Below are 71,732 nucleotides of genomic sequence, written 5' to 3' on the forward strand. Positions count from 1 at the left end.
ATTTCCATCTTCCGCGGTCGAAGCCGCCAAAAACTCAGTACTAGCGGGTGCGTGCGCAGGCCCAAAATCTTGAACCTGCGCAGCAACCAAAATTCAGTACAACATCCAAAAATTCCTCAACCCTAAACACCACCTATGCCACCTGCGAAGGCCCTGCCGCTGCGGGAGCCTCCGCCGAGGCCTCCACCGCTGCCTCCGCCCCCACCTCCGCTGGATCTTCAGCGCTCGGCACAGCAGCTGCGGGGGCATCGGGCGCGCCTTCGGCCACCTTTGGGGGAAGGTCTTCGCCGGCCGCAGCAGGTGCAGGGGCGCCTGGTGCATCTTCCGCAGTCTCCGGGGTCGGTCCCGGGGCGACTCCAGTCGCGGCCTCCGCAGGGGTCGTCTCCGGGTCAGGCAGCGCGCTGTTCAGCGCCCCAAAGTCGTCCACCCGCTCGCCGCGCTCCGCCTAAGACAAAACACACAAAAATTCAGCAAACACACGCACAGACCGCATCCAGCAAACGCCGAGCAAACGACAACGTTACCTGAGCCCTCGCAGCCTCGGCCCGCGCCCGGACCACCTCACAACCGTATGAACCCCACATCCGGTCATAAAGGGCCCCGGCGGATTCCTTCACCACGGGGTCTTCGACCTCAAAGATATCTCGCCCAAAATCCTCATCTGCCTGGTCGAGGGCCTCAAAGTGCCGGCAGCCTTCGCGAGAGAGCGCGTTCATCGCTGCCTCGCAGGTGACCAGGGAGGTGAACGACATCAACCCCGCCAAGACAGTGGGGAGCTCCTGCAGTTCCTCCTGCACCCATTCCAGACAGCGAAGTCCGGCCTCTCGCTCCGGCACCTCGAAGTCACCCGTCCGCACACCCAGCTCGCGATATGCAGTCATGAGCTGCGTGCGCGTCCGTTCGGCCTCCGCTCGCATCGCGGCCTCGGCCCCCTCCGCGCGGCTCTCCAGGGCAGTAAGCCGCCGCTGCAGCTCTCCGGCGAGCTCCTTGGCGATATTGCCTTCCGCTGCGCCAGCCTGGCCTCCGCCTGAGCAGCCTGCTCTTTGGCGACGGCTTCGTTGGCCTCCCTTCTCTCCCCCGCCAGCTGGCGCCGGAGGTCAGCCTTCTCCTTCTCCAGGGCGGCCACCTTCTCCGCCAGTTTGCGGCACTTGCTGTCGGAGGCCGACTTCTCACGGACAGCGTCAGCATGTTGCGTCCGAAGTCTCTCGACCTCGGCAGACAAAGCTGCCGTAAGGGCCCCCGACGCGGTGCGGCTGGTGAAGTCAGCCACCTGCAGAACACACGTAAGGCCGTTGCGTAAAAAAAAAGGGGGGGGGAGGGCATAGCTCGGCGGACCTGACTCAGCGCCTCCGTCGCTCGACTCAACGCCTCCGTCGCTCCCTTCAGCCGGCGGGTCGCCACGCCCGCCTCATCCCTGACCAGCGCGAGGGCAGACACCTCGCCTCCGGCGCCAAGGGTCTCTCCCCCCGCCTTCGGCGCTGGCGCAGCCTTCGCGATCGCCGCGCCAGGCACAACTAGAGCAAGCGGGCCCTCGTCCGACCCTGCAACGCGTCAACAAATTAAAAAAAAACATATATTTATATAGACTTACCCCCAAGATAGTCCTCCACATTAATCTCGGTGCCGAAGTCGGCAACGCGTTTGCCGGGCGGCGGTAACGTTCGGGCCGCCTTCGCAGCCTCCGCCACTCCGCTGACAGACGGCACCACCTTCGTCAGCTTGGGGCCTCCGGCGCCCACCGTCACCTCCGGCGCCTTGCCGGGCGCAGAGGCGCCCACCTTCGCCGGCAGCGGCGGCTTGCCTCCGCCGGAGGCCTCAGCCTTCGTCGTTCCCCGCTGCCTTTTCGGCCGGGCTTCGTGAACCCTCACAGTCGCCTGGCGTTTTCGCGCCGCCCCTTGGCGATCCTTGTCCATCACTGCCCACACAACATGACCAATATTTCGCCCATAAGGAAAAACTCTCCACCGATGAACCATACGAGATGTAAAACAGTCCTCCTCAGCCGCGCAGGGGATAGGAATGTCTTTAGGCCAACAACCCCCGGTAACCCTCAGCATCCGAGCCGAAGACTCCCGGAGCTCGGGCGAAGACATCCTCTCCCCCGGGGCCGCACACGTCCTCATTAACTCTCTAGCGAAACTATCAGACACCCCAAGTCTTCCCATCGCAGTACCTAATTTTCTCTTTTTCGAGGAGGCGGCGGCCACCAGCGCAGGGTCGCCTCCAGTCTCCACCGCCGGTTTCTTCCCACGGCGGTCCGCTTCGTCTTGACCGGGGTAGCCGTCGTACGACAGTTGATTTAATTCGAAGACCCTGTTCAAACGTTCATTTGACCCGCGGATGTCAAAGCTGCGCTGGCCTTCCGTCCTCGGCACGTAACGCCCCACGAGCCGCACCGCCAAGTCCTCCGCATCACGCACAAAGGCGGCCGGGTCACGGTTTCGCAAATTCAGTGCGAAGGCAGGACTTCGCACCACCCTTCCTCCGTGAAAGGGCATCTAGCGAGGGCATACTTCGCCCAGCGCCCAGCCGTGCGCCAAGGGCCAGACCCCGTACGCCACGAACTCTTCAACTAAATCTCGACCGCTGCTCTGACCGGCGGTGCACCGAAGGGCCCCTTCGTTTGCATCCTCTTCTGCCACTTCATAAGGCGGATACGCAGAGTAATAGTGAGAGCACATTAAGGACACGGGGAGCCCTTCATGGCCTTCGACAGTAGCCTCAGCAACATAAAACCAAAATTCATTCCAATTGCCCCACTTGTTGCGGGCGCACGGGACCAACTCCACTACTGGCATTGTGGTCTTGCCGGTCTTCGGCGTGAATGTGCATGACCCGAACTGGGCAACTCCGTCCTCAACCATCCTTTTCTGCCAATGCAAACAATAATTCTTCGCAAAAACTTCAACTGACGGCTGTCCGCCGTACGAAGTCGTCGCCCAGACATACTTCGCCAGCGCCACTATGGCGTTCGGTGTCAGCTGATGTATTTGAACGCTGAATCTACGCAGGACTTCGCCGACAAACCGGTGCGCAGGCAAGCGGAGTCCGGCGACGAAGAACGCCTCAAAAACAACCAACTCGCCCTCCGGCTCGGGGACTTCCTCCGTCCCCGGAGCACGAGCGACTCCGCCGCCAAAGTAGCCCAACCGCTGCATATCTTCAATACGGGCTGATGTCATCCGTGACACACCAAATTCAACAGAGTCGCCGGCGCGCAACTCCTCCACCATCACGTTACTCAACGTCTCCTCAGACGAGGCGGCGGCCGGCGGCGTGGCGTCGGCGGAAGAAGAAGAGGATGGCATGGCTACGTACCGTCGTCGGCGGCGGGCGGTCTGCTTCACTCGAGCCAGAACGCCGGCGAGCAAAGGGAGCAGCGGAGGAAAAGGAGCAGCAAGACGGCGGGCGGCTAGGGTTTTACGGAGCGCGGAAGGCAGAGTTCAAACAGCGCCGCCCCCGCCCCTTTTTTATAGGCAGGGCGCGGCTCTTCGGGAAACCCGCAATCCGACAGGCCGCGACGCTTCGGGAAACCCGCAATCCAACAGTACGCCGTCCATCAACGGTCACATCAAAAACCCCCGCGGAACCACTTCGAGCGAGGGCAGCGTCTCCGCCATCTAGCGACGTCTTCGGCACCAGGTGACTTTGTCGAACTGGTCCCTCGGAGGGCAAATGTTGGGGCGAAGGCAAAGACGCCACCCTTCGCTCGAGGCCTTCGCTGCAGCCGCTGGTCCGACAGAGACAAAGCGGACAGGGACACCCTTCGCAGGACTCGGCACTTTGATGAAGGCCTGCGGCGACGTCCTCCCACGGTGCGTCCTCGTTCAGTCCCAAGGCCCACGTGCGATCTGGCCCATTGTAACGGGCCCCGCGTGGCCGCCTCTGTATTACGGGCCTAACTTGTAAAGGAATACTTGTAATTACAGTTTGTAACCCTGCTTTATGGGAATATTCTGGGGATAAAATAGGTGTCTGAGGGCACATGCGTCCTTAACACAAGACGCGGGGCACTCAGACACCTATAAATACCCCCGCACAGTGCCCGTGAGAGGCTAGATCAACAGAGCTATTGCCCCCGTGCACGTAACCCTGTTGTCACCACTGCTCACCCTTGTTGGCCTACTTGCTGCTGAGTGCAAGTGCCAACATAATGTATATTGCAATGGGCTTGTCCACTGCCAGAAACTGAAGTCCTTCACTGTCTAGGAGCATCCGAAATGTACAGACATTGCGTTTGAAACGTGTTGTCGCACCAAACAGAAGATCAGACGCAAACCAACGTTTCAGTTGAAATGCACTTCCTGTCAACTTTTTTTTTGAAATGGAGAGGCAAAAGACTTGCCGCTCCAATATATTAGAAGGAGTAGAACTAACAGGAAATTACAAGAAACCAAGATGACTTACAAGACTAGAAGCGAACTCCTGAACAAATTTACTAAGCGGACCTACTAGCCAGCCGGGCCATGGAAACAACCAACTAACTCTTTGACCACTAGCGCGACCTGCTCCGCTGATCTAAGCTGACTGTGAAAGATTCTATTGTTCCTCTCTAACCAAATGCTCCACCAAAAATAAATGATAAGGCCATCAAAGGATCTTCTCGAAGGCTTGTTGCAGCTACTTCTCAAATTTCTCCACCAGTCGTACAACGAATCAAAGCCATAGATCCCCTTAAAGGACGAAAGATTCGCCCAAGACAAGATTCTGTCCCACACCTCCCTGCTGAAGGGGCAGTCCTTGCAGAGATGAACCATCGTTTCAAAGGTCGAATTACAGAGACAACAAGAAGGATTGTGAGGCCATCCCCTTTTCTGAAGGTTCTCTGTTGTCAACACTCTGTTGTGTAAAAGAGTCCAAGCGAAGAAGCGACACTTGGGTTTAGTTTTTGCTTTCCAAATGGAACAGATTTTCATTGTGCAGAAGTTTGTTGAGAACTGAATGTTATATGCGCTGCTTGCACTGTACTGACCATCAGTCGTCCATCTCCAAGAGATGGAATCCTCCAAGTTATTAAGTTCTTGCATGCTACTGATAGCCTGCCATAGGGTTACAAAATCTTTTATTTCGTCTTCTCGTATGCATGGCAGACATAGCTGAATCCAACTATTGGCTCTAAGAGCATGAAAAAATGAGATGTTCTTCTTCCTTGCTTTCTTGAACAGAATTGGTGCTATATTCTTAGGCGCCTGACCATGGATCCAACTAGATTTCCAAAAACTTGCTGTTCTCCCATTACCAACGTTGACCACCGTGGATAAATTGAAAAGTTCTTCATCTATTTTGTCGCATGGCGATTGCAAACCAATCCACGCCTTATCCCTGTTCTTCCAACGCATCCACAGCCATCTGATTCTTAAAGCCCTTGCGAAGCGTTCTAGGTTCAGAATGCCCAGTCCCCCCTTGTTCTTTGGCTAACATGTTGTAGACCAGTTGATCAAACAGTGACCTCCACTGCAAGCTTCAGGGTTGTTTCCTTTCCAAAGAAAGCCTCTTCTTATCTTATCAATTTTCTTTAGCAGCCATTTTTGAACTGGAAAAACCGTAAGATGATAAATCGGTTGGACTGTTAATACTGATTTAACCAATGTTTCTCTGCCTACTTTAGAGAGTAGTCTGCCTTTCCAACCGGCCAGTCTGTTGTTGATTTTTTCCAGTAGCGGTTGCAAGGAGATCCTTTTAATCTTCCTAAAGTGGAGGGGAAGACCAAGATACTTTCCAGGTAAGTTAGCATATTTACCTGGGAACACTTCGGCAAGATTTGACCAAAGCGACTGAGGATAACGAATTGGAAAGATTTCTGTTTTATCAAAATTTATCTTTAGCCCTGAACAACCTTCAAAGACTTCCAGAATCGTTTTAAGAACTTTGAGGTCCGACTTGTCTGCTCTCACAAACACCCCAGCATCATCTGCATATAGGGAACAACGAAGCTTTGCCCCTTTAGGCAGGACGCTTCCCAGTAGCCCAGCCTGAGCCGCCTTATCGATCATACGCCGGAGAGGGTCCATTGCTAAAATGAAAAGAAATGGAGAAAGGGGGTCCCCTTGTCGTACACCACGCCTGTGTTTAATTCTATTTGTCAGCTCTCCATTTATTATTATTTTGGAGGAAGATGAGCCCATAATTAGAGCGATCCAGTCTCGCCACCTTTGGGAGAAACCAAGGGCCTTTAACACATCAAGGAGATAATCCCAATTTATGGAGTCGAAGGCTTTGGAGATGTCAAGCTTGATGAAAAGCGCAGGCTGACCCCTCTTGTGCATCTTCATAATCACCCTTTGAACGTATAAGAAGTTATCATGAATTGATCGCTTTTGGATGAAGGCATTTTGGGCAACAGATACAATTTTATTCATGCGCGGTGCCAGTCTGTTTGCCAAACAGACTTCCTGTCAACTCAAACTGAAGCTTCCATCATTTAAAGATCGGATCCGAATGAGAACACTCCACTATGCCTCAGCTGCTCTGAATGTACATTTGTTGCCTTTGATAGGAAATAATAGGGCCATCCAAAACCAGCACGTTTGTCAAGTGTTTGAAATTGATAGAAAGAGCACCATAGAGCTGATAGGTCTCATCTCTGCAAGTAGTCCCCAATAACGTGCGAGTCCACCAAGCTTCAGCTGTACAACGTAGGTTGGGTTCACCAATGCAAGTAGCTGCCAAATAATCATTAACCAAGCACCATCACCCACTATCACAAACCGCATGGGACGTCGTGCTACCGGGCCGACCAAGCACAACTAGCTGGCCATAGTGTCGTTCCTAGGTCGTTACCGTAGCACGTGGATCTGTCCGGCACGACCTAATTATCTAGTCAGGCCTAATAAGTCGTGCCCTAAACTGGTTGTGTCGGGACAGCCCGTTTGACCATCTATAGAACCCGGGTAACCAGCCCAAGCAGAGCACACTGATAGAGATGGCAATGAGTACCCGCTACCCGAAACCCGGTGGGTTTTTGTTCTATTAGAGTATGAGTTTGGGTCAATTTCTCTACCCATGGTTTTGTTAATGGGTTCAAATGGAAACCCAACAGGTACGTGGACATGTGTTTGTTCTTCCACTACCCATACCCGCAAACCCATGAGTTTTTAAAACCCGCCTTAAAATCAACATTCCTTATAAATATGTCTCATAATATTTTTAATTGAATATGTTCTAATTGAAATAAACTTTATGTAACAAATTTTAGGCTAAAATTAGTTATCACTTGTTCCTTTTATGCTAGCTTATTAATGTATTGATTGTCATTTACATGATGAATTATTTTTTATGTTGATGTTAGTGGATATAGAAAACTCGTTGGGTACCCGAAACCCGCATGGGTATGGGTTTGGCAAAATTTTATACCCGTCATGGGTATGAGTTTTTTAGCGGGCGTATTTTTTCTTCGCGGGTATGAGTTTGGGCAAGTAATACCCAGCGGGTTTTTACCTATTGCCATCTCTACACACTGATGTGATTGTGCAAGGATATGGATTTTGATCATTTAGAGTTTATTGGGTTGAATATAAGAGAATTTAATCCCCTTTTAATCCTCTCAATTCACATCAAACCAAACAAGACCTATGCACCTTAAACCGGGGCCAACAACGGCTCTACTGAGTAGTAGCACAGTCCTCACGCGAGCGGCCGCCATGCACGACTGGGTGTCAATGGGTCACTATCCAAACATTTGTTCACATTTAATTTAAGCTCATTACCACCCGTGCCACACAACCTAAAGTGTAAGAATGTTTCTCCTTCTATTTCTCTCGATTTTGTCAGCTCCCGATGTTTCAGTCCGTCCAGGAATAAACTTTAGTTCTTATCAGATTGAATATTTAAATGCAAATTAAAATTATTAAATATGATTTAATTATAAAATTAATTACACATATAAAGCAGTTAACGTCAAGATGAACTTTAGTCAGAGCAACTGAGATTAGACTAACTGCAACGGCAGCCCCTACAGCCTCCTCCCCTTGCATGCGGCCTGTAGGGGCACTCTACGGCTGCAGCGGTGCCCTCTACAGCGCCCCTACACGCCGGTCCTCTTCTCTCTCCCCCCAAATATAGTGTGTCACTGTTCATCCCCCTAAACACTGTGATGTGGGTTCACGAGTAATTGTTAGTAGATAAAAAATTGATAGTTGATATAGAAAATGATATTTTATAGTTGTAGTAGGGGTATAGGGGGAGTATTTAGGGAGAACCGCTGCGGGAGATGAAAAAATAGGGAGAAAATATGGAGAAAAAGTGATATAGGGAAAAAATAGAGGTAACAGTTGCGGATAGCCTTAGCATCTTCTATCATCCATTCATCCTCGAATTTGGAAGGAACGCCGGTTAGTTAGGCTCCCGAATATATATTGAACGCCGATCCGTTCCAAAGAGCCCATAGAGTTTAATCCCCGTATATATTGAATTCCATTGACGTACGGGTATGTTTCCTAGCAAGGGGTCCAGTAAACCATGTGTTTCTTTTAACAAGAATTGTACTGTTTGTTCAAGTCCGACTTGTGTTGAATCAGCTAGTGAGGTTGGTTTCGGTCTGCATACTAATTGGTGTCAGTGTGGAGGTTTTCTTTTGTCAAATTTTACCCTAAATCATATGAGTACTCATATGAATAAAAATGAATAAAACGAGCCCAGGCGCCTTGTGGTTATGGTTGTGGAGGCCGCTTGCCTATCCAGGTCAGGACATCCATATTTGGATATTTTCCTCGAAATAGAAAAGGCCCAGGCCACTCTAGTCGCCTCGTCATCGTCAGGTATGGGCGCATGGCACCCAACAAACCAATGAAATCGCTTCTAACCGCTTTAGCTTTTGATTTTTCTTCTTTCACTTACCTACCTACTCTCCAATCCAGGCCAGGATGCTATATTTAAAAAAAACGGTGCATGGCGCAAGGCTGCTTGTGTAGTACTGATGTTGGTGTGTGGTGAAATAAGGTGCGGTGACGTAGACCACCATCCGAGACTTTGGGTCATCGTTTGCTACGAGTCGTCGATTTCGAGTTCCGGTTTGTTATAGAATATTTGTCATCCGCTAGTTTATTTTGTAACTAAATCACGATAAATAAAAAAAGAACGAATGAATGAAGTAACAAAAAATGGGGATTAATTCTAGGGTCCAACTGGCAAGCAAGAAGCCAACACAGGCGGAGCAGAAGAACCTGCGCGTCGCGATGAGGTCGACGGAAATCGGAAAGGGCAACAAAGCGAGGTCAGCAGCTTTCAGCGCTGCGGCTGCGGCTGACCCGCCCCGAGGTGGCACCGGCCCTGGAACGCGCGCGCCCGGATGCACAAATGCGAATGATGAATTGCACTGCCCCGACGCCCGTGACTCTGCTCTGCTCTGCTCGCCGGGCGTGATCGCTGGCAGCGTCATCGTAACTCGAAGCCATTTGGAGTAGAGTAACCCGGCATCGGAACTCGCAGGTGCCGCTGCTGCAGTGTCCAGGAAATTACTCGGCTCGGAGCCAATTCAGCTGGCTGCAAATGGAGAACAGAGTCCGCTCCTCTTGCTTTGTCTTCTGTTACAGTACGTCGCACTGCTCGTCTGCTCCTGCTCCTATGTGCAGTGCAGCCCGCCGCCCCTCTTCTCTGACCAAGCCTTTTGAGTTTTGACACAATGAGATGCCCATTTGATCCTGAGAATCATGTCACGTGCCGTGGGCTTTCTGCATGTAAAGACAGGAACTTGGACCGGAGACTCTGGCACCTAGGACTGCAAGTACCACAACTGTTCACTCACGACCCTGAGCATCACTGCCCTACGCTACAGTCCAAGTATCCAACAACAACAACCGCGGATGTTTCTTCCGCCAGTAAGTACAACAACATCATGTACTAGTAGTAGTAGTACATGCATTGCCAAACCCCAAATCCATGTCAAATGAAGTCAGGGGGGATGGGATGTGTTTCATGTTCATGTTGTGTAAAATTCTACTGCATCTGAATTTCGTATTCGAATGCTGACCCCGAGATGCATGTTCGCATCGCATGCCAACTAAACAAAACAAACAAAAATCCACGCAACCGAAGCCTCTTGCAAATCTACAACAACACTCGTGCCGTGCCTAGTTTTGCTACTACTAGCAAGAAGCTGCTGTCCGTTCCGGTTCACACAAGAACAGGGGAACGGAAAGAAGAGACCGCCCGCCGGGGGGAAGAAGAAGAAGAAAAAAAAATGTACACCCAAGGCAAGGCAAGGCAGGCGCGAAGGCCCCGCCAGCCTACACTGGATCTGCGATCCTGCGTGCCGCGCACGGAGAGACGGAACCACGGACCATGCATCGTCGCCATGCGTGATCATCATCGCTCCGGGGCCGGGCGGACGGGCGGCTGGTGGCCGCGGAGGCGGGAGAGCCAGCGGCACGCGCCGGAGGCCGACAGGGAGAGCCAGGCGAGGAGCGGCGTGCCGAGCAGGACGAGGCCCACGGGCACCATCCACGTCTGCTGGCGCGCCGGGCGGAACGCCAGCGCCCACCACACCAGCGCGCCGGCCCCCGCCAGCCCCACGCCCGCCGCGGCCGCCCCGCACGCCCACGCCGTCGCCGTCGCACTCTGCCCCGCCCGCAGCTCCCCCACGCCGCCGCCCATCTCCAGCGCGACGTGGCTGGCGTCCCTCGTCTCCCCGCCGCCGGCAGCTACCGCCTTATCCGCCGCACGCGCCTCCCGCTGCGCCATCACACGGACGTGAACGTCGTCAAGTGAAGCGAGGAGAGGTCGCCCGCCCCCGCCCCGCCGCCCTGGTCCGTGCGTCGCGCGTGCGGGAATATACAGTGGGGGTGTGAGTAAGGTACGTGGGGGAGGATCATGTGGGCGGGGTTATCTGGTGACGCTAGGCCCGGACCTCTCGCCCGTCGCCCCTCGTCAGTCTCGGTTCACGCGGGACCTTCAGTTTCCACGTTAGAATCACTAGATTGCATGTTCGTTTTGCTTTTAATCCATGTGAATTGGATGAGATCGAACGTGTTTTAATACCAAACAAGTCAAAAGCTTTCATAATTTTTTCCAATCACATCCAATCCATTTAGGATAGGAATAACTGAAAAGCCCTGAATCAAAAACCTCCATCCAAATCCACATATCCGTATTTTTTCTATTCATATTTAAATATCTTACCCTCAATTATTTTTCCCTATTTCTCCTCCTATATAACTATTACACTCATTTTACTTTTTAACTAAGCTATTTGCCTTTTATATATCAGTTTTTTTTCAATTAATACCTCGGATACCCCTTCCTATGGGGTTGTACACGCCCTAGTACACTCCTGCGCTATTGGTAAGACCGTAGGAATCTGGACTTCTTGGGATCATTTAACGGGTGCACTAAACTGGACATCATGGTGATCATGTGTGAGCTCACCCTTGCTGTTCCACACCCCCCACAGGAGAAGAGCAGGTGGTTCAGGAGGAGCCACAAGGCGAGGAGTATGATCTGATCTAGGTGGCGTTTCTCAGTTGACATTGGCGCCGATGATCCTTAGTTCGTTTTATCTTTATTATTTTATTTTGTAATAAGTCTTCCGCTATGTAATAAATACTCTGATGTTTTATGACATTTATCTCTATACACTCTGTTATTATATATGTTGTCTTCTTGGCGCATGTATGAGATGCACCTGTCTTTTTTTTTTCAATTAATACCTTGGATACCCCCTTCCTATGGGGTTGTACACGCCCTAGTACACTCCTGCGCTATTGGTAAGACCGTAGGAATCTGGACTTCTTGGGATCATTTAACGGGTGCACTAAACTGGACATCATCGTGAATGCATAATACACCACACCACACCAGCTACGCTATAGATAAAAGAGACATGGCATTGCAGTAGGGGTCCCCCACCTCCACCCCCAGGCTAGGCTCCAAAAGTCCAAAGCCCAGGATCTGATGCTGACCTGTGTGTTGCGTTGCGTCACATCTGTTCTTTCCGGGGGGTAGCAGCAGCAGCAAGCACGTGTGGCCAAAGACCTGGCCCGGTTCGGAGTCGGAGCGAGAAGACGACGCCTGTGCTGCCCCCTGCCCGCCACTTCCTTCCTTCCTTCTATTCCCTGCTGTCCGATGCCTCTGTTTTGTTTCGAACGTACGACGGCCCCCTCCCTCGTGTCCGGCGCAGCTTCAGGTCGTCTCAGCAACAGAAAACTAGAACCAACAAACAGCACGTTACGTACACTGGCCCCTGGCCCCTGGCCCCCGGGAATATGGAATATTTCAGGTGAGAAATCACTCGACGCGAATAGACGTCGAGTTTGACGGCACGAGAGCGTTGCGGCCGCTCGTCTCAATCCTCCAGCCCCAGCCAGTCGAGAGGACGACGACGACGAGGAGGAGGAGAAGAAGATTCCCCTCCTCTCAGTCAGTCTTCTCTGTTGTCCCTTTTCAGCTGTTCTCCACACCGCACCAGTAAACTTCTGGCGTTTTTAATTCTTCCACGCCGACCGCTGGACGTCGCTGCCGCCGACGGACAGCAGCTTAGCCACACGCGAAGCTTTTCCTCCGTGGCAATGATGGTGTGTGTGTGTGTTGCTCTCGAGCGAACTGTGGGCTGACAGTCACCTGATGACGCGAGCTTCGAGCTATGTCACCAACCTGCACGCACGACAGTCAACATTCTCCGCCGCTCATTGCAGCAGCAGCAGTAGTAGTGGTTCTTTTCTTTTCTTTTCTTTTTTTGGTTGGAAAAATGTAGTAGTAGTGGTTCCCCAGCTCCTATCCTAATACCTGAACTCCACTGCTCGCAATAATATCGAAGCCTAGTGGGCTACGGTCCTACAGCACTTGGAATCACATGCTGACAGTAGAGTAGAGCATCACTCCTCCATTATACCGCCTTTCGTAAAGTGAAGATCGGGCTACGAAAGCTCCACGAAAGGTTTTCTCCAACGGGTAAAAAAAGAAAAGAAAAATAGTCTTTCAACGTCATTGCGCACTGGCCCGGTTCTAGCCTTTCTAGCCGGCCTGTCGAAAGCCCATTTGATACGCTCTCCTCATCATCCGGAAGATTAACGTAACAAGAGTGAATCAAGAACCGACCAGGCACTGCTACGCATGAGTGTCTGCATACCCATTTGATATTGCCACAGCTTGAATAAAAATATAATAAAATAAATGAAATCAATTCACCACATACATACAATTACAGCGATGATTCTCGATGTACCAGTAGCACCATGGGAAATGTCAAATGTCCTGGCGTGACAACTCGCACAACATGTTTGCTACACTACATTGTATTAGCCGAATGACAGTCATGCTCTGATTCGGCTACATGGACGGACAAAACATCCCATGGCTCAGCTTATGCGGAGTACGTATATGTTACAGCTAACACTAGCGGTCAAAACTTTTCCACCTAATCCGTGTTCTGTTTCTCCTCGATGCTGGACTTGCTGAGGATGAAGACGCCAAGAATGATGAGGCTGGCACCTGCAAACCACTGCGTAAACGTGCCTCATGTCAAAAAGGGGGGCAAAAAGAGTCGTGTTCAGAGAATTACGAAGTAGTCTCCAAAGTCTAAACAACCATACCAATTAAAAGAAAAGAAAAAAAAGGTAAACATCTGCAAGTATTAACAGATAATAAGTCAATCATGCTAAGAGGGTGTTTGAATGCACTGTAGCTAATATTTATTGCCTACAAAAATTGCTAGTACAATTAACTAGATAACAAACATCTAGCTAACTATTAGCTAATTTGCTAAAAATAGCTAATAGTTGAGCTATTAGCTAGATTGTTTAAATGTCTTCAACTAATTTTAGCAGCTAACTATTATCTCTAGTACATTCAAACATGGCCTAAATCTTGCAACATCCAAATTGTCGATTATGACAAGGTTTAATGGACATAGACCATGTCATACGGATCTTAAAGTATCATGGTGTATATATCAAATGTACATGGCCAATAATTCACCTTTCTGAAGCAAGCTAGTGCGCTACATTGTTCTTGCTGTCTAGCAATTAGCTGTTCCAGCGTGTTACTCTTTCCTAAAAAAATGGCCTTAAATCTCACGATACCATTGTTACAAGAGGACACTAAATTGAAAATATTTTCTTATCATGCGGCTCATCATCGCATAAGAAATGTTTTTTTACTCCTTCCTGAGAAATAGTGGAATGCTTTGTTCGTCTGCCTGGAAGAAAAGACTGAAGGAACAATGCAATTTACCAAGGTTAACCACACAGCAGAAACCACCCAAAAAAGTTGAAAATGCCACGCTTGATGAAATCCGATTAAGTTCTACACCCCCCTGGTGGTGGTCTTGGTGGCGGTGGTGGCCTGGTGGGGTTCTGTAAATCATTGTGTTTACCAGGATGGACCAACTCTATACTATGGTAACTCAGTTTCCAGGGAATCGAAGGTAGAGAGACGTCATGTCATATATAGAATAAAGTCCAGTTCTGTTTCGCTTCTCTGTGTGTGCTGATCCTCAAGATGCATCACATGAAAACTTAGAATTCCCGTGTTACCTTAGAAGGCAGCGGCTCCTCGAACAGGAAATACCCTGCAAGCCCAGACGAGAGGAAGTTGGCGGCGAAGTTTGTGACTGTTGCCTGGAGGGACGACAAAGCTTTGAGGCTGTTGACGTAGCACCCCCACATTGTCACGTTGAAAAGTATCACCGTGCCATATTTGAGCGGCTGCGTTAGATCCGATCAGAGTAAGCGACAGAGTAAACTGAAAGCATTGGCACATTACTAAGAAAGAGTTATCTTTGTGTTTCCATTGGTGCGCATGCTTGTTTTCCCTTTTCCTGAATGGATGACATTTTTCATCTCTTGTTCAAGATAAACTCTAGCAAGAAAGGTTTCAATTGTGAACTCCATACTAACAAGTTGATATTGTGCTGGTTGTTGGCCCATAGGAGGAATACCCCCTCTTTCCCCTGCTATTTTGATGCACAGATTCTCGTGTACCTCGTTTTCACTATAAGCATGGAGAGGACCACTGAGTAAAGTGCAAACTAGTGAGCTATTCGTCACAAACCAAAGTTAATACTGTAGCCAATCATAAAAACCGACTGAATTCCCTTTTCAAATACGTCATGACGCATTTGCGGAATTTCTATCGGTGCTCCAATTTGTGTTCAGTGAAGCCTACGGTCAAATCCTCCTACACAAACTTCCGGATTTAGGAAACTAGTCGATGGCCCCAAACTCATCATCCAAAATCATTGACTAACTCGAAGCTCCGAAGCCGAGAGCAAAAAAGGAATCTCGGATCGTGTACGGAGGGCGAGCGATAGAGGGAGGTAGGGGTAGGTTGGTGGCGCACTGGCGCGGTACCAGAGTGGCGATGAATTTGGCGGAGATGGCGGCGAGCGCGGCGTTGAAGCCCGCCGCAAGGGCCCACACGTAGCCGCCGCCGTTCGCCATCCCTGATCCCTCAACCTCACCGGAGATCCGCTCAGCCGACTGGTGCCGCTGCTGAACCTAGCGGAGTAGCGGTGGTGGAAAGGAAACCTGGAGGAAGAGGGGGCCGAAAGGGCCGGACGAAGACAGGAAGCGCACGCTACTGGGCTGAACAGGCCCAAATGTGAGGCCCGAACGCTGTGCTTTCCAGGGATTCAATCCACATACGCTAGAGTGGATCAAAGTAGAGATTTACCTTATTTTTTTACTTTAATATATATGAATTAAGATAAATATATGAACATTTAAATAAATCCTTAAAAATAGTGTTTGATTCGGCTGAAATACAGTTGGCTGATGTTACTACAGTCTACAGTCCACTGTGATTTTACTGTAGCTGCTGTATTTTTTTTGTGCTCGGTGACATACTGACATGATGGGAGCTGCTGCTAGCCTGCTAGGCAAGGGCTACCCCAGCACAGCCATAGCCGCAGCAAGTTCATCTGTGTTGGCATGTAGCCTGCATCGTTTTAGAGTAAATAATTGGCTCAAGTATGTTTTAGATAGGTTCATTTTCTTCATTTAGTACTTTCAATGCATGTTTATGTTTATTGATTATGACAATAGTCGATTCAAGGAAGATGACAATTAACTTAAGGAGCCGATTGGTGCAACCACAGCACAAGCCAATACGCCCGATCTAGTCAGAATTTAATATTTAATTGATTATTCTGTATTTGCAGAGCGATACACTAACGTCAACACATCCTTTCTGGCTACATATCAATCCATCCTTTCTAGACGCAGATCAAGAGAGGAGCCCTATGTTCATAGAGTCGCATTTTGGAGAAATAACCGTAGCAATGTTACACCCCCTGGCTCCTCGTGTGTCAGCTGTCAAGTGACCTCCAACTGGTTCAAGCGATGACAAAAATGCATATATGCATCTACATACCCTGATCAATGAGAATTCAATTATATTTGATTAGAAACTCATACGTAAACCAATCTGGTTGGGACTTATCTATAACTGTACACAATATAAGGGTGCTAGAGAGACCCTAATCAAGGCTATTGATGTTGTTTCATATATGATCAATGCCACATAACCATGAGACGATTGCCAACTCCTTTTGGGCTTGTTTAATTTAAAAGCCACATGGAGATGGAGTGGGATCGGAGGGGCTAAAATCATCTTGCTTTTAAAGGGGTGTTTGGGAATAAAGTTTTTCTGCAGTTTTGGAAGAATACTGCAGTATTTTCAAATACTGCAGTATTATATACAGAATGGTGTTTGGCGAGCTAGCTAAAATCTCTGTTTTCAAAACTGAAGTATTGCAAATACTATAGTTGTTTTAAGGTATTCTAAACTTAGGTCTGGACCTCAGTTTCCAAAACTGTAGTATTATAAACTGCGGTATTGTCATGACTAAAGTATACTATAGTATTTCAAAAACTATGGTTTTCAAAAACTTTGTTCCCAAACAGGGCCTAAAATTGAATAGCAATGAGATTTTATAATGCCCTCCATTCCTCCTATTCCCAAACATGCCTTTAAGTTGTTTTATACTATTTTTGTTATTCTTAATTTGTGCAATCAACAAAGCTAAGGTGAGTTTCTGTGAATTGCATGATAACATTAAATCGTACCATAGTGAAATAATAATTGTCTCATAGTTCTAAATTTTGGCTTATGGATGGATGGTTGCTTCACGAAACAACCACCACTGTCACCCTCCCTCCCTCCCCCTCTTCTCCTGCCTGTCAATCATATGTGCCATTTTACAAACCAAAGTCAGAAGTGCTATGCATGTTAGGTCACATCAACGGAAAGAATTAACACATCTGCCGGAATGGCATGCATCTTATGACTCTGCACAGAGACAGATGAAAATTACAATCACATTTGTTGGCAAACATACAAAGGGAAAGTAGTCAAGGAAAAAAAATAAAAGAGAGACCAACTTTCAGCTATAACCACATAATATATGACACGCACCATCCCATGTACGCATGCATGCATGCATCCCTCCGCGCCACACCATGCACGCGGGCGGCGCGCCGGCCGTCCGCGCCCGCCACTCATTTGTCGAACACACACAGTCCAAAGTCGCCGTCGTCCCCGGCGGCCGGGCCGAGCAGCCCCGTCCACCTCTCCGCCTCGTCTCTCCCGTCGCTGTTGAGGAACAGCAATGCCGCCATGTCATCATCCTCAACGTGGTCCAGCTGGGAGCCCACGTTGCTGGCGGCGGCCGTCGACGACGCTGCCGCCGCCTCCAAGCCGCACTCCGCCGCGGGGCTGAGCTGCGACGCGACGAACTTGTCGAGCGCCCTCCAGTCCGTGGCCACTTCATCAGCCCGCGCCTTCTTGCCCGGCCGCCGGCCGCTGTCGGCGGCGTCCACAACCTCATCAGAGGCTGACGCCGCCTGGCTCTTGTTGGCCGGCGCCGACGGGCTCTCGAGCTGCGGCAGCTCGACCAGGTGGCTGGAGGAGTACTGCAGCAGCGCGGCGGCGGCGCCGCCGTCCAGCTCGGCCTCCTGCTTGAAGCGCGCGCTCTTGTTGGACTGCTGGCGTCTGATCTGCGCGTACGACGCCGCGTTAGGGTCCACGAACGCCGCCGCCGCCGCGCCCATGGCGCTGATCTCGCGGTAGGCGTAGCTGGGGTCCCCCCATGCCATCCTTGCCGGGTACGCTGTTCTCTTCTTGAACGCTCGGCACACCACCCAGCCTTCTTCCTGAAGCGCTCGGAAATTAAACTGATTAGTTAGATTGTTAAAATGAGGCGTGCAGGATTGCAATATACAGTATCGCCTCCATTATCGCCTATCTATCTCCCCACTGTGTGCGATAGTGGAGTGGCGAAGCATTACCATCAGTACATTGATGAGTACCAGCAGTAGATACTAGATAGTTGCAAACAATGGCGCGTGCAAGTCTGCAAGAACGTTCACACTGGGAAACCCTAGCTAACCAGGACATGCATGCGGACGCGCATGCATGCATCTATATAGGAAAAGTTCTTGTGAGTGGTGAGGCCGGCGGGATGACCGGATGAGGTCTGCATATATACTTTACTCAGAAGAAGAATAGATGTCTTCTTCGGAGGGTCAAGTCTCACAAAAGGGAAACTTATCTTCTGAGAGCTAGAAGAAAGCAATTAGCGGCTGTGTTTGTGTTGTGCCGCCGCTTTAATTATTTGCTACTGGTGTTATACTAGGGTCCATCAATTCAATACTGGCGCATGACACGCATCATGGACTTGACAGATTTGTGCGCACTACTTTAAATTGAAGAGGTCGATGGATCTCCTGGAGTCCTGGTCTCTGTAACGGAGACATTTATCATATACCACTGTATACTAATCTTATTAATGCTAGCACATCTGGTTAACCTGAAGGCTCTTCATCAGTATATGATAAAGCTTCATCATATACACATCTTGGTCTCTGTAACTGAGTATATATATATATATTAACCTGTGTGTAGTACGTAGTCTGAGAAATCAAAGATGGGGTCTACAGAATAAGCAAAGGTAAACCGAGATATATGATATAGTTAACTTAATATGTAGTAGTACTAGTATCTAAATTAACGACCGATATATGATATAGTTAACTTAATATGTAGTAGTACTAGTATCTAAATTAACGACCAGTCAAGTTGACTGTACTCTCAACTATGGCAGGTAGGTAGGCAAGTAACTCTTCACTAGCATCAACTACGAGAGGCACTCTATTTTCTTCTTCTTAATATAACTAGCATGTTTCACCTAAAAACTTCATGGCTAGTTTGTAAACTCAAATCCCCTTTAATATTGGAGAAGATTTAGGAGAAAATAAACTAATTCCACTCTCAATCCTCTCTAATCCTTTAATATTGGAGAAGATTTAGGAGAAAATAAACTAATTCCACTCTCAATCCTCTCTAATCCCATAGAGGATTTGAGTTTCCAAAATAGCCCTCAGTGATTTTATTTTTTTTTGGATGGAGGGAGTAGAATAGAATTAAACAGAAGAGTATATATGCTTAGTGGTGCATCTGATACAATGAATATGGGTAATTTAAGGTAGATCACTGTGAAGGAGATGGAGCTTGCCTGCGGCGGCGCATTCTCGTCGGTCTCGAGGCGGTACTCGTGCATGATCCAGTCGGTCTTGTGGCCGTTGGGGGCCCTCCCCTTGTAGAAGACGAGCGTCTTCCTCATGCCGATGATGCGGCTCTTGTCGTGCACCGCCTTGTCCCTGCCCGTGGCCTTCCAGAAGCCGGCCATGGTGGCCCGGTTGGTCCGCGTCCCCGTGGGGTACTTGCGGTCCTTGTAGCTGAAGAAGTACCACTCGTTTTGCTCCTCGTACCCGATCCCGCAATGCCCTTGAGAGATTGAGAGCAGAGCCAGCCAGAGCAGGAAATTTAAGATCATCGCCAGCAGTTCAGATCGACAGGCCGGATCGGAACAGGCTGGCCGGAGCTGCGGCTAGCTAGCGTACCTTGGAGATCCCATGGCTCGATGCGGTAGAGGTCGATGTCGCGTATGACGTGGAGGTCGATCTTCTGGGCGGCCACCTTCTTCCTGAGGTAGTAGCCGACGAGCTCCTCGTCGGTGGGGTGGAACCTGAAACCCGGGGGCACGCATGATTCCATGGAGTTCATATGATCACCTGCACCTGCACCTGCGTAGTAGTATGTGCGTGCATCAGATTCAGCGCGCGCGCGACGACGACGCCCCGCTCGCTCAGGCGCTGAGAGGCCCCGAAATGATTGATATAGCTCGCGAGTGGCATACATGCATGCACTAGTACTAGTACTGAATAAAAGAAATAAAGAAAGAAAAACGGCAAGAGTGCCCACATCATTCGATACAAGCCTGCTCTGCCCGCAATTTTTTTAAAAATAGTGGAGTGGAACCGCCGGCCAGGGCAACAGCCAACAGCGAGTGCTCCAACTCCAAGGAGAGGGAAGAGGAGGATATACTAGTCTACTACAATGGAGTACATACTGAATGCGTAGCATGCAGCAGTGTGTATGGGTTTCAGCGCTCTAGAAATTAAAATAAAATGCAGTGTGCAGCCAAGCCATGGCTGTTGGGACTGGAAGGAGACGGTACGGCAAAAGCCTGGGGGTGGACGACGCAGGGACGACAAACAAACGGAGGAATGAAAGCTACTACTACAGGCCTGCGGAATGATGGTGTCGGCTGTGGAATCAGTCAGAGGGCATGTGGGCTATAGTTTCCGCGCGCAGGGAATTATAGCGGCAGCGCAGGACGCATGGTCTGCCTCTGCCTGCCCCTCTCCTCTCCCCTCTCGTGCAACCAGCTGCAGTGATTTCTTCAGCGTACTGTGGAGTGTGGACTGTGTGGGCTGCTTCAGATAGGTTATAGTACTATGCATTATTATAGTGCTGAAAATTAATAAAAACACACCACGGATAACAGGCCTGGTCTGGTCGCCTGCTGGGTGGGGCTGCGACGAAAAGGCGAATAGAAACGTGAGGAAGGGCGGCCCTTTTCTAAAAAGTTGCACTGCACTGGCACTGCGCGGCCTCCTCTCTCTCACAGTCTCACTCCGCCGAGCGCGCGGGCGGGACACGGGAGGCAGCTGGGGCAGATCGACAGGCATGCAGAGAGAGAGAGAGAGAGAGAGAGAGACAGACAGACAGACAGACAGACAGGCAGCAGAGAGGAGGGAGAGGGGTGCCACAAGGAAAAAGCTAGCGGCGGCGGCAGCAGGGGCCCGCCGGGGCACACACGAGACTCTCTGTTGGTTTGCCTGCACCGCCTCTGACCGCGCTGTCTCTCCGCCGGGGCACAGCCACAGCACGAGGAGACGGTGGGCAGCTCGCTCGCGCCCTGCCCCTGCCTATATTTGCTGTGCTCCTGCGCCTTGCTCCCGCTGGGAGTGGGAGTGGGAGGAAGAGGAGGAGCATTGTGTGTGGCTGGCTCATGGGGCATGCATGCGCAGGCATGTCAATGTCATCCATAGACAGAGAGAAGAGAAGCTATAGCTAGCTATACTGCCTACTAGCTAGCTATAGGTCCAGGCCAGGCCATGGGGACTGGGGAGTAAATCATTTTCTCCTTTGGCCTCTTGTGGGGTGCATTGCATGCTTGTTTGTTGCCTTGCTGCAGCATGCATATGACTGCATGAGAGAGTAGAGAGAGAACTTTCCATTTAGTCATCAGTGCTGGATCTCCTTCCACATATTTCCTGCCCCACTAGCTAGCTAGGGAAATCATAAGTGAAAAAAGGGGACGACCCTCGATCTATTGTATTTACCATGTCTCTTCGTTAGTATCCTAGTTAGCTTGTTCCAAAATGTGGCATCCGAGACATATATACGTATACAAAGGTCAATTTGAGGACAAACCATATGTAGCGATCCGATCCTTAGAGAGAGAGAGAGAGAGAGGGGGGGGGGATAGTGACATGATCCAAGCATAAATGATGAATGGTTTAAGTTTATCGATTAGAGCAACAGAGAAGGTAGAGGATAGCATGTCCATCCATGAAGGCGATTTACACGGTTGAATGAAAGTAATTTGGTACTGTATATGTAAATCCTCCTAGTGTGCGTGTCTTATGTGTGTTCCTTAAAGATCTTATCAAGTCCTTACTCTCCCCGCCCGTGTCCTAAAATAAGTGACACGTCTTTTTTTAGAAGTCATTTTTAGTCTAAATATGCATCTTAAATAATATTATTATTTATTAGATTAATAGTGGAGTATAATTTTGTAATAATTATATATACTCAGAGATACAAATGTTAATAATATATACTTTCTATAATTCTAAAAAAAACTCTTCATGAAAACGAGATGCGTGTGTGGTTGTTTTTTTTTATGGATAATACCCTATCAAATCCTCCATATGCATGTGACAGGGGCATCACATATATGTATATACTGGACAAATTAAAAGGGCAGGCAATTCTAAGCTTAATAATAACACACATAAAACTTCTAGCTAGCATACAATTCATTTTTCACATGATAAATGATAATATCAATAGACCCACCACCTACATATCTCGCCCAATAGTTCTGTTGATTTTGATCTGATTACATAAGGTAGTAGTGAAAGTTTTGGACAGGTGACTCTCTGCTCATGTCTTAAATAATATAAGGCAAATCAGAGCGAAGGTATTACTATATATAGAGAGATGATTCGATGGAACCAATCGTGTACGTAGCTATGTGGTGAATCACCGAATGTTCTGTGACCAAAATGATGGGTAGGGGTAGGGCTCACAAATTACAGTCACAGCACAGCTCAGGGAAAAGGGTTTACATGAAGCAGGGTGGCAGAGAGATCTAGTTGATCAATGGTGGTCCTGGGAATGTAGAATGTCTTGTGGACCCAGCGTCGTGGTTAATTTTACTCCGTCCCAAGTGAACTGCATATTTTAGCTCATATTTTCCTAGCATCACATATTGTCAGTTTGTATCATTTGTGTGTAGGCACATATATAGTCATGTGGTGCCAAATTAAATAGCTAACACACATGCAATGAAATCACACATTTATTTTTAAACATGAAGGTGCTCAAATGCGACTATATATCAAGTATCTATCTTCTTTATTAGTTTATGCGCAATATGGTCATGTATGTAGGGGTGATAACGGATCACGATCCAAATGTTTCTTCATAATTTGTTAGGGCCCCTAAATTTATTTTAGTTCAAAAATGAATAGAAATATAACTCGATCCTAATTCGCTCTGATCATTAAATTTTATAGTGTAAAATTTAGAATCGACTGTCACCCCTACATATATGCAAAACATATACCGTTCTGAACCTCTAGAGACCTTAAGCAATAACCACATTAAAAGTTGAGATTGATGCTTACCCCCACCAAAATAGGTGCATTTATACGGCAAATGTAAAAATTGTTGATTGCACCTAATCATTCATTTATCTTTTTTTTTTGTGAAAAGCAAAATAAAGCAGACAAATGAATTGGAATGGTCATGCATTTTCTAAAAGAGAGATGAAAATATGACTGTACATGAGCTCAAATCAGAAGAGTGGTCACAGTGTCACACATACACATTTTGATTGTTTCCAAAAGATAAAACTTGACTTACTAACAAAAATCCTAATATTTGCCTATTATTTTGGTAGCAGGTCTGAAGGAAAAATAATGATATAGCAATCTACTATAGTTCCAAAAAAAATCTTTGGATAAATACATGCATGCATATGACCGAGTTAAATTAACAGTTATATATAACCATAAGGTTTTTTTAGTAAATGTTACATGAAAATATAGGCTTATCTTTAGTTAGTTATAATTAAGTGCATTGATTTTCCTCTTAGTAGTTTCTTGTTTCACTGATCCATCCATTGATCGGTTGATACATATGGTGTACACAACACCGCGCCATGATGTAATAAGTTAATTAGGCTCTGATGGTGCTCTACATGTGTGGACGTTTAAAGACCCAAGAAGAAGGTGGTGAATGATGAAGAGGAAAATATGGGGGTTGGGGGTATATGTCTTGGCATCGAATTGAAATAGGCCCTCTGTCAGTTACGATTCAAGCAGAAGGATAAAAAAGAGATCAAACGGGATCAGCAGATCAAATAGATAAAAAGCTAACAGATCAACATATGCACCTCACCGGATTGATCAGCGGCCAAGCGATGTGCATAACCAGTACAATGAATTCGAAGCCTTGAAACTCACCTTGTCAGATAGAGGATCGATCTATATATATAGTGGTTAGTTGCAGAACAAACTCTTGTCAGAGGAAGAGTGTTGTGCGCATATATGAGTTCTTGATCTCTCAGAAGTTGTAGCTACCTTATGTTTGGGAGAATAAATAGCTTGATGAGGAGAGCTGCGCTTTGTGCTGGCCGGCCGGAGAGGAGGTGTAGAGCAGTATGAAGGAGAAAGGAGGGGAGAAGGTGGCGAGTATTAAAAAAGGCAGCAAGGGACGGGGGGGTCGCCCTCCTTTCCGTCGCGCGTGGGCGAGGGGAATGAAGGCCTGTGGGCCCGCGCGGGCCCCGCAGGTGACATCACGCGTCCTCCTCCTTCTTCTTCGATACTCTTCGTCCTTCCCCTACATTTCGATTCCTTTCTAGCTCTAGACTGGCCTCTTGGATCTCCATGGTCCATGCATGTACTGCAGTACAGCCACAGAACAAAAGAACCTTGAGATAGCAGTGTGTAGCGTGTATTGGATTGAGCCTGCCTCAAGTATACTGCGCAAGTGCGCATCTTGGCGATAGCAATATAGCATTCGCTTTGCTAAAGCCAAGCCTAATTAGCTATTAGCGCAGCCACCAGTTTGCTAGCTACTTGCAAGCCACGTTTAACCTAGTTAGGGCTACTATTATATATACAGTCTATCCATATATAACGTCGTTGAGATTGAGCTCCGTAGATGCATGCATGATGTTGTTACTTTAATTTGCTCTCTACCTGTTGCATTGTATGTGCTTAACTTAAGATTTCTCGATAGTTATTGATGTGGCAATGCACTATAGATACATGGTATTTAACTATGAGTTCTTGACACTCTCTTTGAAGAACTAGCATCCATGGTTTTTGATGCCAGATCATGACATAAAACACATGTTTGTAACTAATCCATAATTAAGGATGTAATTCAGATTCTTCATCATCTTGTTTCATGGTGAAATGTGACCAGACGGGGGCATGGATGAATGATTGTAAAAAAAAACGCTTTTCATCTGCGGCTAAGCCTGTTTTTTGTTGCAATCAAGTGCGTGTTCTTACAAACGGTACCACCGCTGTGCTTTCAGCTGTTTATAAAGGACCACGCTGCCCGGATGACAGAGATGAACAAATTACACTCAGCAAGCTTGCAGGCCCCGTACGTACAGTTGTCCAGGTATCATGATGAATCCACTGTATCATTGCATGGGCTAGGTTTCTGCTGAATGAACTCGCGACTTGATCAGTCTGCAATTGTGTATTTTGTATATGCTCATGATCTTTTATATAATTAAGGAAATGTTTTTTATTATCTCATATAAATCTATATAATTAATACTACTACATGCCAACAGGCAACATCCCTCAAGTCTTCTCTGCTTGACATGCAATACAGGCCGGCTCCTGGCTCATTCCTTGATTATATATATATCATGCTGTGTGCTACCTTGAAATTTGTGCTGTCAGCCTTAGAGCATGCATGCACCAAACTGATGAGGGACTAATTGCACATGTTAGCCTTAGCCATTAGCATTTAATCGATTATATTTCCAGAAGCATGATCAGTGCGAATTATGATGTCGATAACACCGGGTGTCTCGTAGGCATGCATTACAAAACACATGCTGTGCAAAATATGATGCCACCTACTACCACTGTTTTTATAGGGCGCAACAGCAAATCCTTGTTCGATAAGACTGAATCGAAATTGGGAACCCTCACATCATCCCGGTTCTCATTGCTTGCTTGCTAGCTAGCTAGCTAGCGCCGTTGATCAACTCATGATCAAGGAAAAGATATTTACAATGATGCAGTGAAAGCGACCGAACTTCACCTATATTAATTAATTCGCGGCGTTGTGCCCTGTCTCTTTTAATTAATCTAGTGACCGGCCTGTAAAATGTTTGCTAATAGTATGAACAATGCCACAAGTTCTATATGCCCTGACCAACTTTACACTAGAATCCAACTATAACTAACGGTATGATTAGCTGAGCCAAGGAAATCTACAGAGTAGCTAGTGTTGATTATTGGCGATCACATTATTATAAATGTGTGTCAATTCAACAAGACCACATACATATATGTAGATGATAAAAGGCAAGGGTGGTGGTCAAAATTCTTGGGGGCATGCATATGGTAGGGCACGCATATATCTGTAGCTAGATCTTTTCTTTTTGTTCAAGCAAAGAAAGATCAAAAGGCAACGAAAAGTTCAAAGCTCGACCTTTCTTCAGTAATACAATCCGGCCACCTTTTTCAAGTTTACCAGGGCATAGTCAATGTACTAAAAATATATATACTGCTCTCTTCTTCATCCACAAAAGGATACAGTTATTACTTTTGGATGAGTCAAACAATTTGAACTTTGACCAAAGTTACACAAACAAGGTACTGATATTTATGATACAAAATAAGCACCATATAAATTAATTATAAAATATATCACTGTACATAAATATTAATATTATTCACGATAATAAACTTTTTCGAAGCTAATCTAATTAAATTGGTTTGCACGAATCTCGCAGCTGTAATTTCGTTCTTTGGATGTGGAGGGCGAGTATGCTTTTTTGTGAACAGGAAAAGAGAGCTCGTTACCTAAAAAAAGCTTAGAAATCAAACACTGTCAGAATCTCTGTCCGGCTTGTTCTCCCGCCTCGATCTAAGGTTGATTTATTTTGGGACAGAAGAGTACTTGTCAAGGCCTCAAGGGCATGTAATACTTTGGTGAACAACCTGCAGTTGTTGTATCCATGTACATTGTTTTTTTTTTCTATGCAGAATTTATATATGTTTGGTGTGTACTTGACTAACATAGGAACAAATATGAGTCCTCGGAAGTAGTTGAGCAAATAGATAATTATCTTTGTAGCGTTGTCACTGCAAGGAAACAATGATGCGCTTTTGGTCTAGGGACCATGCACATGTGTCCACATCCAACAGTGCGGAACCCTCAAAGAGCTAGAGAGATAGGTGGGCATGCATAGGCAAGCGCGAAAGGTTTATGCATGGTGGACACAGGGCCCCGCCGGCTGCGCAATTTGCTTGGCCTCGGCATCATGCTCCTCTCGCGGGCGAGTGCACTACAATAATTCCGCGCGCACCGGCGCCGGCCGGCCCCGTCCCCGTCTGTTATTTCGTTAATTCTCCTCTCTGTCGTCAGAGTCAGAGCTATCCATCACTTATTACTGGAACCAAACAGCCGAACTGACACTGTTACTATTAGCTTAGCCATTAAGTAGTAGCTTTGAGGTGGATGGATGGCCACGGACCGAGAGGTCAAGCCGATCGATGAGCCCTATGAGGTAGCCAAGCCAAGCAAGCCTGCCGGGGCTCAGCGCAGGCAGGCAGCTGGTAATGATCATGCATATGCAGGCTCGAGATCGATCTCACGCGCGCTGATCCCGAGGGATGAACCCGCGCGCGCGCCGCATGCGAGAGCTCCTGGTCACTGTCGGCGAGAGCGAGACGACACATTCCCTGACGAGAATGCGCTTTTGCCCCCTGAGCGACACGTTTTCAGAGCCTTCGTCATTCAGCAGCAGGCTCTCGGATCGGCTGATTAATTAATGAATTCTCCCACCGCCGGCAGTAGTCTGTGGCGGTAGACCCATCGTCGTCGTCTCTGCTTTGTTTATTTGGGCCAGGGATTAGCTACTGCGTGGTGTGCGGCATTAGGAAACAGCTAGATGCAGGCCAGTCGGATGCATGCTCAGCTCGCTTTTCGTCTTCTCACTGGCTCCCTCGATCTGTATGTGTGCTTTCTTTCTCTCTCTCTCTCTCTCTCTCTCTCTCTCTCTCTCTCTCTCTTGCTTCTTCATATCTATCAGCCAGATATTTTCTGCGCTTCGTCGCGTCAGGCGCGCGGCCTCTAGCTTCCTCCTCCATGACTGAATTCATGCTCCATGCATGCATGGACCATCCATTTACTAGCTAGCTCGCTCGCCGATCAAATGAAGTACACACTAGCAACTCATTCATGTTCGTCCAAAATGAAGTACATCATGCGCCGCGCTTTTCCACCTGTCATGTCACACACTGCACACTCCGTGGCCGGCCGGCCGGCGTTGCGCTGTTAGCTTCGTCCCCGTCGGCGTGCCGCCCGGTGGTGTGGGATAACAGGAACAGCAGACCGGCCGGCCGGGAAGGCTGTAACGGCACGCCATGTTCTTTGTTTTTGTGTGCACACCGTCCACCAAGCATGCATGTAACAGCATTTCTCCCCCTCTAAACTAAAAAAAGGGGGGCACGTAACGTAACGAATAACAGGATAAGCTAGCTTATCAGGCAGCTGTTATACGTACGCTAGCTTGTGGCCACCGATTGGTCCTCCGGGTATCTATATCATCTGTTGCTAATCATGCATGGCCCCACCACCCGCCGGTAGCCAGCGAGGCCGCCTCTACAAACTAGCTAGGTGGCTGTAGAGCTATAGCTAGCCAGCTGCTTCTATCTTACTACTCGTACTTGTATTTTAAGCTATCTCTGGAAATCTAGCGTTATTCTATAGCTACAGGTGTCGTAGCGAGTGCAGTACAGTAGTATACTGCTAGGCGACAGCAACATATATACAGCACCGTCACCGTAAAGCAGATCGATGCAGGCGTACGTGTTCGTCCGAGAAGAGAAAAGGGTAGCCAAGTTGCAGCACTGAATCTGGCGCTGTCTGATGGGGCGCCGGCCGGCCGGCCGCCAGGACCCTACCATGCAGTACCTCTCATCCTCTGAAACTGGACACGTACGTAGCGGCAGCTGATCGTCGCTGTCTCGGTCTTCATCAGGGCAAGTAAAAGGAGGGCCGGGCTTTACGTACAAGATACAGCAGCTGGTAGCTAGAGCTAGTATGCGGCACGCACGCACACATCTTCGCGTCGTCCTTGCTTGTAGTACTCGACGGCGCTTTATTAGGGCTACGAGGATCTCCACTTCGCAATGTGTGCGATCGCGCATGAGCTCCTTCTGACAGCCGGTTGGTCATGCTAGCTGTTGCTTCTGTACGTACGTGTGGCATGCAGGCATGGCCGCATATGGCTGCAAGCTTGCAGGCACATGTACAGCTAGCGATCGATCGCGAATAATGATGGGGTATTGGGGTGCACAGCAGGTGCACTACAGATCGACGTCGTACGTACAGGGACTGCCATGGGCATGATATGTGGTGCATGGTGTATTGGTGTGCACAGGTGCAGCGCAGAGCCACACACAGCTATGGCTTCTTCTTCTGCGCGTCGTCGTTGACGCGTTCTATGCATGATCACGCAGGGATTCAGAAAGCAAGGCTGTAAATATCTAGCTGGGCCATGCTTTTCCGGCGATGCGCGACGGGGGCACCGCAATGCATGGATGCTGATGCTGTTTTCTCTTTCCTGCTGCAGCTGCACCAGCAGTGACTGAGAGCTCCATGCACCGGTGGTGGTACTTGATCGCAGCTGCAGCGGAAGGGATGGACCAGAGGAGATATGCGTGCGTGAAAGATGGATGCACGGCCGATGAAAAGCTCCTGCCTGCCGCCGTGACCCGGCCGTGAAGGAAGAACATTTTCACGTTATGGCATGCGTTTCGGCAACAATACTACTCGAGTGTTGTGGTGTGGTGTGTGTGTGCCATGCATGTATTGGGCTATGCTACGCTACGCTAGTAGTAGCAGCTAATCGTTGCTTTGTGGTTCGCTTTCATTGGTGGGCCGGCACGGCGCGCGGCGGCGGCGCCGTGCGTATCTATGCACGTGGTTATTATTATGGTCACCGCACACTACACACACCAAGATATTTGTGTAGTAGTACTATACATACTCCAGTGTGCATGAGCCCAGAAACTTTGGAGTCACGAGTCACTGATCGGTCGGACCATTTTGCGTACACGTGCATGCAAGTGCCATATCCTGCCAGAAACAAGAAGATGGCATAAAAATGCAGGAGAACAGGAACCAGAGATGCATGGATCGAGTATGTGTGTAGCGTGCCGCCATACATACTTATCCGGCCGGTGCGGTGCGGGGCGGTGCGCCGGTGCGGATGGGGACGGGCGCATCGATCGGCTGGCCGCCGCCCATGCACTCCTCCTACCTCTCCTCCCATCCCATGCGCGCACGCCCGGCGGCCCGGGTCGGACCGAAAGACCAACCGGGCGGCCGGCCCCCATACGCGCCCGCCCAATCATACGCAGCGCGCTCGCTCACGGTCACGGCATGATTAGCCCCGGCCCGAACGGATCGATCGATCGGACGGAGTGTGCGCAACGCGCAATGCCAGCGCGCAGGCCCCGCCGCCGCCGTGCGTGCGATGCCCGCGCGCGCCCTACGTGTTGCGCCCTCCGCGTCTCGGCGGCTTGCCGCGCCGCGCGCAGTCCACAATCCAGCCACCTGGCGGGCCGGCCCGCCCGCCCGCGCACAATCATGCAAAACTGAATCCACAGCGCTCGCTCCGCCGGCTCGGTTAAACTACGAGCGATCTGCAGTAGTATTGATCGGGCACCTTTAGCGTTGGTCCATCAGTATCGGTTTCTTTGCATCCGGCAGTGATTAAGATTCTTAAAAACCGACAGTTAATGGTCACGAATTCACGAAACATGACCACAAAGCAACTATCCTCCGTGACTTCTACGCGAATCTCTTTGGCAACTCCTCTCCCACCAATTGGCTTTTCGACCTTGTTGCTCTTTATCCTAAAAAGGCCCTAATTAATACCGCCCTCGATCGCCCGCCTTGATGCTTCTTTCACCAACACCGAAATGGACGACGCTATCAAGCTTATGAAAAAAAATGGACGACGCTTGCGTGCTCTCTCCCTATATGTATCTAGCGGTATACTAACTATGTCGCCTCCAGATACTCAGGTCTTCGTCATGTCCTTCTCCGTCAACGAACATGTACGTCTGCCTATTTACTTCCCTTCCTGCTCTATGAAACCTTAGAAGTGGGGAGGCGAGGGATGAGGGTCATTGCTTTGCTGCCTATGGTACCCGTTCGATGGCTCGGCATCGCCTGTCTGCATGGCTTTTTCCTTAACACAGCGTTGATTTGGTATGCTTCTATCGCTTCTATGTACATGTCACCTATCCTTCTGTCATTGCAAAAATTATTGTGTTGTTCCTCTATTATTTTGTGTGTTAGTTTTTTGTTGTACTAAGGACTGGACATAATTTAGGTGTGTTAATACTTTATTTATTGCCTGCACATGGTTTGTGTTTTTGTGATGATGGCTCATGGATCCTGCAAAATATGTGTTAGGATTTGGAGATCTATGCGGGCACTAGCACAGGGTGCTCGTCCCTTGTGTTCTTGGCACTTGCAAGCATTAGATCGTTTTTGAGACCACATTGGCGCAATGGACTTCATGATGTTTGAGGTTGCTGAATTGGATGGAGCAACAATGATTTGTCACCCTAACAGTAAAAGGAAATGTTATTTGTTGGTTTTAAACGTTAGTAATTGCTACGAAGTACCATAATTTGTATGGAGCGCATCCACTTTTTATTGATGCATGACTTTAGCAACCACTCCATATTTTGATCTATCTTTTTTATAAGTTTGAGTTCATGTGACTTATTTTAGAAACTTGAGCTCAATCTTTCTCTTATTTTGGTCTCTATATGGTGGAATTATGTCATTCCGTAATCTATGTTCGTTCAGTAAGTCTTTGTGAACTCTCTTCTAATCGCTCCCTTCGTTGGTCGTGTTGTACCAAGACATATACGATGAAGTATACAACAACATCAGTTAGTCAAATCAAAAAAAATATTATGCGGGAAGCGGAGACAATCGATAAAAAATCTTGTGATCTTTTTGTGGATAGTTTTATGTGGGTATTGTTGTAAGTCGTCGCAACGCACGGACAACCGACTAGTTGGTCTCTATTTTTTACTTATCTGTCTGTACGTATGCTCAGTGACGCAATCAATAGTGAAGATTTGGCCCTGTCTCTGCATATGCTTCTATAATGCAAAAAAGGTCACATACTGTAGTAGTTTCGTTTAGTCCCCCCATAATTGTTTTCGCTCTGTCTCTGCATATGCTTCTATTCTATGACTGTGAGGCGTGAGTTTAGCCACAACACATATACCTGTAGTTTTACGATGTTTCATTCATCGGCGGCTGGTGCCCTCCACCAATAAAAGAGGCCTCATTTTAAAACCTGTTCAGGGCCTCAGATTTTGCTGGCACGGTCATGCCTCTGCTCACAACTTTGTGGTAGAGCATGGAGGGTCTCGCGGGTTAGTCCACCATGGTGCGGCCATGCGTAGCGCTGTCTTGCCCGTCGTCATGGACATGCGTCACCTATTGTCGTGTGTAGGCGTACACCGGTATGGTGTATCTGTCACGTCCTTTTCGGTATGCGGGTCACTGTAGAGATTCTGACGTTGAGGTCCCTACGACAAGGGTTGACTGGCCACATTCGTCGGTGGGGGTTTGCCCGGGACAGTACGTGACGACGTACCATTCGACATTTGGTGAGGACCGTTCGACACCGTACCCGAGGCCTGGCCATGGTTTGGTGATCACTACAGGAATCCAGTTAATTCCCGTCGACTAAAAACCGACGGGAATAACTAATTCCCGTCGGTATATGGCTAACTCCCGTGGGCCCTAAGCCGATGGCCATCAGATGTAGGGTATAAGCTTATTCCCGTCGGGGGTTGACGGGAATAAGTAATCCCTGTCGGTCACGTATAAGCCGACGGGAATTAGCGTTAACTCCCGTCGGCCAGGTCAAACCGACGGGGATTAATGTTAACTCCCGTCGACACGGGCGGGTGCGGCCACGGAGGGCGACGCTCGGCGGGGCTGGGCGTGGCGGCGCTCGAGCCGGGCCGGGGGCGGCGGCGCACGGGCGGCTGCGACCTCGGAGGGGGGGGCGCTCGGGCGGGGGCTGGGCACGGCGGGCAGTCGGACGCGCGGGCAGACGACGGCGGGTGGTCGGACGCGCGGGCAGACGACGGCGGTTCGAGTGACGGAGAAGAAGAAATGAGACCGCGCGTCCGCGGCCTGGCTCTAAAACATTTAATCCCCGTCGGCCAGAATACGGGACCGACGGGAATTAACTTAATCCCCGTCGGCTTGTGACGTGGCCGACGGGAATAACTTAATCCTCGTCGGCTTGTGACTTGACCGACGGGAATAAGTTAACCCCCGTCGGCTACTAGGTGGCCGACGAGAATTACTTAATTTCCGTCGGCCAGAATACGGTTCCAACGGGAATTAACTTAATCCTCGTCGGCTTGTGACGTGGCCGACGGGAATAATTTAATCCTCGTCGGCTTGTGACGTGGCCGACGGGAATAAGTTAACCCCTGTGGGTTTCTGATTTGGCCGACGGGAATTAATATAATACTCGTCGGCTACTAGGTGGCCGACGGGAATCGACGGGATTCCTGTAGTGGATGGTGTGTCTTGTCATGATGACACGGGGCCTGTGGCACCGGGTCGGCCCTTCTCTTATATTGATTAGATCAACACGGGACCTGATTGCTCGCTCCGCCTCGTGGTGTCGCTTGTCATAAAGTTGGTCGTCCACTCCGTCTCACGGGGTTGCTCGACAGGGACTTGGTCATCCGCTCCGCCTCGCGAGGTTGCTTGGCATAAAGTTGATCGTCCACTTTGCCTCGCGAGGTTGCTTGGTAGGACTTGGTCATCTGCTTCGCCTCGCGAGATTGCTCGGCAGGGACTTGGTCGTCTGCTCTGCCTCACGAGTCCAAAATCCTAAACCCTAACCCTTTTTCTGTGGTGGTCGTCACGCGCTGAGCGTAAGTCCAAAAAATGGTTCTTCTAGGGGCGGACCCTTTCTGTGGTGGTCGTCACGCGCTGAGCGTGAGTCCAAAAATTATTCTTCTTTGTCTAAAAAATGGTTCTGCAGATTTAGGGAGCCTTTGTCGAGTATCACAGTGTCACTCGGTAAAGTCTGTGTCACCATCACCTGGCGCTGTGACGGCAGCTTTTCTTTACCGAGAACCAAGTGGCACTCGACAAAGTCTTTGTCGGGTGTCCGACAAAAAGTACTCAGTAAAGAAGCATGTACAACTCAGCGAGACTTATTTGCCGAATGTCACACTCGGTAAAGAATTTGCTGAATGTTTTTGAAACTTCAGACACTCGACAAAGGAGCTGTATTCGATAGTGCACAATCTATTATAGTTCAACAGAGATTGTTTGTCCGTCACCGGCCCCGCGATCTCTCTTTAATTTGGAGCCTTTTCTTTGGCAATCTCGAACTGAACTGACAGCACAAAGGTTATGTGTGCGTTGCAAGTCGTTTTCGTTTGGTGGAGGAAAGGCGGCGCACGGCGAGAGAGATCGATCCTGCAGCATCCTACATTCCTACTAGCTTGGCGTAAGCGGCAAAAAGGAAGCTGCCTTATGTAGCTAGCTAGGCGACCAACAGTGAAGCCTAGCTAGCAGCTTTCGTCTCTCTATGTATATCCATATATCTCGAAAGAGTACACGTGAGCGTGTGTGTGTGTTACAGTAATTAACAGTACATGTGCATGTGTAACTAGCTAGATAGCTTACCGGCAGCGGCAGCACTGTCATCAGCTCCCCTTGAAGGAAAAGGCTGTTTTGCCTTTCCTTGTAAAAGCTACCGCCCAAGTGTGTAGCTTGAGCTATAGCGACGCCGCGTGAGTGCTTATGGTTGTTATATATGACAGTACTTGTGAGTTGTGACATGCTCAAAAAATAAATGTCACACGCAGTGGCTGCCGGGGGCACCAGTGTGGTGAATTTGGCTTGGCGGCAGGCTAGCTAGCTTAAAACGAACTAGCTACACTCCGCTAGTGTGATGTCATGTGCTTGTATATAAGAGCCAGAAATGCATGCATGCATGCATGACTGCCTGATTATCTCTACTAGCTTTGGCTAGCTAGCTAGTGGATGGAGGGGTGAACGGCAAGGGATGGAAATGAAATGGCGAATATGCATGGATGCAAGTTAACTATCCCAAAGTAATAAACAAGCCGTCAGTGAGCCGCGATCATAGTATTGTTTTGTCTGGTCGTCCTACGTGGCGGAATAAGGCCGGCGCGGCGATGGCGTTTGGTGAAGCGAAAGGGACCGCCCGCTGGCAGCCTGGCTACTGGTCACCCCAAAAAAAAAAGGAGCGCCAAAAAAGGGTAGGTGATGTATATAGGATAGGGAAGAGATAGATAGGTAGAGATACTTGTGGCACACTCTTACCACTTTTGATAGTACACATGTGATGTGAGTGAGCTGTGAGCATCAAGCTTCTTGTGTCGCGCGCGTTCCATCTCTTCTTCCTTCACTCCTCCCCTCTCTCATGCACACTCCTGCCTGCTCCTCCTCGCGCTGTACATGCATGCATGCATGGCCTCTCGATGATTCCAGGCCATCATTCATTGCCCGATCACCTCCGCGCACTTCACTCCTCCCACCCTGCCGTTCCAGGGCATGGAGCGCCATGGTGCTGTGTGCGTGGCTGCATGCATGCATGCCTCACCTCGAACGGGGAAGATCGATCGATCGAGCATGGCAATCAGTTGCTAGACGACCATTGTGCCGCCATGCCAATGCTTCATTCATGCACGCACGCATGCGCGGGTAGCTGACTAGCTGGTCACATCGACGACTGCAGAAATATTTATTGTAAAAAATGAAAAGTTGCTGCAGTGCTGCTGGATATATATTGTAAAAAAGGGAAAATAAAAAACAGAAGGTAGTGCGTGATATTAATCTTCTTCATCTTCGTCGGCGGCGGCGGCAGCTTTAGAGAAACAAGCTTCGCTGCTTTGGGGCTTTAGTTTCGTATAGAAGTGGCATCCGGGTTTAATGTCCCTTTAGTTTTAGGTCTAACGTCTAACACTGCTGACTTTAGTTCAGGTTGGTGGTTTAATTTAATCGGGACCAAAGGATTATCTTTTTGGTTCCATGTATCCAACCGTGCAAGACCTATGAGATGCAAAATTCCAACCGTCCCTGTTGTTTGATTACCTGAATATAGGTTTGGACCAGGCTGGGCGCGTGCAACACACCGGCCTCATCCAGGCTCGTGCATACGCACGAATTCCGCATTCGTGGGAAACCAGGCTCTATGCGTGCATCCGAGGCCGCATCCTCATCCCCGCGCGTCTTCCTCTAGGGTTTGGCGTCGACGCCCTCAACTGCCGCTGTCGAGCTCCCCCTCTCCCTCTCCTGTCTCCACTCACCCTCGAGTTGTCCCTCTCCGTCTCCAGTCGTCGTGAGCTAGGGTTTGGCACCCTCAGTCGTCGCTGTCGAGCTCGCCTCAGTCGCCGTTGTCGAGCTCTCCCTCTCCCTCTCCACTCACTGTGAGCTAGGGTTTGGCGCCCTCGGCTGCCGCTGTCGAGCTCCCCCTCTCTCCGTCGAGCTCGCCTCAGTTCCTGTTGTGGAACTCTCGCACCCTCCTCTCGCACTCTCCAGGTATCTTCAAAGGTAAGGAGGTTTGACATTTCCCTCTCCCCCTGGACATGAGGTCTTCGCCTCAGTTCCCGTTGAGTACTACTGATTTGAACCAACTGATATGAGAATCTTGATTACTACTGGTCTAAGAATCTGAAGGTCCTAAAATACCGCTGCTTTTGGCCGGATGAAGCCACCTTTGAACAGATATGGTACAACCATGCTGCTTTTATAGCTCACTCTCTTAACAGAATTGGTATTCTGGTAGATTTAGTTCCCGTTATGTGTATAGCCATGCTGCTTTTATGTTATTAATCTCGTTATGTGTATAACCATGCTGCTTTTTATGCTATAAATCTTGTTATGTGTATTATTTTCTTTGTCAAAGCATTTGTTAACATATCACTCTATGTTATCCTATCGTTCTTCTCAACTAGCTTAGTCTGTAAGCCAGGATAAGTCTTACACACACCCAACAAACTAGGTCTAGATCTCAACTCATCGCGCTCATCTAGTAAGGTGGCGTGTTTGGTCTACAATGTGGTGATGTTCAACATGTAAACAGCGCACTCATCACATTCAGTCTCGTCGGACACAATGATAGAAGCTCTAGTAAACTCAAGCTCCCTAAGCATGCTCTCATACTTGCTCTTTTACTCTTTCTTCTTATGAGCAGCAAGCCTAAGCAACTTGTCCTCACTAGCCAAAGTAGTTGTCAGCTCATCTACCTCAACGGTAAGATCATTGGCAGAAGGAAATACCTCGGAGGTGGAGTCATCGTCGATGTCCTGGTCACCGTTGCCCACCACATCCTCACCAAGTGTCATGGTGCATAGGCCTCTCATGGTGTTGGTGAAGAAACACGGCCCATTGAGCTTGTCCTCAACCTGTCTCTCGAGTTCCTCGTCGCTTGAGGAAGAAGAAGAGTCATCAGAGTCGTGGTCGAGGTCGCTGAAGGAGGCAGGGAAGGCACACTCCTTGATCTTGGCCTTCTGGAGATACTTCTTCTTAAGTGCCTCCTATGGGAGATAGATATCCAATGGGTCACTAAGATGCAGATGCACTCCATGGGCCAACAGAGAGGCCCCCAAGAAGTCGTCTGGTAGGGCGCATAGTGGGCCTCAAATGCATGGAACAAGAACCGACTAAAGTGACAACGCGTTGGATAGGGGGGAATCTTGAAGAGTTCTACACAAGCGTACCAATCGCGTGAAGGAATCGCCTGAAATCTGAAGATGTGTCCTGTGCGCGGCAAAACAAGGGATCACTCGGAAGATAACCCAGAGAAGACAACCAAGCACCAAAAATATGCATGCTGGTAGCAATAGAGATTATGCTTAGATAGACTCAATTATTTGTACAGGGATACCTATCTAGTTGGCTATATAAGTTTGTATAGGTACCCCTACAAAAAAGGGATACTCCATTAGATCGATAGGCAACTTCATCTTCCACCTTCCACGACCACCTGCAATCTGCAAACTCAGAGCAATCCAATACTTAGCATCAATCATGACATAGGGTATTACGCACTCGTACGCCCCAAACCTGTATAAACTCCTTGTGTTCCGACGTGCCCCCCACGTACCATCGAGTAGCGATCAATGTCGTCGTCGTCCCAAAAAGCACTGTGTGGGCTACCCCATAGTGCGTAGTCAGGACCAAACACTGATAGCTAGCGCAACAGGTAAGGGGTGCGTCGTTGATTGACGACAACTCCATGGCCGTCATCTTCAACACCACGGTCGTCTTCAACACGGGGGGGAGATTTTTCCATTTCAGATCCTCTCCTGCATCGCTGACCGGAGGGGAGTCCTGCACCGTGTCGTGGATGCGGGAACAAAAGCCCTAGGGAGCCACATCATCAAATCGGCTGAGAAGGAGTTCTCTCCGAAACCAAAGATGACCCCTGATAGCAGACTGGCCCCGCCCAACTCAGGCATGAGTCAATCCGACGCGCGGCAAGGCCCGTGTGCTCCAACCAGCCCGCGCCTCATGGCAATAAGCCAATATGCTGGTCAAGGCCAGAGCCACACTAGTGCCTGTGCCTAGGTCAACTGATGCAATCGCCCTGATGCGGCTGACTCCCTTGTCTACTTCACCCATCCGGGTATGGACCCGGATCACTCGAAAGGGGAGAACAAAAGACCATGTCGCTCCCATAGTCGTCGGGGAGTGGCCAAAGACCATCGTGGCTGCCCGGTCCGCGAGGGCAATTGCTAGGCCACGAGGAGCGGTACCATGCCCCTATTTCTCGGATGTCCTCTTCATCCATGGGAGGATAGAGGATGCCTCCATCTTTGACGGTGAGCTCACCATGCGGGGGAGCCCCACAACATGAGGCACTCCTTTGCCGGAATCGGTGCCAAAACGTTCGGCGTCACCATGCAGCCAGAGAACGGGATCCCACCTAGCCCGACGAGTAGGCATTCCGTGAACAGCAGAACTCCCAACGACGAGACCTCCACCTCTCCTAGGATCACGAACGAGAACTGGCAGAACACAGCGCTAGGCACCGACGCGACCACCCGCCTCTTCCCAGAAACCTGATGTCCAACTTCGCTCGAGCCGTGCAAACGTCGAGTGAAGTCAGTGGAGTTTTGGCTCAGAACGCCAACGTCCTACCCCACACACCAGACATAGAGGGTAATCGACAAATCCTCACCCAAGCGGCAAATCACCTCCCCCCGTCTGCTCATCTAGAAGCTGACATGCGCCACGTCATCAACAGTCGTCTGCAGAGGCGTGCATCGCCGTACCTTTGGTATGGGTCGCGTCCCATCCCATCCCATCCGCTTCCCCGTAGCTACTCTGATTTAGACGTGGTGGTGCTTTGCAGGTTCTGTTGAGTCAGCTCAAGGGGTTCTTTAGGGATGTCTTCAGTACAACTTCATCTTCTGTCATCCCCCAGCGTCATCTTTCATCATGCGTAGACGCACGCCTCATACGTCGTATTGCCCCGTCCCCTCCAATGTATGGGTCACTATAGAGACCCTGATGTTGAGGGTTCTACGATCGTGATTGTTCGGTCCCATCGATCGGTAGGGATACGTGTTTGTCGTCCTGCCTGACAGAGACCCCTCAGCATCGCTTCCACGGTCCAGACATGGCTCAGTGATGTCATGTCGTGTTGAAGTGGCTTGGTAGTACCAGGTCGACTTTTCCTGGGAGTCGATTGTCGTCTTGCTGAGTTGCTCGGAGGGACAGTTGATCGGCAGCGTCGCCTTGCTGTGTTGCTCGGCGGATAGGTTGGTCGGTAGCCTGCCTCGCTGGGTTGCCCCTCGGCCAGGTCGTCGGCAGCCCCTCCTCGCTGGGTTACTCAACGGTCCTGCCTTGTTGGGTCGCTCGACGAATATTTGTTTGGTAGGCTGGTCGACTTGGTGGGTCATCCTTAGGTGGCCTTTTGGGCCTTCCCGCCGAACTACCTGTCAAGCAGGCCGTTTTGGGAGGTTTTGGGGCCTTCTTTGGGTATCATGTTCCTAGGTACCCAACACACCTTGAATGAATCAATACCACTAGATATGAGTGGGATATGTTTTTCTAGGCTCACTTGGGTTTTTGTTAGGTTAGTATTCCAAGCTATACACCCTAAGACCAAATAAGGTCTATTTATAAGGCCATAAGAGACAAATAACTATTAGTCCCTTTGCTTTGTAAAAATGTTGGTGCTAGACCGTATGACGACAACCATCGGACCAAGGCACAATAATCTGACAACTCTAGAGCTTATCATATGTACTACCCTTTTGAATGTTACCACAGGCGCCCTGCGATTATAACAATGTATAATTAGATGACGCGACCCAACAACTATCGAACTAATGCTAACTAGGGTCCGAAGTAGACCCGAGCATTCCTTGGGTCGGGCAAAAAAAACCTGACAAAAAAATAGTCAACCCGAGCCCACCAAGCCCACTGAGCCCACCAGAGGGATCGTCTTTAATGTACCTGCGAATTACCATACATGCCGAGTAAAATGTGAATGGGTTGCGCTGCATACTGCTTGAGAGCCGAGATGAGGCAAAGTTGTATTTTATTTTAATTTTTTATTGTGTCAACGGGCCGGACCGTGGGCTAAAATCGTGGCTCAAGCCCGATCAAAATTTTTTGATGGGTTAAAATTCTGGACCGCGCCCACCCATGGCACTGACCGGGTCGGGTCGGGTTTTTTTTCGGTCAAGTTGGGCTAGGTTGATCGGGTTAGGTGACACGTGCTCAAGTCTAGCCCGGAGCCCATCAATAAGTGACTAGTTGGTCTAGGATATGTCGGATTGGTTTGACAACCATGTTTGAAGTTTCTGGCTCATCTCAAAGTGGGACTACTCTAATGAATAGTGTATCCATCATGTTTCACACAATCGTATTTGTAACCGCTTAGAGTCTGACGCTCTTCAATATCCTAACATAGAGATGTAGGGAGCATCAAACTAGTGTGACACCCATCATCATAACAATGCCCAGGATCCAACGATTCTATTTTGTGCAATGCTAGGGTTAGCCATTGGAATGTCATTATGTAGATCCAACACTATGTTTTAGAGTCTACCATCTATTAAAAGTGCCATCTAATCCTTTTCTTCCATCCTTTTTACGTGTGCTAACTTCATCATATCCCTCACACTTATGCATATGAGTTAGTATTTTCACAAACATATATAAAGTGGAGTTTCATGACTTTATTAGGTTTAATGCATATTGAAAGGGAAATAGGGTCAAACCTTTTCCTAAATGATTTTGGTGGTTGAAGTGCCCAACACAAATATTTGGACTAACTAGTTTGCTCTAGATTATAAGTTCTACAGGTGCCAAAGGTTCAACACAAAACCAATAAAAAGTTAAAGTTAGAGTTCAAAAAGAAAGGAGCAAAACCAACCGAAGGTTGCCCTGGTCTGGCGCACCGTACTGTCTGGTGTGCCACCGGACAGTGTCCGATGCACCAAGGAGATCAACTCTGAACTGCTCAGCTTCGGGTTTTTGGAGAGCCACTCCGCTATAATTCATTGGACTGTCCGGTGATTGCACCGGACTGTCCGGTGTGCCATGCGGAGCAACGGCTACTGCGCCAACAGTCGTCTGCAAAAGTGAACAGTGAACATGAACAGTGCGTGGACAGCGCGCGCAGAGTCAAAGCAGCGCCAGAAGGCGCACCAGACAGTGAATAGTGACTGTCCGATGCGGCACCGGACTGTCCGGTGCCCCAATCTGTTAGAGCTCCAACGGTCGAACCCTAACGGTTGGGTGACATGGCTGACGCACCGGACAGTGTCCGGTGCGCCCATCGACAGACAGCCTCCCCAACAGCCATTTTGGTGGGTGGGGCTATAAATACCCCCAACCACCACACTTCAAGGCATCCAAGTTTTCAGTCATTTGCATTCAATAAAAGAGCTCTAGACTTCACTCCAAGACACAAACAAGAGATCAAATCCTCTCCCAAGTCCAAAATCACTCCAAACACTTAGTGACCAGTGAGAGAGAGAGATTTTCGTGTTCATTTGAGTTCTTGTCGCTTGGATCGCTTTTCTTCTTCCCCATTCTTGTTCTCAACACCTTTGTAATCAAAACAAGAGACACCAAGTTGTGGTGGTCCTTGTGGGGTCTAAGTGACCCATTTGATTGAGGAGAAAAGCTCAATCGGTCTAGGTGACCGTTCGAGAGAGGGAAAGGGTTGAAAGAGACCTGGTCTTTGTGACCACCTCAACGGGGAGTAGGTTTGCAAGAACCGAACCTCGGTAAAACAAATCACCATGTCATCTGCTATATTTCTTTGGTTGATTTGTTTTCCCCCTCTCTTTCGGACTCGATTTCATTTCTAACGCTAACCCTGCTTGTAGTTGTGCTTAAAGTTTATAAATTTCAGATTTGCCTATTCACCCCCTCTAGGCGACTTTCAATTGGTATCAAAGTCCGGTACTTCATTAGAACCTAACCGTTCGAAGTGATGTCGGGAGATCACGCCAAGAGGGATATGGTAACTGGCGAGAAGCCCGCCACAAGCCACGGGAAGGCTCCATCAAAGGAGTCCGACAACAAGAAAAGGGAGGAATCACCTCCCCGCATCAAGTCACACCGGAGTGGCGACAAGAAGAAGATGAAGAAAGTGGTCTACTACGAGACCGACTCTTCGTCGCCATCCACCTCCGGCTCCAACACACCGTCCATCACTTCTAAGCGCCAAGAGCGCAAGAAGTTTAGTAAGATCCCCTTACGCTACCCTCGCATTTCTAAACGTACTCCATTACTTTACGTCCCACTAGGCAAACCACCGGTTTTTTACGGTGAAGATTATTCTATGTGGAGTGATAAAATGAGGCATCATCTAACCTCACTCCATGCTAGCATTTGGGACATTGTTGAGTTTGGAGCGCATGAACCATCCGTGGGGGATGAAGGCTATGACTCGGACAAAGTTGCCCAAATCCGGCACTTCAACTCCCAAGCCACTACTATACTCCTCGCCTCTCTAAGTCGAGAGAGTATAATAAGGTGCAAGGGTTGAAGAGTGCCAAAGAGATTTGGGACGTACTCAAGATCGCGCACGAAGGAGATGAGGTGACCAAGATCACCAAGCGGGAAACGATCGAGGGGGAGCTCGGTCGATTCATGCTCAACCAAGGGGAGGAGCCACAAGCCATGTACAATCAGCTCAAGACCTTGGTGAATCAAGTGCGCAACCTCAGGAGCACAAAATGGGATTACCATGAAATGGTCAAGGTTATTTAAGATCACTTGTTTTTCTTAACCCTACACAAGTTCAATTAATTCGTGGTGATCCTAGATACAAGCTAATGTCTCCCGAGGAGGTTATAGGAAAGTTTTTGAGCTTTGAATTAATGATCAAAGGCTCCAAACAAATCATCGAGCGAGGCGCCACCTCCATACCCGAGGTGCAACCCGTCGCATTCAAAGCGACGGAGGAGAAGAAAGAAGAGTCTACCTCAAGTAGGCTCCCCATCGACGCCTCCAAGCTCGACAATGAGGAAATGACACTCGTCATCAAGAGCTTCCACCAAATCCTCAAGCAAAGTAGGGGGAAGGATTACAAGCCCCGCTCCAAGAAAGTTTGCTACAAGTGTGGTAAGCCCGGTCATTTTATTGCAAAATGCCCATTATCAAGTGATAGTGACAGAGGCGACGACAAGAAGGGAAAGAGGAAGGAAAAGAAGAGATACTACAAAAAGAAGGGTGGCGATGCCCACGTGTGTCGGGAATGGGACTCCGATGAGAGCTCCACCGACTCCTCCTATGACGAGGACGCCGCCAACATCGTCGTTAACAAGGGTCTCCTCTTCCCCAACGCCGGCCACAAGTGCCTCATGGCAAAGGATGGCAAAAATAAGAAGGTAAAATCTAGAGCTTTCACTAAATATGCAACATCTATTGATGAGGCTAGCTCTAGTGATGATGAGGATGACTTGCTCACTCTTTTTGCCAACCTAAACATGCAACAAAAGGAAAAATTGAATGAATTAATTAGTGCTATTCATGAGAAGGATGAACTCTTGGATAGCCAAGAGGACTTCCTTATTAAGGAAAACAAGAAGCATGTTAAGGTTAAAAATGCTTATACTTAGGAAGTAGAGAAATGTGAAAATTGACTAGTGAGCTAAGCACTTGCCATGACACTATTTCCAACCTTAGATTTCAGAATGCTAAATTGATTGCTAAGGTTGAGAAGTTAAATGTTTGTGATGATTCTTTTGCCAATCTTAAAATGATAATGCTAGTTTACTTGCTAAGATTGACAAATTAAATGAATTAATTTCTTGCCTTAAGATTGAGAATGATAAATTAATTTCTAAGGCTAAAGATTTAAATGTTTGCAATGCTTCTATTTCCAATCTTAGAAATGAGAATGCCATGTTACATGCTAAGATTGATGAAATAAATGTTTGCAAACCCTCTACATCTACTGTTAGCCATGTTTCCATTTGTACTAAATGTAGAGACATTAATGTTGATGCTATCTGTCGGTACCCTGGATTAGGGGTACCCCTTACCAAGGTATAGAGGCATGATGCCTGCGCAGCTACCCTTAACCGCGCAGAGAACAACCCAAGGGGTATCTCGTGAGCAGTTAAGGTGGCGTTCCCGGAGGCAACGTCGTCGGACCCAGAAGGCACGGGACTCCTGTACGTGCAACCCGGACCCCCGAAGTAAAGCAGCCCGGAGCCATTGGATAGGGTTCGGACCCCACCAAGTGAGCTCCGGACCACCCGTAACAAGGACCCGGAAGGGGAAGTGTCGCGGCCTAGGCATGGGTCCAGAGCACCTCCACTCCCCACTCGGCCAAGGGTCTAATACTGCCACATGGCTTATTGACCGTGACGTAGTGAGAGCACCTAGAGGGGGGTGAATAGGTGATCCTGTAAAAATCCAACAACTAATAGCCACAAACTTGGTTATAGGAATGTTAGTGCTACTAAGTAGTTGTGAAGCAAGTTCTTGTGGGCAAGACAATCACAAAGAGATCAACACAAGAGACACGCGATTTTATCCCGTGGTTCGGCCAAGTAACACTTGTCTACTTCCACGTTGTGGCGTCCCAATGGACGAGGGTTGCACTCAACCCCTTTCAAGTGATCCAATGATCAACTTGAATACCACGGCTTTCCTTTGCTTCTCTCTTTTTCCCGTTTGCGAGGAATCTCCACAAGTTGGAGTCTCTCGCCCTTACAACAAAGATCACAATGAAAGCACAGAGTAAGGTTGGGAAGAGAAACGCGCACTAGAGTTAAATCCACACTGCAAACACGCACACAAGTGAGAAGATGAGCACACAAAACACGTGCGGGGAGTTTACAACTCGAAAAGTGCTCCAATCTCAAGAACGATGAACGATTGCGTGAAAGTGAGGACTAGAAGTCTTGGAATGCTTAGAGTGTGCTTGGGTGACTCCTCCATGCGCCTAGGGGTTCCTTTTATAGCCCCAAGGCAGCTAGGAGCCGTTGGAGGCCAACAAGGAAGGCTATCCTTGCCTTCTGTCGGGTGTCGCACCGAACAGTCCGGTGCACCACCGGACAACCACTGTTAATGTCTGGTGCGCGATTTCCTTCCAATTCTGGCGCAGTCGACCGTTGCAGCGCTGTGGCAGTTGGCGCACCGGACACTGTCCGGTGTCCCCTGCCGACCGTTGGCGCGTGCCACGCGTCGCCCGTGGATTGCGCGGCCGACCGTTGCGCTGGCGGCCGTTGGCTCACCAGACAGTCCGGTGTGCTAGACTGAACAGGACTTCGGCTGCTCCCAGCCAAGTCTTTTTGCATCTCTTTTCTTTTCTTCTTTTCTCTGTTTCCAGTACTTAGACAAAACATATTAGTACTCTAAACAATGTACTAAGTCTAGAAACATACCTTGTTGCATGATTTGCACCTTTTGGTTGTTTGACACATAATATCTCACTCACTATGTGTTGGACACTTAATCACCAAAACATTGTAGAAATGGCCCAAGGGCACATTTCCTTTTCAATCTCCCCCTTTTTGGTGATTTATGCCAACACATCAAAAAGCAATGTAATACATGCAACATTGAATCAAATTGAAGACCAAATTGTTTTTGACTCAAATTTGGCATATTTGGATCATTCTTTGCCACCACTTGGTTTGTTTTTGCAAATCAAATTCATTTTCCTATCTCTAAGTCAAACTCACTTGTTTGGGCATTAAGAGAGATAATCCAAGAGTGAAAATGATCAAGATCCAAAAACTCCCCCTTTTCCCCATAATCATAAATTCTCCCCACAAGAGACCAAATTTTGACAATAAGAGGATTTTGACAAATCAAAAGTTCTAACTCTACTATTTTCAAAATTCTAAAGTGGTAGCACCAAAATTTTTCCCCATTTGCTTTGGCCTTAATTTCTCCCCCTTTGGCATTAAGCACCAAAACAGGATTATTATCGGCCCTTTAACCCCATTGCCTCACCAAAATCATCAATTAAGAGCAAAAGGCAATAAGATCATAAGAATGAACTTGGAGGTGAGTACACTAAAACCGGAGTGCAGTGGAAGTCTTTGCATGGTTCAAGTTCACCTTCCCTTTCAATTCACCTTTGAGACTACATTAAGTAAACTCAACACAAATGTTAGTCTCAAAGGGTCAAGTTGTAGCACTTATCCCCCTAAATATGTGCATCATTCACACATGAACTTGTGAGGTCCGGGGATCCCTTGCACAACTTGAGCACCATAAAACAACAAATCTGCATAAAGTAACATGATCAAAGACATAAAACACATGTATGTTATGGATCAATCCAAGTTACGTGAATCTAAGACATTTAGCTCACTACGCAGCCTGCAAAAGGTTTTCTCATCTAAAGGCTTGGTAAAGATATCGGCTAGCTGGTTCTCGGTGCTAATATAGAACACTTCGATATCTCCCTTTTGCTGGTGGTCTCTCAAAAAGTGATGCCGGATGTCTATGTGCTTAGTGCGGCTGTGTTCAACAGGATTATCCGCCATGCGGATTGCACTCTCATTGTCACATAGGAGTGGGACTTTGCTCAGATTGTAGCCAAAGTCCCGGAGGGTTTGCCTCATCCAAAGTAGTTGCGCGCAACACTGTCCTATGGCAACATACTCGGCCTCAGCGGTGGATAGGGCAACGGAGGTTTGTTTCTTAGAACTCCAAGACACCCGGGACCTTCCTAGGAATTGGCACATCCCTGATGTACTCTTCCTATCAACCTTGCATCCAGCATAATCAGAGTCTGAATATCCAATCAAGTCAAAAGTAGACCCCTTTGGATACCAGATCCCGAAGCAAGGCGTAGCAACTAGATATCTAAGAATCCGCTTAATGGCCACAAGGTGACATTCCCTTGGGTCGGATTGAAATCTAGCACACATGCATACGCTAAGCATAATATCCGGTCTACTAGCACATAAATAAAGCAAGGAGCCTATCATAGACCGGTATGCCTTTTGATCAACGGACTTACCTCCTTTGTTGAGGTCGACTTGTCGGTCGGTTCCCATCGGCGTCTTCGCGGGCTTGGCATCCTTCATCCCAAACCTCTTGAGAAGATCTTGAGTGTACTTCGTTTGGGAGAGGAAGGTGTCGTCCTTGAGTTGTCTCACTTGGAACCCAAGAAAGTATGTCAACTCGCCCATCATCGACATCTCGAATTTATGTGTCATCACCCTACTAAACTCCTCACAAGACTTTTGATTAGTAGAACCAAATATTATGTCATCGACATAAATTTGGCACACAAAAGGGTCACCATCACAAGTCTTAGTGAAAAGAGTGGGATCGGCTTTCCCAACCTTGAAAGCATTAGCAATTAAGAAATCTCTAAGGCATTCATACCATGCTCTTGGGGCTTGCTTAAGTCCATAGAGCGCCTTAGAGAGCTTAAAAACGTGGTCGGGATACCTGTCATCCTCAAAGCCAGGGGGTTGTTCCACATACACCTCCTCCTTGATTGGCCCATTGAGGAAAGCGCTCTTCACGTTCATTTGAAACAACCTGAAAGAATGGTGAGCGGCATAGGCTAACATAATGCGAATAGACTCTAGCCTAGCCACAGGAGCAAAAGTCTCCTCAAAATCCAAACCTGCGACTTGGGCATAACCTTTTGCCACAAGTTGAGCCTTGTTTCTTGTCACCACCTCGTGCTTGTCTTGCTTGTTGCGGAACACCCACTTGGTTCCCACAATGTTTTGCTTTGGACGTGGCACCAGGCTCCAAACTTCATTTCGCTTGAAGTTGTTGAGCTCTTCCTGCATGGCCAACACCCAGTTCGGATCCTGCAAGGCCTCTTCTACCCTGAAAGGCTCAATAGAAGAGACAAACGAGTAATGCTCACAAAAGTTAGCTAATCTTGAGCGAGTAGTTACTCCCTTGCTTATGTCACCCAGAATCTGGTCAACGGGGTGATTCCTTTGAATCGTCGCTCGAACTTGAGTTGGAGGGGCCAGTGGTGCTTCTTCCTCCAAAACTTGTTCTTCTTGTGCTCCCCCTTGATCACACGCCTCTTCTTGAGGAACCTGTTCATCATCTTGAGTTGGGGGATTCACCATTGTTGAGGAAGAAGGTTGATCTTGCTCTTGTTGTTCCTGTGGTCTCACATCTCCAATCTCCATGGTGCGTATTGCGGCTGTTGGAACATCATCTTCATCTACATCATCAAGATCAACTTGCTCTCTTGGAGAGCCATTAGTCTCATCAAATACAACGTCGCTAGAGACTTCAACCAAACCCGATGATTTGTTGAAGACTCTATACGCCCTTGTATTTGAGTCATACCCTAGTAAAAACCCTTCTATAGTTTTGGGAGCAAATTTAGAATTTCTACCTTTCTTTACTAGAATGTAACATTTGCTCCCAAATACACGAAAGTATGAGACGTTGGGCTTGTTACCAGTAAGACGTTCATACGAGGTCTTCTTGAGGAGGCGATGAAGGTAGAGCCGGTTTATGGCGTGGCAAGCTGTGTTCACAGCTTCCGACCAAAACCGCTCAGGCATCTTGAACTCTCCAAGCATTGTCCTCGCCATGTCAATAAGCGTCATGTTCTTCCTCTCTACCACACCATTTTGCTGTGGTGTGTAGGGAGCAGAGAACTCATGCTTGATTCCTTCCTCCTCAAGGTACTCTTCCACTTGCAGATTCTTGAATTCAGACCCGTTGTCGCTTCTTATATTTTTCACCTTGAGCTCAAATTCGTTTTGAGCCCGCCTTAGAAAGCACTTAAGTGTCCATTGGGTTTCTGATTTATCCTGTAAAAAGAACAACCAAGTGAAGCAAGAAAAACCATCAACAATTACTAGACCATACTTACTTCCCCCGATGCTAAGGTAGGCGACGGGTCCGAAGAGATCCATATGTAGTAGCTTCAGTGGTCTTGATGATATCATCACATTCTTGTTGTGATGAGTGCTTCCCACCTGTTTCCCTGCATGACAAGCTGCACAAGGTCTATCTTTTTCGAAGCAGACATTGGTTAGTCCTAACACATGCTCTCCCTTTAGAAGTTTGTGAAGGTTCTTCATCCCAACATGTGCTAGACGGTGATGCCACAGCCAACCCATACTAGTCTTAGCGATTAAGCATGCATCTAGATCAGCCTCCTCTTTCGAAAAATCAACTATGTAGAGTTTGCCATCTAGTACACCCTTAAACACTAATGAACCATCACTCCTTCTAAAGACATATACATCAACATTTGTAAACAAACAATTGTAGCCATGTGGCGCAATTGACTTACAGACAGGAGATTATAGCCTAGCGACTTTACTAAAAATACATTGGAAATAGAGTGCTCGCTTGTGATGGCTATTTTTCCCAAACCTTTGACCTTGCCTTGATTCCCATCTCCAAATATGATTGTATCCTGGGAATCCTTGTTCTTGACGTAGGAGGTGAACATCTTCTTCTCCCCCGTCATGTGGTTTGTGCATCCACTGTCGATAATCCAGCTTGAGCCCCCGGATGCATAAACCTGCAAGGCAAATTAGGCTTGGGTTTTAGGTACCCAACTCTTGTTGGGTCCTATAAGGTTAGTCACAATAGCTTTTGGTACCCAAATGCAAGCCTTGTCTCCTTTGCATTTGGATCCCAATTTTCTAGCAACCACTTTTTCATTTTTACATGAAAGTACAAACGTAGTGTTGCAAGCATGAAAGACAGTAGTAGGTTTATTACACATTTTCCTAGGAGCATGAGACACAAAATTTCTCCTAGGCCTACCATTAAAATTAGAACTTGAAGCAAACATAGGATGTGACTCACAAGCATCATTATCATATCTCCTATTATGACTAGCAATTTTCCTGTTATACATGAAAGCATGATTCTTTTGATTACTACTAGCCATAGGGGCCTTCTCTTTCTCCTTGTTGGGAATGGGAGCCCTTTGGCTTGTTAAGTTCTTGGCTTCCTTTTGAAAGCCAAGTCCATTCTTAATTGAGGGGTGTCTACCAATAGTATAGGCATCCCTAGCAAACTTTAATTTATCAAAATCTATCTTGCAAGTTTTAAGTTGAGCATTAAGACTTGCCACTTCATTTAATTTAGTAATGGATGCAAGATGTTCATTACAAGCATTAATATCAAAATCCTTGCATCTATTGCAAATTACAACATGTTCCACACATGAACTAGATTTATTAGCTACTTCTAGCTTAACATTTAAATCATCATTAACACTCTTTAAGATAGACACAGTTTCACGACAAGCAGATAATTCAGAAGATAGTATTTCATTCCTTTTAACCTCTAAAGTAAGAGATTTTTGCACACTAGCAAACTTATCATGCTTTTCATACAAAATATCCTCTTGCTTTTCTAAAAGTCTATCCTTTTCATTTAAAGCATCAATTAACTCATTAATTTTATCTACTTTTGCTCTATCGAAACCCTTAAATAAATCGGTATAATCTACTTCATCATCACTAGAATCATCATCGCTTGAAGTAGTATACTTAGGGATTTCTCGAACGCTTACCTTTTTCTCCTTTGCCATGAGGCAAGTGTGGCGTTCGTTTAGAAAGAGAGAGGACTTGTTGAAGGCTGAGGCAGCAAGTCCTTCGTCGTCGGAGTCGGAGGAAGAGCAGTCTGAATCCCATTCTTTGCCAAGGTGTGCCTCGCCCTTCGCCTTCTTGTAGGCCTTCTTCTTTTCCCTCTTCCCTTGCTTTTCTTGTTCCTAGTCATTGTTATTATCGGAGCATTGCGCTATAAAATGACTAGTCTTACTGCATTTAAAACAGGAGCGCTTTCCCTTTGCTTTGCTCTTGTTGGGATACTCCTTGCGTCCTTTTAGCGTGGTCTTGAAACGCTTGATGATTAGAGCCATCTCATCTTCGTTTAGCCCGGCAGCCTCAACTTGTGCCACCTTGCTTGGTAGCGCCTCCCTGCTGCTTGTTGCCTTGAGCGCAATGGGCTACGGCTCGTAGATGGGCATGGGGCCGTTTAATGCATCATCAACATACCTTGACCATCATGCGCTGTGATATCCTGGCCCCTGGGATGGGATGTCCAGGTCCAAGGCTTAATAGAATTAATAGTGTAATCATACCAACAAGGTACATCTTCTTTTTCGGAAGCCTATCTCGAAAGAACCTCCAAGTTAAGCGTGCTTGGCTTGGAGCAATTTGGGATGGGTGACCGACCTGGAAGTTTTCTCGGGTGCGCATGAGTGAGGACAAAGTGCGCACAAAAGACTCGTGTTGGTCTGTGGGGGACCATATATGATCCTAGAGAGCTGCCAGGAGTAAGTACCACCGGTCCAGGGATTGGACGGGGTGTTGCAAGTGGTATTAGAGCCGACCCTCGCGGTTTCACGGGCGTGTATGGGCTAGGGGGTTCGGGTATATGGCGCATGGCGCATGTGGGCCCGGAGTGGTCACATGGCATGGCATATGACGGCACTAGACATACAGACGTGGCCAAGAGGGGAGGTTCCTGGATTGGGGTTGACCGACGAGGACGTCGGTCTTCTAAGGGGGGTGGATTGTGATATCCTGGCCCCTGGGATGGGATGTCCTGGTCCAAGGCTTAATAGAATTAATAGTGTAATCATACCAACAAAGTACATCTTCTTTTTAGGAAGCCTATCTCGAAAGAACCTCCAAGTTAAGCGTGCTTGGCTTGGAGCAATTTGGGATGGGTGACCGACCGGGAAGTTTTCTCGGGTGCGCATGAGTGAGGACAAAGTGCGCACAAAAGACTCGTGTTGGTCTGTGGGGGACAATATATGATCCTAAAGAGCTGCCAGGAGTAAGTACCGTCGGTCCAGGGATTGGACGGGGTGTTACATGCGCCCGCTCACAAATTTTCTGAGTATCTCCTCAGGCGTCATCTTTGTGTACCTGGGATTTTCACGGATGAGGTTTGCAAGATGAGAGTCAAAAACAGTAAAAGACCTGAGCATAAGTTGGACGATATCGTGGTCCATCCATCTCATGCTCCCATAGCTCCTAATCTTGTTGACCAGGGTCTTGAGCCTGTTGTACGTCTGTGTTGGCTCCTCTCCCCTGATCATAGCGAACCTTCCCAGCTTGCCTTCCCCCAACTCCATTTTGGTGACCATGGTGGCGTCGTTTCCCTCATGTGACATTTTGAGGGTGTCCCAGATTTGCTTCGCGTTGTCCAAGCCGCTTACTTTGTTGTACTCATCTCTGCACAAAGATGCTATCAAAACAGTGGTAGCTTGTGCATTTATGGATTTGCTTGTTAATAAACACAGGGTTATCCGTATCATCAAATTGCATTCCATTTTCAACTATCTCCCAAATACTAGGATGGAGAGAGAATAGATAACTACGCATTTTGTGACTCCAAAAAGAATAGTCCTCTCCATCAAAGTGTGGAGGTTTACCAAGAGGAATTGAAAGCAAATGAGCATTGGAATTGAAAGGAACACGAGCCTCCTCTTTCAAAAAATGAGCATTGGAGAGGGTCCAGGGTCTCTTTGGAGAGGGCGCGCGTGCACCGCCAAAACATCGAGGGCCACAACCTCGATCAAGACTTCGCTGTGGCGGCACCGCAGACACCAATGGGCACTCGGCCCCCAATGGGTGCCCCCTTGGCCGGCGTAGGCTGCGCCGCTCTAGCGGATCATCTCCGCGCGGCGTCATGGCCGCCCAAGTTCCGGCCACACCTGCCAGAAAAGTACGACAGAACGTCAAACCCGTCGGAGTTCCTACAGGTGTACGTCACCGCCATCACGACAGCAGGTGGAAACACCGCTGTGATGGCAACATATTTTCATGTCGCCTTGTCTGGACCTGCCCGGACTTGGCTCATGAACCTCGTCCCAGGGTCAGTCTACTCCTGGGAAGAGCTCTGCGCAAGGTTCGTTGCGAACTTCGCCAGTGCTTACCAGCAGCATGGTGTGGAGGCCCACCTCCATGCGGTGAGGCAGGAGCCCGGGGAGACTCTTCGGACGTTCATCTCCCACTTCACCAAGGTGCGAGGTACTATACCCCGCATTTCCGATACTTCCATCATCATGGCCTTTCGTCAGGGAGTACGTGATGAGAAAATGTTGGAGAAGTTGGCCACACACGACGTGGAAACTGTCCCCACACTCTTCGCTCTGGCCGACAAATGCGCCAGAGCCGTCGAAGGTCGTGCATAGCACTTGGCCCCACAAACCAAGGCTACCCAGTCGGGTGGCTCGGGTGCCGTCCCCGAGACGGTAAGAAGAAAAAGAAGAAGGACCATGACTACTAGAAGTCGCGGTCCACCGCTCTGGTGGTTGTAGCCACGACCGGGGGCCGGGACGATCGCAACAAGCGCCCACGGCCGTAGAAGGGTAACAGCGGCCCATGCCCTGTGCACCCCAATGGTCGCCACAACGCCGTGGAGTGTCGTGAGATCATTGATCTTGCGAAACGTGTCAACAAATGGCACGAGCGGTCCTCCAAGGACGGCTCCCCACCTCGTCGCCGACCTGGCAAAGAAAAGGTCGACGACGGTGAGGTGGTCGCAGCTGAACGGGACCTCGGCTACCAGTCACCCGAGGGGGACCTGAAGGATGTCTTCACCGGAGGTTCCTACTCCAGTGGAGACAACTAGAAGGACCCCCTGAGGAACCCCGTGCTCCCCGGTCTACGGGGCCGAAGCCTGCCTTCCCCCGGAAACCCTTCTGGACTCCCCACGGGCCCAGACTTCCGACAGGATCCTGCATAAATGGCCACAGCCGAAGACGAGGGCTCCCTCATCAAACGCAGATGGGAACCCAGGGTCGGGACCTAGTCCTACGGCAAGTACCAAGCCAAGAAGGGCTCTACAACTCTCCCCGAGCTGGGAAGGACCCTTCAAGGTAACGGGAATACGCCGACCTGAGGGTGACCGTCTAGCTACGACTGAAGGAGTGCCTCCCCCTGGTGCTGGAACATCTCTGTAAGCTCTATCCATAGGAGCAAGTCTGAGGGGTCGAATTTGTTTCCCTTTTTTAACTAGGTAACACATACGTGTACGCCAACCCTGTGAGGTCCGTCCCCATAAACCCGACATGTTGGTCTGCACCCATGCATGATAAGTTATAAAGAAAAGAATTACCCCTTTAGATGTGCCCCTATGATAGTTTCATCTTACTGCTCCACAGTCTTACCTTGCAGTTTTTCAGATAATGCCTTTTATCTAACCCACCCGCACGGTTCCCATCTGTCCTGACATGACGACATCCGAATTGAGCAGTCAGGCTTGCAGTTTAGGGCCCCCTTTACGAAAGTTGGGAGGACCGACAGCCTGGAAGCCGGCTCTAGAGAACGGGACCCTGTTCCATGGGGTGGTCTGGAGCCTGTGTGGCTGCTTAGCCTGGTTCCGTACCCGAAAGCCTGCACACTCCACCACTCCGTGACGGGTACCTAGTATTTGGAGCTATAAGTCATGTGGGTCCGACAACCTCGGGATCGGAACTAGAGAATGGACATTTGTCTCCTAGGGTGGTCCGGAGCCCGTGTAGCCGCTCAGCCTGGTCCCGTACCGTGGGCCTACATGCTCCACCACCCTGCGAAAAATGACCTAGTACCTAGAGCTGCGACCCAAGGGGGTCCGGACGCGCAACTTGGCCACCCAGACTGAAACCTGCGAGTTTCGAGCATGTATCAAAGGATGGCTGATATCAGACAGGGGACCCTATGGGTGTACTACTAACGCTCTCTAGCTGAAGCCGTGTACAGATCTAGATCCCGACGAGGCTGCCTCTCGAGAGTTGTTGACAACCCTTTCAGATACACTGGTATCCAACCTCGACACATCACACCTGCATCCCAGGCAGGGGGCCAGGTACCAGGGAGGAGTCAACAATATAACATCACGCACAGCAAGAACATGCGGTACACATATAAGTGCTAATACTGCTTGATAAATAGTACTCAAAAGTACCTTACAAAAAGCAAAAGTATTACATCTGCTTTCAAGCGAAGCCCTAGTTCCATCCCTACCCTGTAGGTATAAACTACCCGACGCCAGCAGGGTCGTGCTGGAAGGCCGCGGCCACTGACCTTACGGAATCCCCCAAGACGGCGTAACAACGGTGATGGTCACCTCAATGCATGCGCCATTGCGAAGAGGTCCTCGCCCCCATCCTCCTACGGGGGGCGACAATGAGGCCATTAAAGCCAAAGAGTTGGAGGCTCGGCGGCAGGTGGCACTGATGGTCTCGCCAGCGGAGGCAACCACCTCTGCAGTGGACAGCCTCACCAGCGGCGGCGACCACCTCAGCACCAACGACAGCGGCCACCTCTGCACTGGTGGCTTACTGGCAACGGCGGCCACCTCAGCGCGCGCGAAGAGGTCCTCGCTCCCGTCCTCCTATAGGAGTAAGGACAAGACCATCCAAGAACACGACCACCACCCCCACAGCGTACGACGCCTTGTACGACCCCTCAGACGGTGTCGGAGCAGTGTGGCCAGCGGCATGGGAGACGTCGTGGATGTGGCGGACCTACGCACGGTGCGACCGCCGCCCGTGCGGTGGACGGACAGCCACGCCCCGACCAAGCGGCAGGAGACAACGTCGGAGGCGGCACCGAGGCCATCCAAGCCAAGGAGCCAGACACGTGGCAGCTGATGACGCCTGCAGCCGGTCGACCCCACGTAGCCGAAGTTCGCCTCCTCCGCAAGGCTGGTGAACGCCCTTCTCCCCCAAATGCTGGAGGAAGAAGCGGGTCGCCAGCCCATGCGGAAGGCAGGACCCCAACTCGGCTCGCCTTCCACCCCAGCGAGGATGATGAACATCCTTGAAGCTGAGGGCAGGAGGGAGGTCGCAGCCTGGCTCGCTTCTCTCCACCACAAGGCTAGTGGTCATCCTTCTAGATGACCACTGGTGGGAGATTGCAGTCGGGCTGCATGATGAAAATCCTTGAAGCCGAACGATGGCAGAAGAGTGTCAACCCCCGCGAGGTCGCAGCAGCAAGAAGAAGACAAGATCGACAGCACCGCCGCGCAGGAAACAAAAAGTGCAAGCTCCCCGGTGGTGAGACCGCTGGGGGTGGCCCTAACGCGGATCCCTCTAGCGAACGCTGACGTGCCCCATCCAGAGGCACGGAAGGCGGAAGGGCGCGGTGAATGCAAGAAAGGCGAGGCATGGCTACTGCCCGAGGGATGAACTCCTTTTTAAAGGCAGATTCCCTCGCTCGTGCCCTGAAGCGTCACGGGCAAGGTCTCCCCCAACGTGTGCCAAGGTTCCTATTCTATGACATGGGGGCCAGGCCCCACATGTCATACATCCGGCGCTGGCCCGAAGCGCGAAGAAGGCGAACCGTCGCACAGGGAGCGTGCAACCGCCCTGCGGTTACACGCTCTTCCACCTTCGTCGCAGCCAAAGGTCAAGAAGGCGAACCGCCGCACAAGAAGCGTGCAACCGTCCTGCGGTTATTCACCCTTCCATCTTCACCACAACCAACGGTCAAAGAGGCGAACCGTCGCGTAAGGAGCATGCAACCGTCCCGCGGTTGCGCGCCCCCTCAGCTTCGCTGCAACCGGTAGCCCAACCTCTGGCATGGGGGCCCGGGCCCACATGTCATACATCCGGCGCGCCGGTTCCTGCATGCAGGAAAGACGCACCACCGCTCGCTCCAATACCACGCCTTCTCGAGGCCGTCGCAGAAGGCTAATGAGATAAGTTTTCAAAACCAATGCAGCGACTCGAGGCACCCTGCGCATGGCCCAACAAAGACATTAAAATACGGAGGTCACGGGCCAGTCAGCCGCGGGGGCAGGCGTGGCAGTCGGCGTGACCATAGGCGGGCCGATAGTAACTGCATCAACGAGCGCGCAGGAGCAACGAGCCAATCACCAGTCAAACTCTAGCCCCACCTACAGACTCGCATCCTCCCCTGAGGCAGGCCCGGGGGCCACTGTCGGTACCTTGGATTAGGGGTACCCCTTACCACGGTATAAAGGCATGATGCCGGCGCAGTTACCCTTAACCGCGCAGAGAACAACCCCAGGGGTATCTCGTGAGCAGTTAAGGTGGCGTTCCCAGAGGCAATGTCGTCGGACCCAGAAGGCACGGGACCCCTGTACGCGCAACCCGGACCCCGAAGTAAAGCAGCCCGGAGCCATTGGATAGGGTTCGGACCCCACCAAATGAGCTCCGGACCACCCGTAATAAGGACTCGGGAGGGGAAGTGTCGCGGCCTAGGCATGGGTCGGGTATTGACGCGTATCCAGGCTCCATCTGGAGCACCTCCACTCCCCACTCGGCCAAGGGTCTAATACTGCTACATGGCTTATTGACCGTGACGTAGGCCGGCGGGCGGTGCATGACGTGAGGGCTCTGGGCCGCGCGATCTCCGCATTTATTGCGAAGAGGACACGCCGCCTGTCCGCCCTTCTGACGGGCAATGTGCCCCCACGACATTTATTGCGTCCTGTCCATTCCACTGGCAGACGACGCCAGGGCCACCCTGCAGACGGTGCACTTGTCCAGTCCGTTGCCGAAACAGTACGCCCGTGCTGCGCGGTGCACTATACGCATCCCTTGTGCGAGAAGCTTCCCCTGCACGCCGAGACTATATAAGATCTCGAATGTCAGGGCGCAAGGAGATTGCTCCGGCAGGAGATATCAGTAGCTACATCCACTATGTTACTGGGCTCACATGTCGGGGCTCAGCACTCTTGTACATGCCCCCCTTTAGCTATAAAAGGGGAGGCATGCGACGTTACAACAGAGGCTCACTTAGACCCAAGTGATTCTAGTCAATTCAAACTCTCAAGCAATACATCACACAGTGGAGTAGGGTATTACACTCCGGTGACCCGAACCACTCTAAATCCTTGTGTGTTCTTGTGTTCTTCGCATTTTCCAACTAACAAGCAAAACACTTAGGCCCCTCCTCATCTTAGGATTTAGGGCGGGTGCACTCAGCCACCCGGCTGGAGATCTTCTCTCTGACACTATCCATGATCACCTAGCTTTAATTAAACAACAAAATGATCACATAGCTCAACTTAGTGCTAAAATTAATGAGCATGACTTAGAGAATGGAAAATTTAAATTTGCTAGAAGTATGCTCTATAGTGGGAGACGCCCTGGCATTAAGGATGGCATTGACTTCCAAAAGGGAGACAATGTCAAGCTTAATGCCCCTAAGAAATTGTCTAACTTTGTTAAGGGCAAGGCTCCCATGGTTCAGGATAACGAGGGCTATATTTTATATCCTGCTGGTTATCCCAAACACAAGATTAGGAGAATTCATTCTAGGAAGTCTCACTCGGGCTCTCATCATGCTTTTATGTATAAGAGTGAGGCATCTAGTTCTAGGCAATCCACTCATGTTAAATTGCCTAAAAAGAAAACTCCTACTGTATCAAATGAGCCTATTGTTTCATTTAAAACTTTTGATGCTTCTTATGTGCTCACTAACAAATCAGGCAAAGTAGGTGCCAAATATGTTAGGGGCAAACACAAGGATTCAAAGACTTGTGTTTGGGTACCCAAGGTGCATGTTTCTAATGTCAAAGGACCCAAGACCGTTTGGGTACCTAAGAACAAGGCCTAAACTTGTTTTGTAGGTTTATGCATCCGGGGGCTCAAGTTGGATAATTGATAGTGGGTGCACAAACCACATGACTAGGGAGAAAAGGATGTTCTCCTTCTACGAGAAAAACGATGACCCCCAAAGAGCTATCACATTCGGGGATGGAAATCAAGGTTTGGTCAAAGGACTTGGTAAAATTGCTATATCACCTGACCATTCTATTTCCAATGTTTTTCTTGTAGATTCTTTAGATTACAACTTGCTTTCAGTTTCTCAATTATGCAAAATGGGCTACAATTGTCTTTTTACGGATATATGTGTTACTGTCTTTAGAAGAAGTGATGATTCAGTAGCATTTAAGGGAGTATTAGAGGGTCAGCTATACTTAGTTGATTTTAATAGAGCTGAACTCGATACTTGCTTAATTGCTAAGACTAATATGGGTTGGCTCTGGCATCGCTGACTAGCTCATGTTGGGATGAAGAATCTTCACAAGCTTCTAAAGGGAGAACACATTTTGGGACTAACCAATGTTCATTTTGAGAAAGACAGGGTTTGTAGTGCATGTCAAGCAGGGAAGCAAGTTGGTGTTTATCATCCACACAAGAACATCATGACGACTGACCGGCCGCTTGAGCTACTCCACATGGATCTATTCGGCCCGATAGCTTACATAAGCATCGACGGGAGTAAGTACTATCTAGTTATTGTGGATGATTATTCTCGCTTCACTTGGGTGTTCTTTTTGCAGGATAAATCTCAAACCCAAGAGACCTTAAAGGGATTCTTGAGATGAGCTCAAAATGAGTTCGGCTTAAGGATCAAAAAGATTAGAAGCGACAATGGAACGGAGTTCAAGAACTCTCAAATTGAAGGCTTTCTTGAGGAGGGCATCAAGCATGAGTCCTCTTCTCCCTACACGCCACAACAAAATGGTGTAGTGGAGAGGAAGAATAGAACTCTACTTGACATGGCGAGGACCATGCTTGATGAGTACAAGACTTCGGACCGGTTTTGGGCGGAAGCAATCAACACCGCTTGCTACGCCATCAACCGTCTCTATCTTCACTGAATCCTCAAGAAGACATCATATGAACTCCTAATCGGTAAAAAACCCAATGTTTCATATTTTAGAGTCTTTGGTAGTGAAAGTCGCCTAGACGGAGGGGGAGGTGAATAGGGCGAATCTGAAATTTATAAACTTAAGCACAACTACAAGTCGGGTTAGCGTTAGAAATATAAATGAGTCCGAGAGAGAGGGCACAAAACAAATCGTGAGCAAATAAAGAGAGAGACACGATGATTTGTTTTACCGAGGTTCGGTTCTTGCAAACCTACTCCCCGTTGAGGTGGTCACAAAGACCGGGTCTCTTTCAACCCTTTCCTTCTCTCAAACAGTCACCTAGACCGAGTGAGCTTCTCTTCTCAATCAAATGGAACACAACGTTCCCGCAAGGACCACCACACAATTGGTGTCTCTTGCCTTGGTTACAATTGAGTACGATCACAAGAAGAGTGAGAAAGAAAAGAAGCAATCCAAGCGCAAGAGCTCAAATGAACACAACAAATCTCTCTCTCTAATCACTAAAGCTTTGTGTGGAGTTGGGAGAGGATTTGATCTCTTTGGTGTGTCTTGTATTGAATGTTATAGCTCTTGTAAGGTGTAGAAGTGTAGAAACTTGGGTACCATTGAATGTGGGGTGGTTGGGGTATTTATAGCCCCAACCACCAAAAATGGTCGTTGGAAGACTGCTGTCGCATGGCGCACCAAACAGTCCAGTGCGCCACCGGACACTGTCCGGTGCGCCAGCCACGTCAGCAAGCCGTTGGGGTTCGACCGTTGGAGCTCTGACTTGTGGGGCCTCTGGGCTGTCCAGTGGTGCACCGGACAGGTCCTGTAGACTGTCCGGTGCGCCAACTATGCATGCTCTGACTCTGGCGCGCACTGTACCGCATTGAATGCGGTTGCAGTCGACCGTTGCGCGCGAAGTAGCCGTTGCTCCGCTGGCACACCGGACAGTCCGGTGAATTATAGGACAGTCCGGTGAATTAGAGCGAAGCGCCCTCTGAAATTCCCGAAGGTAGCGAGTTCAGCTTCAAGTGCCCTGGTGCACCGGACACTGTCCGGTGGCACACCGGACAGTCCGGTGCGCCAGACCAGGGTGCCTTTTGGGATGTCTTTAGCTCTCTTTGTTTGAACCCTTTCTTGGTCTTTTTATTGGCTTTTTGTGAACCTTTGGCACCTGTAGAACTTATAGACTAGAGCAAACTAGTTAGTCCAATTATTTGTGTTGGGCAATTCAACCACCAAAATCAATTAGGAAAAGGTGTAAGCCTAATTCCCTTTCAGGTAGCAAATATTTTATTCTTGTTAAAAGAGGTACAAAATCTAAATTTTCTCCTAAGGTTGTAGAAGGCTTTTTACTTGGTTATGACTCAAACACAAGGGCATATAGAGTCTTTAACAAGTCCACTGGACTAGTTGAAGTTTCTTGTGACATTGTGTTTGATGAGACTAATGGCTCTCAAGTAGAGCAAGTTGATCTTGATGAATTAGATGATGAAGAGGCTCCATGTGTCGCGCTAAGGAACATGTCCATTAGGGATGTGTGTCTTAAGGAATCCAAAGAGCCTCCACAAGCACAAGATCAACCATCATCTTCAAATCAAGCATCTCCACAAACTCAAGATGAGGATCAAGCTCAAGATGATGAAAATGAAGATCAAGAAGAGCCACCTCAAGAGGAGGACAATGATCAAGGGGGAGATACCAATGATCAAGACAAGGAAGATGATCAGGGTCCAAGACCGCCTCACCCAAGAGTCCACCAAGCGATACAACGAGATCACCCTGTGAACTCCATTCTCGGTGACATTCGTAAGGGGGTAACCACTCGATCTCGTGTCGCTCATTTTTGTGAACATTACTCTTTTGTGTCTTCTATTGAGCCATACAGGGTGGAAGACGCATTAAGAGATTCGAATTGGGTGTTGGCAATGCAAGAGGAACTCAACAACTTCACGAGGAATGAGGTGTGGCATTAGTTCCACGTCCTAACCAAAATGTTGTAGGAACCAAGTGGGTCTTCCGCAACAAGCAAGATGAGCATGGTGTGGTGACAAGGAACAAAGCCCGACTTGTAGCCAAGGGATATTCACAAGTCGAAGGTTTGGATTTTGGTGAAACCTATGCACCCGTAGCTAGGCTTGAGTCAATTCGCATATTACTTGCCTATGCCACTTACCATGGCTTTAAGCTTTACCAAATGGACGTGAAAAGTGCCTTCCTCAATGGACCAATCAAGGAAGAGGTCTATGTTGAGCAACCTCCCGGCTTTGAAGATAGTGAGTACCCTAACCATGTCTATAAACTCTCAAAGGCGCTTTATGGGCTCAAGCAAGCCCCAAGAGCATGGTATGGATGCCTACGAGATTTCCTTATCACTAATGGCTTCAAAGTGGGCAAAGTCGATCCTACTCTCTTTATTAAAACTATTGCAAATGATTTGTTTGTATGCCAAATTTATGTTGATGATATCATATTTGGGTCTACTAACAAATCTACTTGTGAAGAGTTTAGTAGGATTATGATTCAAAAATTCGAGATATCTATGATGGGGGAGTTGAAGTATTTTCTAGGATTTCAAGTGAAGCAACTCCAAGAGGGCACCTTCATCATCCAAACCAAGTATACTCAGGACATACTCAACAAGTTTGGAATGAAGGATGCCAAGCCCATCAAGACACCCATGGGAACCAATGGGCATCTCGACCTCGACATGGGAGGTAAATCCGTAGATCAAAAGGTATACCGGCCGATGATAGGATCTCTACTCTATTTATGTGCATCTCGACCGGATATTATGCTTTTCGTATGCATGTGTGCAAGATTCCAAGCCGATCCTAAGGAAATTCACCTTAGGGCCGTGAAACGAATCTTGAGCTATTTAGTTCATACACCTAAGTTTGGTCTTTGGTACCCCAAGGGATCCACCTTTGATTTAATAGGTTGTTCAGATGCTGATTGGGCAGGGTGTAAAATTGGTAGAAAGAGCACATCAGGGACTTGTCAGTTCTTGGGAAGATCTCTGGTGTCTTGGGCTTCAACGAAACAAAATTCAGTAGCTCTTTCTACCGTCGAAGCCGAGTACATTGCCGCAGGCCATGTTGCGCGCAATTTCTTTGGATGAGGCAAACCTTTAGGGACTATGGCTACAAATTAACCAAAGTCCCTCTCCTATGTGATAATGAGAGTGCAATCCGCATAGCGGATAATCCCGTTGAGCACAGCCGCACTAAGCACATAGCCATTCGGTATCACTTTTTGAGGGATCACCAACAAAGGGGGCATATCGAGATTGCTTATGTTAGCACCAACGAACAGTTAACCGATATCTTTACCAAACCACTAGATGAGAAAACCTTTACCAAACTTAGGAATGAGCTAAACATTCTTGATTCTCGGAGCTTTGATTAATACTTTGCACACATAACTCATCTATGTACCTTTGATCATATCTCTTTCATGTGCTATGACTAATGTGTTTCCAAGTGTATTACATGCTAAGTCATAGATTGAAAGGGAAATGGAGTTCTCGGTGAAAACAAGGCTTCCACTCCACTCTACCGGTATTATTTTCTTCGCCGTCACTCCACATCGCTCTCCACATTGGTATAATCCTTCACTCATATACTGTTTGCCAAAGGGGGAGAGAATTTAAAAAGGGCTCTAAAGCCTCCGTTTTTTGCGATTAATGCCAAAGGGGGAGAGAGTATTAGCCCAAAGCAAAAGGACCGCACCACGCCAATTTCAAAAAAATTCGAAACAAAGTTATTTTCAATTGGTATCTTTCTAATTAGTATTCCTCTAAGAAATTCTATCTCATTTGGTACCTATATTTTAAGGAGGAGTTTTTCACAAATTGGTATCTAAAACAATTGATCTTATTTGAATTTGTAAAAACCCTCTTGAACACTAAGAGGATAATTTCATTGAGAGGGAGTTTTGTTTAGTCAAAGGAAAAGCATTTGAAACAGGGGGAGAAAATTTCAAATCTTAAAAATGCTTCTCGAAGTCTTACTCATATACCTTTGACTACTTGCAAAAAGACTTTGAAAAAGAATTTCCAAAAAAACATTTGCAAAAACAAAACAAGTGGTGCTAGCGTGATCCAAAATGTTAAAAGGAAGAAAGCAATCCATGCATATCTTATAGAAGTTTAAATTGGTTTAATTCCAAGCAACCTTTGCACTTACCTTATGCAAACTAGTTCAATTCTGCACTTATATATTTTCTTTGGTTTGTGTTGGCATCAATCACCAAAAAGAGGGAGATTGAAAGGGAAATAGGGTCAAACCTTTTCCTAAATGATTTTGGTGGTTGAATTGCCCAACACAAATATTTGGACTAACTAGTTCGCTCTAGATTATAAGTTCTACAGGTGCCAAAGGTTCAACACAAAACCAATAAAAAGTTAAAGTTAGAGTTCAAAAAAAGGAGCAAAACCAACCGAAGGCTGCCCTGGTCTGGCGCACCGGACAGTGTCCGGTGCACCAGGGAGATCAACTCTGAACTGCTCAGCTTCGGGTTTTTGGAGAGCCACTCCGCTATAATTCACCGGACTGTCCGGTGATTGCATCGGACTGTCCGGTGTGCCATGCGGAGCAACGGCTACTGCGCCAACGGTCGTCTGCAAAAGTGAACAGTGAACGTGAACAGTGTGTGGACAGCGCGCGTAGAGTCAGAGCAGCGCCAGAAGGCGCATCGGACAGTGAACAGTGACTGTCCGGTGCGGCACCGGACTGTCTGGTGCCCCAATCTATCAGAGCTCCAACGGTCGAACCCTAACGATTAGGTGACGTGGCTGGTGCACCGGACAGTGTCTGGTGGCGCACCGGACTGTCCGGTGCGCCCATCGACAGACAGCCTCCCCAACAGCCATTTTGGTGGGTGGGGCTATAAATACCCCCCAACCACCACACTTCAAGGCATCCAAGTTTTCAGCCATTTGCATTCAATACAAGAGCTCTAGACTTCACTCCAAGACACAAACAAGAGATCAAATCCTCTCCCAAGTCCAAAATCACTCCAAACACTTATTGACTAGTGAGAGAGATTTTCGTGTTCATTTGAGTTCTTGTCGCTTGGATCGCTTTTCTTCTTCCCCATTCTCGTTCTCAACACCTTTGTAATCAAAACAAGAGACACCAAGTTGTGGTGGTCCTTGTGTGGTCTAAGTGACCCATTTGATTGAGGAGAAAAGCTCACTCGGTCTAGGTGACCGTTTGAGAGAGGGAAAGGGTTGAAAGAGACCCGGTCTTTGTGACCACCTCAACGGGGAGTAGGTTTGCAAGAACCGAACCTCAGTAAAACAAATCATTGTGTCATCCGCTATATTTCTTTGGTTGATTTGTTTTCCCCCTCTCTTTCGGACTTAGTTTCATTTCTAATGCTAACCCGGCTTGTAGTTGTGCTTAAAGTTTATATATTTCAGATTTGCCTATTCACCCCCTCTAGGCGACTTTCACATATGCATGGAGTTAGTTCTCCTAGTGGAACATAAGTACCATTTTTTAACTTTCAGTTGCCCTTTTATAGTACAACTACTTATTCTAAATTCGATTGCATACTCTATTGCGTCTTGACCGGTCAACACAAAATGTCGTAGATATACTTTGCCTTGAGACTTTGAATTTTTATTTTTCTCATTCATTGTTTCCATGTTGAGCACTTGACCATCCTTTGTGTCTATCACCATCCTTTTCATGGTTGTCAATCTTGTTGAACCTTAGATGTGGACTTCACCTATCTCAAATACAACATCAAAGTAGAAGTTAGTCCACTTAGTTGTCTCGATTACCCAAATCACATGTGGAGATTTAAGTCTCTCCTTTTGGTAATTAATGATAAACATACAAAGATAGGAATTCAATTTTAAATTCCAAGCTAGTACTCTATCAAACATGAACTACTAACTTGTTTTAGATTCATGTTGCTTGTCAAGCATTTTAACCACTTGCAAAAGTTTGGATAAGTTTCACACGCCCAATTTTTGTCTCCCTCTATATATGTGCTACAAGATTGAATCTTAAGCTTGCACATATGTTGAATTTGATTTTTGGAAGAAGCAATGTTACCAAATGATCATAAGTTGTATAGAATATACCTTTAAAGCATGTATAATTACTTGAACAATATTTGAAAATTTTTCATCCTCAGAACTTAGATAGCTAAACATAATAGAAACCTTTATACGATCAATATTATTGAAAAAAATGTCTAGATGGCACTTGACAAAACCAAATAAAATTACGTCTAGCTATTACTTAAATCCATGCATGCTAGTTTATTAAATCAATAGTCCAACATACATTGATACATCACATAGACAAGAAAATATACCATTTGATAATATATACACCACTCGTTAGTATACACACCACTCCATAACAAGATACTAGATGATAAGCATACTTGTGCAAATACAAATAATCATACTCAAATGCATATTTTAGAGGCAACAAACAAGTTCATGGTTTGGTCCTCCTATTTGTGTACTCATATTTCCCTTTGTATTACCTTCTCTCATTTGTCTCCCCATTAATATAAACCTATCCCCCTTACCACTAGTTTTGTACATCAACTTTAAACTCCCCCTTAGTACTTATCTTCGTAAATCAATACTTTCCCTCCTTTGTCATAAATTATCACAAATGATGGTAATATGATGAAACATCATAGCCTAAAAAATATGGAAGGTTCCATAGGGATATAAATGATTTGTGAGAACTTACCTCAAGGCAACAAAGGGAGAACCTGACCTAAGCTTTCTTCTTAGTGACTTGAACTAAACTATGATCCTAGACATATAACTTGTTTTGTCCTTCTCCAAGCTTCTTCACATATGTTGTAATGGATAACTTGTCAAAGTTTAGTTATATACTTAGTAGTTTATATTTTAGTCCAAATGTGTTACTCACTCATGAACAAGTCCATATTCTGTGATTAAATATATCATGTGATAAATAAGTCTATGATTTATTCATCTACTATAGTTTGATCCATGATGTAAATGGATGAATATATGATTTGTTCGTAGTCTGTGATTCAATGTGTGATGCAAGATATGTTCATTATCTTTTGTCTATATGTGTTTTCTTGATTTGTTCATCGTCGACGTTAATAACATCTACCACACGAGACCACAACATCTACCGTGTTGGGCTCAACGATGGCGGATGCGGTCGTGTGGGTGTTTTTTGTTTTTTGAACATGTATCACTGTCAGGTGGAAGTCGAGTAATGGAATTTACTGGTCATCACTTCTAGCCCAAAATTCAACGGTAATGTTGGGTTTTAAGCCGACAACAAATGCCAAATTTAGACAGTGGCTTGTGGATTCTAATTTTTCTAGATATACCATATGCGTCAAGAAGAACACTCAAGTCTATAGTTTTTTTACTCTAAATGGAAATAAACTACTTGATCTCTAACTTAGTTAAAGGACTTTTTATCCATGTTACCACACATGTAGACGAGAATAATGAGCTAGTTTTATAAGGTGTCTGCGACCAAATTCTTGCTAACAAGTAGATCAAGTGAAAACAAGTTAATGGAAAACAAACATAAGCACACAAAGACCACATGATTTATACTAAGGTTCGCTCATAAAATCAAGCCGTGTGTACATCCTCATCCTCTGACGGGATCCTCTGCAGTTACGTCTATAGACATAGCTATAGATGGTCCGCTGACGTATGTGACTGACCATGGTCTAGCCCCATGCGTCAGCAACCAGACATAACTGCAGAGGAACCTTGTCCCCTCATCCTTTTACTGAGGAAATCACATAGTTCTTAAGTTTCAACTATGCCATCTTCTCAAGCACATCTGAAGGTTGAGTTAGAGGGTTTTCTAGAGTGAATTAGAAAAAAATGAAATGCTAAAAGTGCATCTAGATCCTAGATCCTACATTTTGATGATTGAATTGTAATATTATTAAATGGCTAATAAGTTGAAAGTAGTTTTGATTTAGTTTTATTACAACTGATCACGCTAAACTTATGCCACATCTCAAAGAGAAAAGGCATGAATATTGGTAAAACAAAAATAGACAAAGGAAATGGTTTTTAGTCTTGCGGGTGACTCGCTTCAATATATTGATGGTTCATTGCTATTGATTAGGATTGAAATACTATATGAACCAAACTCATGACCCATGATTCATTTGAGTTGAAAGTCTCATTCATCAATGGTAGAGTATAAGTTTAAGACATCATATTATTACAATGCACAAACATATTTACTAGTTACTTCTAAATTTATGTAGTAGTCATATACATCAGATGATTTTGGATCTGCTTAATAGAGCTCCTCGTGCTTTAGATTCTCTATGAAAGCTGAGGGTTTCCTTGGTTCGTCACAACGTGCCATGCCACTGGCTAATCATGCCTTAGTTTTTTTACAGCCAGGGGTGTTTGGGACTGCTTCTCTTTACAAAATCCACTTAGCTTCACAAATCTCTAGCCAATCACTTCTAGTTTCACCCACTCAGCTTCACCAAAAACGGTGAAGTTGACCCCAACTTCATCAATTCTATGAAGGAGCCAAAAGGATGCTTCATGGATAAGTGTTTTCAACTCACTTATTAAGTTAAGGTGAAATTACCCATCTTTACCATCAGTTACACACCCCTGGCAAACGAATCCTTTTTATTGATATGATGTACTATTGTTTTTTATTAAAGGTTTTTATAAAAACATGTAAATAGAACATCCTTGTACATTATTTCGTATATTATTCAAGGGTACAAGAGACTTTTCTAAATCAAATCTTATTTCAATGAAGTTGGAGTTGATCTGCAAGCTAAACACTTTTATAAAACCATGCAACTTTGAAAAAGAGTTGGTTATCTCTAAAGTTTATGAAGCTGAGTTGGTTTTTGTGAAGACGGACTGTGCCAAACACTACCTTAATTAGTTTGCTACCATAACTGGTGTGCTTCACTTTCTTCGTACCATGTCTCACATGTCATACTCATTTTTCTTGCCAAATTTTGCACACAAGTATGGTTTCAATTTTGCCTGTAAACTTTTCATGACAGTCATAGTTTGTCGAAGGTTTGACATAGCAAATTAGTTCCTGTCCAGGAGAGGTTCGCTCCTCGATTCCTCCTCCTCTCCTTGTTTCTCTGAATTAGAGACTTTATAGGATTCATAAGAGGGAGTAGGATGGAAAACTCATGGGAATTGATTCTTTGTCAAAGGAGGAGGGTAAAGCAGTTTTTTTCACAGTGGTGGGCCGAGGATTTATAGGATGCGTATTCAAAATTGTTAAGAGATAAAAAATGAACTTGTGTGAAGTCTAAATATAGGATTATGTATAATATTGTAATATATTACATATATATACCAACAATTATATAGCACATATGTGATATATCAAACAAAATCAAAATTTATTTGAGCATATAATTGATCATAAAGTAAATTTGTTCAAATACTAGTGAAAAGAGTCTGTCAGGCTAGAGCGATGGACAACATGCATAGCGTTGTCATTGAACATGCGAGCAATGTCGTGTCAAGCGACATCACCACGGGCGCCCGCTTGGCGCGAGCATGCGGGCACTCTGAGCTGCATTGTGCTCTGCGCTAGGACAACTAGGCGAGAGTAGTAGTCGATGGGTGTAGGGACGAAAACGGTACGAGAAAATCTCGTACCGTTCCGAATACCATTTTTCCGATCGTTTTCGTTTATGAAAGTAGCCTAGAGGGGGGTGAATAGGCTAATCTGAAAATTTTCACAACAAACTTCGAAAGATTGTTAAATTCACAGTTCGACTGGTGCAGGCCGGTTCAACAGCTACGTGCGCAAGTTGAACCACTCTGAACCAATCCAACTGTTTTATAAACCTTAAACTATAATCTACTCGAAAAAGTATTTCGCGAGTCCTTTTGAGAAGTCAAGTATAACTAAGTTAGAATGAGAAGATGAATATGGAAAGGCTATTTCACTTCTAGATATACTCTATGGAAAAATCTATATGTCAATCTTGCAAGTAAAAATATCTTAAGTTAAAGACAAGCAAGAACACAAGACACAAGATTTAATCCGAGGTTCGGCCACACCACAAAGGTGTCCTACTCCCAGTTGAGGAGCCAGTAAGGGTCGGGTCTTTATCAACCCTAATCCTCCAAAAGCCAACCACAAAGGTCTAGGCAATCTCTTCTTATCTTATCTCAAAGAGCGGGTGATACAAACTTCTTGGGGTCGTCCACAAATTTGGAGACTCCCAAGCAACCTCAAAAAAGATCTTGAAACCTAGGGTTTCAAGAACACCAAGAAAGCACAAGAGGGGTTTGCATAAGCTCAAGTCTTTAAACGAGATGGGAGAGGAAAGCCAAATCGTGAGCACAAGCACAAACCTCACACCCAAGAGCTCCTCCAACAAGGTTGAATCTTGAGGAAGATTTAAGTGTGATAGAGATGGGAGAAATGAGTGTTTTGTCTCAAGTTAGGTGAACAATAAATGTGTAAGTGTACAGCAGCATTGAAGAAGGGGGTGGAGGGTTCTATTTATAGTCACGGCTCAAAAACTAGTCGTTTGACTAGAAACCCCACAGAAAACCGGTTGCACCGCCCCCTAGGGCGGTTGAACCGCCCCCTGACAGGTCAGTAGACTGTCTGCCAGACTGACCTGCGGGCTGGTCAGGCATGATAGGACCGGTTGAACCGCCCCCTGATAACCCTGGTGACCTGACTGCCAGTCTATCTGACAGACTGTAGGTCAGAAGTCAGAGGGGTCAGAGGGGTCAGAGACCAGTTGAACTGCCTCCCAGGACCAGTTCAGCTGGTTTAGACCAGAGAGTTTAGGAGAGAAAACACCAGCTCAACTGCCCGGGGGCAAGTTCAGCGGGTGTATGGTCAAAGAGGTCCACAACTGAAGTTGAAGTTCAGCTGGAGTTGAAAGCTCAACTCAGCTGAAGTCCAACTCAGTGAAAAGCTCAGCTGCAGCTGAAGAAGCTCAACTCAGCTGAAGTCAAGTTCAGCTGGAAAGCTCAGCTGCAGTTGAAGAAGTTCAGCTGCTTTTCAGCAAGAACACTCTAGGTTTCTCAAACCTAACCACGGTCAACTAAAGAATGTTAAAGTGATTTTGGTTTTCAAAAATAGCTTTTGAATTTGGGGACTTGAGCTATAGCAAACACCTTTACCTATGTGAAAAAGAATAAGGAAGAATTACATCATGCAACTCAAGATTTTACATAAAATTTTATACGTCTGTTGCATGAAGTCCTTGGTGCTTCCTTAAGTTCCTGTTTCTTTCTAATCATACATTGGGAACAAAAACTGTTAGTACTCTTATTTGTTTTGTCATTAAATCACCAAAACCCTCACTTGGGGTTGATTGCACTTACAATCTCCCCCTTTTTAGTGATTGATGCCAAAACAATTAAGGTCAAAAAGATAGACATTTGAAATAGAAAATTTCTTTTGAATGATTGTATGTAGATGGCTCCCCCCTAAATGTGTGCACGAGTGTGAATCCAGTGTTTTTGACATAATATGTCATGTGAGCAACACATTTAGAGATAGTGACCAAGACCATACTAAATACAACCATCCGAGGGGTGCAAGAGTGTCATAACAGGAGTTGTGATGCATATGACTATCTCTAAACACACATCATTTTTACTTCATAGCAAAGTAATCATTACAAAGTGATGGGACAAAAGATGATGGCCAGAAGACCATCATATCACATTGAATGATAAGCCAGCAGTTCTATTTCATACAATAATAAGAGGGTACAAGCCACAACATTGGCCAAAACAAAAACAATAATCAAAAGAGAAATATAGAACCAAAAGAACCACAAACAGAATGACTAGAAATTTTAGA

At 47.5% G+C, this 71,732-nt stretch overlaps 3 protein-coding genes across 4 annotated transcripts; all 3 read right to left on the bottom strand.

Annotated features, from left to right (window-relative positions):
• Positions 1–9,919: 9,919 nt before the first annotated feature.
• LOC100304120 (uncharacterized) lies at positions 9,920–10,795 on the bottom strand. The gene has a single exon (NM_001372415.1). The coding sequence runs from the start codon at positions 10,675–10,677 to the stop codon at positions 10,303–10,305; it is 375 nt and encodes a 124-aa protein (NP_001359344.1). The 5' UTR covers positions 10,678–10,795; the 3' UTR covers positions 9,920–10,302.
• A 2,332-nt stretch (positions 10,796–13,127) lies between these two features.
• LOC100280955 (cell growth defect factor 2) lies at positions 13,128–15,460 on the bottom strand. Its single transcript, NM_001153875.1, has 3 exons — positions 15,282–15,460; positions 14,466–14,636; positions 13,128–13,432 (listed from the first exon to the last, which is right to left on the bottom strand). Exons 1-3 carry the CDS (start codon positions 15,369–15,371, stop codon positions 13,349–13,351), a joined length of 345 nt encoding a protein of 114 aa, NP_001147347.1. The 5' UTR covers positions 15,372–15,460; the 3' UTR covers positions 13,128–13,348.
• A 1,716-nt stretch (positions 15,461–17,176) lies between these two features.
• On the bottom strand, positions 17,177–24,231 carry LOC100383060 (uncharacterized). 2 transcript variants are annotated; one of them, XM_008646150.2, is made up of 4 exons: positions 24,150–24,231; positions 19,833–20,015; positions 19,445–19,716; positions 17,177–18,083 (listed from the first exon to the last, which is right to left on the bottom strand). In XM_008646150.2, the coding sequence occupies exons 2-4, from the start codon at positions 19,993–19,995 to the stop codon at positions 17,430–17,432; spliced, it is 1,089 nt and encodes a 362-aa protein (XP_008644372.1). In that variant the 5' UTR covers positions 19,996–20,015; positions 24,150–24,231; the 3' UTR covers positions 17,177–17,429. The 2 variants fall into 2 exon arrangements, with proteins under 2 accessions (XP_008644372.1, NP_001169207.1); NM_001175736.1 differs by lacking the exon at positions 24,150–24,231 and adding an exon at positions 24,033–24,127 and having other exon boundaries at positions 17,195–18,083.
• Between the last annotated feature and the right edge of the window lie 47,501 nt (positions 24,232–71,732).

The sequence above is a fragment of the Zea mays genome, chromosome 1, assembly GCF_902167145.1.
Source record: "Zea mays cultivar B73 chromosome 1, Zm-B73-REFERENCE-NAM-5.0, whole genome shotgun sequence".
Taxonomy (NCBI): domain Eukaryota; kingdom Viridiplantae; phylum Streptophyta; class Magnoliopsida; order Poales; family Poaceae; genus Zea; species Zea mays.

Coding starts and splice junctions, on each gene's coding strand:
- LOC100304120 (NM_001372415.1), bottom strand. CDS start 10,677: ATGGCGCAGCGGGAGGCGCGTGCGGCGGATAAGGCGGTAGCTGCCGGC.
- LOC100280955 (NM_001153875.1), bottom strand. CDS start 15,371: ATGGCGAACGGCGGCGGCTACGTGTGGGCCCTTGCGGCGGGCTTCAAC. Junction 14,637..15,281: donor CCAAATTCATCGCCACTCTG/GTACCGCGCCAG, acceptor GATCTAACGCAG/CCGCTCAAATATGGCACGGT. Junction 13,433..14,465: donor AGGAGCCGCTGCCTTCTAAG/GTAACACGGGAA, acceptor ACGTTTACGCAG/TGGTTTGCAGGTGCCAGCCT.
- LOC100383060 (XM_008646150.2), bottom strand. CDS start 19,995: ATGAACTCCATGGAATCATGCGTGCCCCCGGGTTTCAGGTTCCACCCC. Junction 19,717..19,832: donor CGAGCCATGGGATCTCCAAG/GTACGCTAGCTA, acceptor CAATCTCTCAAG/GGCATTGCGGGATCGGGTAC. Junction 18,084..19,444: donor ACGAGAATGCGCCGCCGCAG/GCAAGCTCCATC, acceptor CGAGCGCTTCAG/GAAGAAGGCTGGGTGGTGTG.